Source organism: Oncorhynchus kisutch, linkage group LG22 (assembly GCF_002021735.2).
Source record: "Oncorhynchus kisutch isolate 150728-3 linkage group LG22, Okis_V2, whole genome shotgun sequence".
In the NCBI taxonomy this organism is placed as follows: domain Eukaryota; kingdom Metazoa; phylum Chordata; class Actinopteri; order Salmoniformes; family Salmonidae; genus Oncorhynchus; species Oncorhynchus kisutch.
The window spans coordinates 11512321-11577450 of record NC_034195.2 but is presented as its reverse complement, the minus strand read 5'-3'; the positions used below and the strand labels follow the sequence as shown (position 1 = coordinate 11577450).

At 41.5% G+C, this 65130-nt stretch overlaps 2 protein-coding genes across 3 annotated transcripts; both read left to right on the top strand.

Annotated features, from left to right (window-relative positions):
* The first annotated feature begins 4534 nt into the window (after positions 1 to 4534).
* Positions 4535 to 28915, top strand: LOC109866892 (eukaryotic initiation factor 4A-II). Of its 2 annotated transcripts, none has more exons than XM_020455778.2 (11): positions 4535 to 4657; positions 5986 to 6043; positions 6305 to 6437; positions 6914 to 7053; positions 10192 to 10360; positions 10528 to 10637; positions 20292 to 20435; positions 21339 to 21476; positions 26965 to 27054; positions 27466 to 27545; positions 27856 to 28915. In XM_020455778.2, the coding sequence occupies exons 1-11, from the start codon at positions 4635 to 4637 to the stop codon at positions 27998 to 28000; spliced, it is 1230 nt and encodes a 409-aa protein (XP_020311367.1). In that variant the 5' UTR covers positions 4535 to 4634; the 3' UTR covers positions 28001 to 28915. The 2 variants fall into 2 exon arrangements, with proteins under 2 accessions (XP_020311367.1, XP_031657350.1); XM_031801490.1 differs by lacking the exon at positions 4535 to 4657 and adding an exon at positions 5086 to 5469.
* A 7405-nt stretch (positions 28916 to 36320) lies between these two features.
* LOC109867594 (transcription factor Sox-19a-like) lies at positions 36321 to 38578 on the top strand. Its single transcript, XM_020456835.2, has 2 exons — positions 36321 to 37306; positions 37594 to 38578. Exons 1-2 carry the CDS (start codon positions 36651 to 36653, stop codon positions 37871 to 37873), a joined length of 936 nt encoding a protein of 311 aa, XP_020312424.1. The 5' UTR covers positions 36321 to 36650; the 3' UTR covers positions 37874 to 38578.
* Positions 38579 to 65130: the final 26552 nt, after the last annotated feature.

Here is a 65130-nt window from a genome sequence, read left to right as displayed (position 1 = left end):
CTCATGCATTCTGTTGTACTAAGCCCTGATTTATAGAGTTTCTGATGCATTGTCTTGCTGGATCATGTGACATATGCAATTATCCTTGAAATAGAAGCCAGGTGTTTGTGCCAACGATTTACACTGATGATGGCCTGAGGCCCGAAACGTTTGTTTTGTTTTCACCTGATTTGTTTTGGCACGGTGCTATTTTAATAAGCGTCTTTTTTTTGCATTCAAGCCTCAGTTTCGGATTTATTCCTTTTTTCTTTTTTTCGACAGTGCGGATCTCAATCTTTTCCAGTATTCCTATTTGGACTCCTATGCACCTGTAACAGACACTATTTAGTAGTAAGGACCTTAAAAGAGCACAGATGGCTTCTTATCATTCATAATAGGAAATCAAAATATAGCAGACAGTCTTATCCAGAGTGACTTACAATTAGTGCATTCATCTTAAGATAGCTAGGTGAGACAATCACGTATCACAGGTGTAATAAGTCAGTCATTTTCCCTCAATAATGTAGTTTGTCTTTTTATATATCTTCTATCATTGCATTGCCAAACAGTGTTAAGCAGCAATGACATTGCAAGCCTTTCAAAAACCCAACCCCTCGTCCAAGATATTGGAGCCGGAAACAGGTTACGTATGGGAATTGCCAGACAGGGCAAAGCATGGTGGGCGGCTTTGCCACCTGGTATACTACGGTTACCATGAAGGCCTGTCTATATCCACCTGGAAACAGGTGGATACAGTGTCTGGTGTTCCTTTGTAGGAGGAGCACCAGACATACCAACTGAAGTGTACTGGATTTTCAACAATGGGATTTATCTCACAATCGGTTTGTTTCACTGGCATACTTCCATGTGACCTGTGTTTTGGTGTAAAAACCAGCAGATGGGCTGATGCTTGATAAGTAAAAAGGTTTGATTGAACTAAGTAGAAGCCATTTGTGACCTGTTTCAGGAAATTAAGAGTATGTCACACATCACTACTTATTAGGAGAGGCATTTGAACATCAACATAACATTTTTTATCTAAATTAGTTTTTTGGGGGGCAGAAATGCCTTCTGGAACATGTGAAATTTCATGTGTCTTAATAACAAACTTGTATGCCATCTGTAAAAACAAATAAAATAGTTAAATTACTAACCTTAATGGTTTAGCCATGGAAAAAGACAGGAACCCACTAGCCATGATTGGCTGAGATAATGGGTGGGCTGGACATGCTGAGAAATTAGTTCGAATTGGTCTGCCATGTAGCTGCTTCTGTCTACAATATGAGCTGATCAGTATGTGTAGGTAATCATTTCTAATGCTGCTTCTTTAAAAGATATTACGTAGTAGAACTGCAAAGGTGCTGCTACTGCTCTCCACTTTCTGGAGGACGATCATGCCATGCTGAAAATGAGTCCGACGATGAGGAAATCCCTGATTTAGGTAAAAACATTTTCATTGACCCAGACATTGAAGAGACTTCTGTTCACAGTGATGGGGAAGAAACGGTGATCAACAGTGGTGTCGCGGAAGAAGTTGACAGAGTTCTGAAATCAGTGTAATGCTCGGTGGAAGCAGAGTATGATAGCTAAGGAGATGGAGAAAATTCTGCCGTTTGATTACAAATATGTGGAGGGAGTCGAATAGAGAACACAGAAAGGCTGTTGTATAAAACACCTCTCTGGATTACATCGTCAAACTAAAGGCAACCATGGCATCCATAACAGAGGGAGAAGCTTTCAGCCATGGATACCGGTAAGAGCCTGGCTAGCTACATTTTCGATATTATACGTTTCTAATTTAGTCAAAGTCGTTTTCATTGGACATTAAAGCTTACTGTTAGCTAGCTTAGTGTTACATGTATGATATGTGTAGTAAGATTATTTGTATCTCAGAAAGCCATTTGCAACATTGAACCTAGCTAACATTGAACCTAGTTGGTCAGCTTTAGCTACCTGCAGATTTGTGCATGGTGGCTAGCTATGACAATCAGTATGGGTTGGGATTATTACCGTGTTCAAAACAACATGGAACTGGGAACTGAAATCTCTGACCTCGTATTTTTCCAAGTTCCCAGCTGTCTTGAAAGCACCATTAGGTATAATAATAATTATAAAAGATGTATGCAATATTTATCTGGACGCTTACTATTTTTGATATTGCCATTTCACTGTAATGTTTACACTTTCTGTACCCTGTGCATGTGACAAATAAACATAGATTGTATTTGATATAGTGTGTTTACCAGAGACGGTAATGTGAAGAACACCTGCACCAAAGTCAGACTAGGATATAGGCCAAGTTCTAGATAAAGTGTACTCTTACTACAACTTTCATCACTTTGTCTTGAAATCTTTGGTTATTTACTAAACTACTCGCTCTGTTTAGCACATGGCCTCACATGTGAGATGGGTGGGGCTCAGGCTTAAGAGGGTATGAACGATGCTGAATGGGTGTAGACAAAGAAGAGCTCTCCAGTAGGTGTACCAAAACATTAAAGGGACATTTTCTCAAAAGTGGGGTAACAAGTTTATCAACATTCAAAGCAGAATTACTTTCTCGTTGTTGGTCAACTGCAGTGCATGGTATACCATTTTATAGCTCTGAGTCTCTACTTTTATCCATTGAAAAAAACACAATTTCAAATTACTGCCGGTCAGTCACATTTATCCTTGGTTATGGGACCATCCTTTCCTTAAACATATATATTTTTTTTAATTGAACAGATTAGTGAATATGGAGGACCTTTTTCATTCATGGGTAGCGCTTTACCTTAAGTGTACATTAATGTGTAACTAAATAGTAATATATGTATTTATAACATAGCAGTTAAATGTAATTACGCTGTAAACGTTTTAGCGATATAGGTTAGTACATAAGTGGAACAAGGATATGTAATTACAACTCAGCTTGTCATTCCATGAGTTATTCCATGTGTAATTACTCATGATTTATGTATATGTAATTACAAGATTGTCTTGTTCCAAATATTACAATATGTTCTGTAATTACACTTCTGCAGTCTCCTGTGTAGCACCATGCTAACAATGCATCCTATTATGTAACCTTGTAACATGTGACTACATAAGTCACTACCACCTAAATAAACGAGGCTAGGACTCTGTCAGCTGCTGTAACAATGCATACTATTATATAACCTTGTAACATGTGACTACATAAGTCACTACCAACAAAATAAGCTAGGCTAGGACTCTGTCAGCTGCTGTAACAATGAATCCATGAATCCACATTAGCACGCAATGCTTGCAGTACGGTTTTGGAAGCATAAGGATCATATCTTTATCAGCGGGAAAAAATGGTCAAAAAACTCAAACTTAACATAAATCCCTCTGTCATATCACATCAAAATAATTTCACAAATGCAAAATACACACTTACTCTAAAGTGTTTTAATCAGTTGCAGCCAACAGTATTTTTCAGTGACAACACGTTTCTGGCATCTGTCTTCCATGGTGAACACACATTTTTATTTATAAGGTTAGGCTCCCACAAGGCCATATTTCCATGTTACAGCGCTTGTTTACATAAAACAGACGGAAGACCTGTGCTAGCTATAAGCGTCTCCTAACACCAGTGTATAAACGGAAGACAGACGCCACAAACGTGTTGTCACTGAAAAATATTGTTGGCTGATCTGGTAAAAGATAATAAAGAACTGTTCTTTTGTATTTTTTTTGTACCATCATCTTTGAAATGCAAGTGAAATAATTTAATTTATTATTATAGCCCTGGTGCAATTTAGATTTTGGCCACTAGATGGCATCAGTGTATGTGCAAAGTTTCAGACTGATCCAATGAACCATTGCATCTCTGTTCAAAATTTTGTGTCAAGACTGCCCAAATGTGCCTAATTTGTTTATTAATAACTTTTAATGTTAAAAATTGTGCTATCTCCTCAAACAATAGCATGGTATTATTTCACTGTAACAGCTACTGTAAATTGGACTGTGCAGTTAGATTAACAAGAATGTAAGCTTTCTGCCAATATCAGATATGTCTATGTCCTGGGAAATGTTCTTGTTTACTTACAACCTCATGCTAATCGCATTAGCCTACGTTAGCTCAACCTTCCGGTGAAAGGGACACCGATCCCGAAGAAGCTTTAGAACATGTAAGGTCCTTGGACTAAGGAGTAACATCAGGCTCCTTTAGTGCATTATAGGGCTAGATACATTTGCAGTCTTGCAGAAATGAATTTATTTTCGTTCCCGGATTTATTTGCATACATTTTATGAAACATGGTTTCTAATTGTCTATCTTGTTATAAGGTAATGGCTAGTGGAGTTCAAATAGTGTGTTGTATTATGTCTCATAATCTACAAATCCAATGAAGGCATTTGTTCGTTATGCTTGTTCTAATCCTAGAATTATTCATTTATTTGGGTCTCTGCTTCCAATGGTGTTGTTGCTGGGGAGGAACCAAATGTCGAGTCCTCCTTCTCGCTCCTATTATGGTCAAATAAAGGCGGCGACCATACGTTCAGTGACTTCTTAGATAGCCAATAACATGTCACAATGGGTTTAACAATATGATTCTGGCGTGAATGATAGTCCCCTTCAGCAATCACAACCTGAGCTTCCCAGACCACGTTGTGGTATATAACACTTTTTCGCGGCGTATTCGCCCTTTGTGATAATGTCGGCAGATTATGAAGAGAGGTAAAGAAACCTGCAAATTGTTCCATTGTTTTATTATAACCAGTTACACATATGGCTATATGAAATAACGCGGTCAGCCACGCAATTCCTTTATAAAATGAAACATGAATGTTTTCCTTGTGCTGTCGCTTTAGTGCTAACTAACGTTAGCAACTGTAAACTAGCTAGTGGTGGCCGTATTGGAGCCACTAGCTAGCTGGCCAGGTCTAACTGCAAGCCCGTAGTACATGTTCCACGTTATTGTGCCTTGTGTTATTGTAAACACTGATTTGCTGGCCAGTCCACGAACGTTACTTGAGTAATGCTGGGTGAAGGCGAGCTGCTAACATCGGCTAAGATGGCTAACTAGTTATTTGGCAGGCGAACACCAGACAGGGGTTGCGGGAAAATGGTGGCCTGTCTCACCAGCGAGCCCCGCCATGGTGCCCAGGTCACGTTGAGCGAACAGACGTTAACTACGAACTCCCGGTAGCTGGTGTCTCGTTAGCTACAGTTCTTATCCGGAATATTATGCGTAGGCGCTTGTTGTTTTGGTGTAGCATCGCTAGCAACAGTTCTTATGCGGAATATTATGCGTAGGCGCTTGTTGTTTTGGTGGAGCAACCCTTTCCGCTAACCTTGTGCGCTATGACCACATGCTTTTCGGGTAAAGGGTCGCTCGGCCTGGTGGCGGTGCGTTATTTGTATTTTTTTTCTTTATTGCAACAGTGAAGGATTTTCTATCAGATGGGCCATCCGGTTGAGTGACTGCTCCTTCCAGTTAGTATGGTTAGCTGTCCCTGTTGAATGTGTCGTTTTGCTTGTTAGCCAAGGTTAGTAGTGTAATCATTTACAGTTCCACTCGGGACTAACCAGCCAGAGAACCCCCACCAATGTGTTGTCCACCATTATTCAAAATCTCTGAGTGCAAGTTACTGCATGGGCGTGTTCCGAGTCGTCTGCACTGGGAAGACTTAATGAAATATATATATATTTTTAAATTGAGTGGCGTCACAAACTTGGTTGTGTGTGTGTGCCCCAACTTCTGCATCGATGGTCGCCAGCACCACCATCTTATGCGAGTTTATTATACATATGGGGGGGGGGGGGGGGGGCTCGATGCAGTCATTGGCACTTCATGTCATGCCCATTACAATCACTCTCTCTGGCATCAAACCCCTTCTAGATGAATTCAGGCATGTCATCCCATTACAATCACAAACTCTGGCATTAGACCCCTGATACATTTTTGGTTAGAAATGTTTTTGTTCGTGATATCATTAGAATTTGCTAATGTGTTATGAAACACATGCATCATCTAGTATTGACATGTGGACGTTTTCCTCCAGAGACCTCTCCAACAGAGACAATGGCCCTGAGGGCATGGAGCCAGATGGCATCATTGAGGTAAAGTTAAATGTTTTGTTTGTGTCAGGCAAGTTTGTCAAAAGTTGGATGAAGGACCAGTTAAATTGTTGAATAGTTGAAAGGCATGTAGTCCAATGGGGTGGAGGTGAAGATGCGTACATCTTACGCCCACAATCAGGGTCTTGCTTGGTTTTCCATCTCTCCTCTGGTAGTTAAACAATACTGGGAGTCTGTGTAAGGACTACAGTATCTGGTTACTATATACACTAACCGTGGTCTGGTATTTTTCTCTCTCCACAGAGTAACTGGAATGAGATTGTGGACAGCTTTGATGAGATGGCCCTGCGTGAGACTCTCCTGAGAGGAATCTATGCCTATGGTTTTGAGAAACCATCTGCCATTCAGCAGCGGGCCATACTCCCTTGTATCAAGGGTAAGTTCAAGTTTCCTAAAATCAACTCCCACACACAGGATATTGTGTGTGGGAGACCTCTGCATGTTTGTTCATTTCCATCAACTTATGAAGATGGGTATAACTTCAATATCAATAGTGTTGATTTTTGTGGTCTTTTTCTGTCAATATCTAGCCTAAGTTGTCGCTGACGGAAGTTGCTTCTGTACTTAATTAATCCTCTTCATTCCTATGTGGGACATTAGGTTTCCTTGATCATAGTACACTGGCTTTTATTTATTCCATCATATCCTACATGTCAGGTTTGGAGACTTTCTCAATCATGAGTCTAAACAGTGAACCAAATGCCTATTAAACTTATCCATGGTCATATTCACTAGGAACCAACTGGGATGAAACTGGGAAGGACCAGTCTGAATTTGTCCAATAAGAAACACTTGCTATTAGTGTTTTGTTATGGTGTCCACTAATGAATACCACCCTTCATTCCCCACCAGGTTATGATGTCATTGCACAGGCCCAGTCCGGCACAGGGAAGACCGCCACGTTTGCCATCTCCATCCTCCAGCAGATTGATATCGAGCTGAAGGGCACACAGGCCCTGGTCCTCGCCCCCACCCGAGAGCTGGCTCAGCAGGCAGGTTACACACACACTTAAATTGCCCTAAAAACTGTCCACATTAAATGCAACTTCTGTACCCTTTACACACTGTCGTGCCAACTCAAACGTACCATGCTGGATCTGATATTTTTGATATCACGTGGGCCTTTCCAGCAGTCTTCTAGCAATCTATGGTGGATGAATAGCCAGCACAGTACAGCTTGGCTTCACTCTGCTCTATAGTGTGAATCAAACCCTGTAGCTTGATGCTGTAATGTGCCACCCCTGTCACTGGGCAAGGCGGTGTGTTTGAGTGGGACTGAGTCTTGTGTCTGTCAGGATGAGAGAGATTCTTCCCAACTGCCTGCCTGTGCAGTGAGCAACATGTTAAGGGCTCAAACTCATGAGTTACAAAAGTACTGTTGCTTGTCCGATGATGACTAGCAAACTAATGAACATGTATGCTAAAATTATCTTGAACGTGGAAGTACTTAAAATCTGACTACGGGAAGTAGGGAAGTCAAATGTTCAGCCTACTGCACTAACACTATGGAGACTCTAGAGCGCCTGGTTAAATTGTTTGAGAGCATTTTCAAAGGGATACTTTGGGATTTTGGCAGTGAGGCGCTTTATCTACTTCCCAGAGTCGGATGAACTCATGGATACCATTTGTACGTCTGCATCCAGTATGAAGAAAGAATACTCTGAAAAATCTTGAAGTGTCCTTTTAAACTCTCTGAATGGTTAAATTTGTGATCAATAGAGTGGGCAACGTAACATCTGAAATTGACATTTTAATTACTTTCTATTGTGCTAATTTCCTTAATGTGGACAGATTTTACTGCCTTACACAAGCTTGTATTTTCACCCCATAAAATGTAGTGGAAATCCACATCCTTTTTTTGCTCAGATTGGTGGTGATGGTATGAAACTTTAGTCATCACAATGACATAAGATCAATTGGTGACATAAGATCAATTGCTTAAAACAGATCATTAACTTCGCATAATCAACTGTACAAAACCAATGGGGTGTGCAGGACTTGGAACTGAGTTCATTTTCAAACTCTCATAAGACACAAACAATTAAGGACATTCTCTCTATAAAAGTCACTGGCCACACACCAATACACAGATGTGACAGAAAAATTATCGCTTAAGCCGGGCGTACATTACACGATTTTGGCCACGATTTAGCTGTCCCAGAAGTTCTTTATATTGGAGAAACAAAATCCCCATGTCGTTGCCTACTTGGGGGGTGCAGCTGTCACCGACGCTCGTTTAATGTGAACAGGTCAGACACAATCTGAGGGCTACCGATCGAGTCTTTGAGCAGTCCCAGACATCCCGATATTTCCAAACATGTTTGATTTTTATTGGCACAATTTGCAATGCTCTTTTAGTGTGAGATGTGCAAGGACACGTTTTGAGAATGGTCATCAGCAATAGCCAATGAGAGCTCGTCAGGGACGGGACCATCTGGATGGTCTAGAGGAGGAATGGGAGAAGGTCATGTGGTCTGATGAGACAAAAATATATATTTTTGGTCTAAACTCCACTCGCCGTGTTTGGATGTAGAAGGAGGATGAGTACAACCCCAAGAACACCATCCCAACCGTGAAGCATGGAGGTGGAAACATCATTCTTTGGGGATGCTTTGCCGCAAAGGGGACAGGACGACTGCACCGTATTGAGGGGAGGATGGATGGGGCCATGTATCGCGAGATCTTGGCCAACAACCTCCTTCCCTCAGTAAGAGCATTGAAGATGGGACGTGGCTGAGTCTTCCAGCATGACAACGACCCGAAACACACAGCCAGGGCAACTAAGGGGTGACTCCGTAAGAAGCATCTCAAGCATCTCGAGTGGCCTAGCCAGTCTCCAGACCTGAACCCAATAGAGTATCTTTGGAGGGAGCTGAAAGTCCGTGTTGCCCAGCGAAAGCCCCGAAACCTGAAGGATCTAGAGAAGGTCTGTATGGAGGAGTTGGCCAAAATCCTTGCTGCAGTGTGTGCAAACCTGTTCAAGAACTACAGGAAACATATGATCTCTGTAATTGCAAAAAAAGGTTTCTGTACCAAATATTAAGTTCTGCTTTTCTGACGTATCAAATACTTATGTCATGCAATAAAATGCAAATTAATTACTTAAAAATCATACAATGTGATTTTCTGGATTTTTGTTTTTGATTCCGTCTCTCACAGTTGAAGTGTACCTATGATAAAAATGACAGACCTCTACATGCTTTGTAAGTAGGAAACACTGCCGATTTTGCAGGTTATCAAATACTTGTTCTCCCCACTGTATGTGTAGATAGTACATTTAGTTTTTCACACCTTATTGAACAGTGGGGACTGTGAAGATTCATACGCATGACAACATATGCTCTATACACATGTTCATATGGATTTTGTGTGGTAGTAGAGTTGTGGCCTGAGGGGGCACACTTAATGTGTTGTGAAATATAAATATATATATTTATATTTCACATCTGCCTTAATATGCGGAAACAGTTTGATATATTTGTATTTATTATGGATCCCCGTAATTTTGCGGTTGTCACAAAGTACTTTTACAGTAACACAGCCATAGACTAGGGAGCAAGCGGAAGCACAGTCGCCAAGGAAAGCTTCCATTGGTACATATTTGTTTACATGTCCATGGTCTCTTAGTAGGTAGGGCAAACCCAATTTGTGGATTTCTGATGTCATCAAAATCATCCACCGCATGTTTTTGGACTCATTCAGGGGATCCATAATAAACACAAATATCACAAACTGTTTCTGCGTATTGGTTATTGATTTGGACACGTTCAAGCTGTGATTTGACATTGGGCTATTTTATCGAAATGTTTTATCAGGAAGCAGCGACAGCATCATTTTCAACGTTAGTTTTATAAATATAAATTGAACTTTCAACATTTTGTATTGTTCTTAATCAGGTAATAACTGCTGAATGAGTCCAAAAACATGCTTGATTTGAATGATATACCAAAAATCACCAAAATGGGTTTGCCCTGCTAAGAGACCATGGACATGTAAACAAATATGTGCCAAAGGAAGCTTTCCTTGGCCACTGTGCTTCTGCTTGCTCCCTAGTCTAGGCTGTGTTACTGTAAAAGTACTTTGTGACAACTGCTGGCTTTGCGTTTGATTGACTTCCCCCTCTTCAACAGATCCAGAAGGTGATCCTGGCCCTCGGCGACTACATGGGAGCTTCGTGCCATGCCTGTATTGGCGGAACCAACGTCCGCAACGAGGTGACAAAGCTCCAGGCTGAGGCTCCCAACATAGTGGTTGGAACACCAGGCCGCGTGTTCGACATGTTGAACCGCAAGTTCCTCTGTGAGTGATGTCCGTCTTTTTGTTACCAGATTTGTTCAGATAACAACCGTTTGTCAAACTTTTCTCAACATTGTTTACAGCTGTATGTTTTTGTTTACTGAAGAGTATTGACATTTCATTTTGTGTTCAAGTTTTGTCTAAACCAAGTGCTCATCTTCCCCCCTCAGCTGCTAAGTACATCAAGATGTTTGTCCTTGACGAAGCTGATGAAATGTTGAGCCGGGGTTTCAAAGACCAGATCTACGAGATTTTCCAGAAGCTTGGCACTAGCACACAGGTATGAAGACAGATTGTGTCTAACAGTACGTTAGGAAGTTATGCTCTACCTGAAGCCTTTGCAATTTTATTTACTTTTATTTATTCAATGTAGCCCAATTGAGACCATTGTCATGTCTCATTTGCAACAAAAATATAAACTACAAGACAGCTATAAATACATTACATCAGGTTATTATTACAAGTTAGAATCGTCAATTGAAATAATTGCACACTTCATTAAACAGTTTTAAACTACCCCATCGGCACCAGGGAATCCAGGTGTAATTTGTTTTGTAAGGTATTCCATAACTGTGGCGCGTTAAAACTAAATACGCATTTACCTAATTTTGTGGAGACAAGTGGGAACTAGAGTTAACTAACCCTGTGAATGAGTGTGGTAGCTCATATTTTTGTATTTCAACAGTGAAGTGAGTTATGTTGGAAGCTTGTGGGAGTAATGAAGTGGTCTACAGAACTTTAGTGAGGTCCAGCTGACCTTCGGATGCAGTGATGAATATTACAACTGTCACCTGTAATTAACCATAGGGCGCTATGGTAGACTGCATCCAATGGTTTGAGAGTAGTGGCTGCTGCATTCTGGTAAATGGTGTCACCATAGTCAGGAAAGTTGACTGCACAATCTGCTTCCTGCTGTTAATGGAGAGGCAAGATCTATTCTTTTTTAAAGCCCTCTTTAAATCTTAGCTTTTTAACTAGGTCATCAGTATATTTTGTTCGTTAGATCTTTATCAATCCAAACGGACAGATATTTATAGGCAGGAACCCGCTCAATGAGAGCTATCCAATGAAAGACTTGCCCATCTGAGACATTTTTCAGTGAGTTAGAGAACATGTATTTAGTTTTGCCTGCATTAACTACAAGTTTTAAATCCAGGGCTTTCTGTAATGCAACAAAATCAGATTGCAGCTCTAACATAGCTTGGTTAAGTCAGAGCAATAGCATACAAACACATATTGCATACAGATGAATATTACAGGATTTAATAGATAGACCAATATTATTTATATAAACAGTAAAGAGAACATGTCCCAATACCAACTTCTGCAGTACACCTTTCGTAATATCCAGGAAACTAGACAGCATCAGAAGGCATACATTGTGTCCTGTCAGTCAGATGGCTCTTCAGCCATTTGCAAGACTCCTTGTCCATGCCCGTTTCAGACCGTTTTTAAATGAGTGGCACGTCTAAAACAAGAATAGTAGCTGAAACCGTATGATGTCCATATCAAGAATCAAACTGGTGCATATTTATATTAGTGAGAAGTTGAAAACCATAGCTGGGAGTTTGTCAAGGATTCTAATACCTTGGCTAGGCAACATGCTTTAACTTGGAGATTGGGTGGTAATTATCGAAGTCAGAAAGATCCCTCCCTTTATGTAGGGGGAGGACGTGCAACTTCCCAATTCTTAGGGATAACACCGGTAGCAATTGTCAAGTTAAAAATACAGGTTCAACTTCTTAGGGATAGGCATCCCGTCAGCGGGACACCAGTCGACAACATCTGGTGAAATTGGAGGGCGCGCAATTCAAATAAATAATCATATTAAACATACAAGTATCATTTAAAGCTTAAATTCTTAATCTAACAGAGTTGACAGATTTACAATAGGCTTTACAGCGAAAGCATACCATGCGATTGTTTGAGGACTGCGCCCCACATATTTTTCAACCAGCACAGGCTATATAAAAATCACAAATAGCGATTTAAATTAATCACTTACTTTTGAAAATCTTCCTCTGTTTGCAATCCCAAGGGTCCCAGCTACAACATGAATGGTCGTTTTGTTAGATAAAATCCTTCTTTATATCCCAAGAAGTCAGTTTAGTTGGCTCCATCGATTTCAGTAATCGACTCGTTCAACATGCAGACAAAGAAGTCCAAAAAGCTACCGCTATAAACTTTGTTCAAACAAGTCAAACTACGTTTCTATATAATCCTCAGGTATCCTAAAATTTAAATCAACTATTATATTTCATACGAAAATAAGTATGTTCAATTGAAAAGTAAAATTAGTAAGTCCGTGTCTTCTTTCACCGCGCGCCAACAGACATATTTTGAACTGGGAGTCTGTACAAAATCTCAAAATTCTTGCTTGTTTTTGCAGAGACAAGCCTGAAACAATGAACAGACTGACATCTAGTGGAAGCCATATGAATTGCAATCTGGGAGCTGGAATTACATAGAACCCAAAGCTTTCCATTAAGAGCCTGGGAGCTAAAAAAACAAAATCAGGTTGGTTTTTTGGGGGACATTTGCCTGCCATATGAATTGTGTTATAGTCTCAGTCATTATCTTAACATTTCTAGAAACTTCAAAAATGTGTTTTCTATCCAATGCTACCAGTTAAATGCATATCCTGGCTTCTGGGCCTGAGCAACAAACAGGCAGTTTACTTTGGGCACGTCAGTCATGAAAATAGACCCTAGCTCTAAGAAGTTTTAAAGGTTCAACAGTGGGGCAGATAGCTGTAGTAAGAAGAGGTCAAGTGAATCAGCCCCAGATCTTTAGCAAGGCACTTGCTACATTGGAGACATCAAATGGTTGAAATTCAAATAAGGTATTTGAGTCTGTTATAGCATCATTCTCTACAATCTGTTCTGAGGTGCCTAAAGGACTCCTTCCAGTGGAATGAGATTAATTTTCAGAGACTTCTTTCAAGCATGTGGCCAGCTGAAGCAAAATGGTTATTAAAAGCACAACAAATTTCTGTTTCAAAGATTAAACCCCTTTCCAGAGTTAGCTAGGCTTACCACTAGGTTTGGGCGGTATACTGTATGTACCGGGGTATTTGGAAATGGCCACGGGATGGTTTTTCAATAACGTTAATATATCTGTTTTTCAATACATTTTAATATTTGTAGCTATTTAACTTCTTGCGACTCCAAAACCCGTATCAGGAGTGTAATCATAGCCTCAAGCTCATTACCATAACGCAACGTTTCCTATTCATGAAAAACGCAAATGAAATAAATATATTGAAACACAAGCTTAGCCTTTTGTTAACAACACTGTCATCTCAGATTTTCAAAATATGCTTTTCAACCAAAGCTACACAAGCATTTGTGTAAGAGTATTGATAGCCTAGCATAGAATTAAGCCTAGCATTCAGCAGGCAACATTTTCACAAAAACAAGAAAAGCATTCAAATAAAAATTATTTACCTTTGAAGAACATCAGATGTTTTCAATGACGAGACTCTTAGTTAGATAGCAAATGTTCATTTTTTCCAAAAAGATTATTTGTGTAGACGAAATAGCTCCGTTTTGTTCATCACGTTTGGCTAAGAAAAAGACAGTCGGAAAATGCAGTCACTTACAATGCCAAACCTTTTTCCAAATTAGCTCCATAATATCGACAGAAACATGGCAAACGTTGTTTAGAATCAATCCTCAAGGTGTTTTTCACATATCTATTCGATGATAAATAATTCGTGGCAGTGGGTTTCTCATCAGAGGCAAACGGGAAAATACTGCAGCTGGAGATTACGCAGACACCTTGGGGAATACGTAAGTTGACTCCTAGCTCCTCCACAGCCATATAAGGAGTCATTGCCATGAGCCGGTTTCAAAAAATGCGGCACTTCCTGATTGGATTTTTTTCTGTAACATCAGTTCTGTGGCACTCACAGACTATCTTTGCAGTTTTGGAAATGTCAGGGTTTTCTTTCCAAAGCTGTCAATTATATGCATAGTCGAGCATCTTTTCGTGACAAAATATCTTGTTTAAAACAGGAACGTTTTTCATCCAAAAATTAAAATAGCGCCCCCTAGTTATAAAAACACAAAATCCATGTGTAAGTATGTGTCTCTTCAGTCCCTGCTGTTCCATAAGGTGTATTCTTATCAGTCGTTTTTAAATCTGATTCTACTGCTTGCATCAGTTACCTTATGTGGAATAGAGTTCCATGTATCCATGGCTCTACGTAGTACTGTGTGCCTTCCATATTCTGTTCTTGATTTGGGGATTGTGAAGAGACCTCTTATGTCTTGTGGGTTTTGTATGGGTGTCAGCTGTGTCCTAGTAGTTTAAACGGACAACTCGGTGCGTTCAGCATGTAAACACTTCTTACAAAATAAGTAGGTTGTAAGTCGGTCTCTTCAGCTTTGAGCCATGAGATTTACATGCATATTATTGTTATCTCTCCATGTACATTTTAGGGCCAGTTGTGCTGCCCTGTTTTGAGCCAATTGTCATTTTCAGAGGTCCCTTTTTGTGGCACCTGACCACACGACTGAAAAGTAGGCTAGGTGCGACAACTAGGGCCTGTAGAACCTGCCTCGTTGATGGTGTTAATTAGGCAGAGGAGCTTTTTATTATCGACAGACTTCTCCCCATCTTAGCTACTGTTGTATCAACATGTTTTGACAATGAGTTTACAATCCAGGTCTACTCTAGCAGTTTAGTCACTGCAACTTGCTCAGTTTCCACATTATTTATGACAAGATTTAGTTGGGGTTTAGTGAATGATTTCTCCCTAATACCAAGCTTTTAGTTTTTGGAATATTTAGGACAAACATATTCCTTGCCTCCCATTCTGAAACTAACTGCAGCTCTTTGAGTGTTGCAGTGATTTTGCTCACTGTAGTAGCTGATGCGTATAGTGTTGAGTTATCATATATATACATACACGCGGGCTTTACGCAAAGCCAGTGGCATGTCGTTAGTAAAGATTGAAAAAAGGGGCCTAGACAGCTGCCCTGGGGAATTCCTAATTCTACCTGCATTATGTTGGAGAGGCTTCCATTAAATAACACCCTCTGTTCTGTTAGACAGGTAATGCTTTATCCACCATATCGCAGGGGGTGTAAAGCCTTACCACAAGTCTTTCCAGCAGCAGACTGATCGATAAGGTCAAAAACCACTCGGAAGTCTAAAAAAACAGCTCCCTCAATCTCGTAATCATCCATTTCTCTCAGTCAATCAGGCATTTGTGTAAGTGCCGTCCTTGTTGAATGTCCTTCCCTATAAGTGTGCTGAAAGTCAATTTGTTTACAATAAAATAGCTTTGTATCTGGTCAAACACTATTTTTCCCCCCAAAGTTTACACTGTATTGGTAACAGGCTGATTGGTCTGCTCTTTGAGCCAGTAAAGCGGGCTCACCCTTATTCTTGGGTGTCGGCATTACTTTAGCTTCCCTCCAGGCCTGAGTGCCCATACTTTCTAGTAGGCTGAAATTGAAGATGTGGCAATAATGTCTGCTATTATCCACAGTATATTTTTCATCCAGATTATCAGACCCCGGTGGTTTGTCATTGTTGATAGACAACAATTTAGTCACCTCTTCCACACTCGCGTTACAGAATTCAAAATTACAATGCTTGTCTTAATTAATTTGGTCAGATATACTTGAATGTGTAGTCAGTGTTTTTTGCTGGCACGTCATGCCTTTTTTTCATTGGCAAGATTAGCAAACTATCATTAAAGTAATTCGCAATATCAGTGGGTTATGTAATGAATGAGACATCTGATTCAATGAATGATCGAGTTTCCCTTCTTGCCCCAATTATACTGGAGCACCATAAATTACATTTTCTTTTCATAGTGTAGTTTCTTATTTTATTCAGTTTAGTCACATTATTTCTCAATTTACAGTATGTTTGCCAATCAGTTTTGCAGCCAAACTTATTTGCCATTCCTTTTTCCTCATCCCATTTGAACCATACAATTTTTCAATTCCTCATCAATCGGGGGGGGGGGGGGGGGGGGTAAATCAAAAAGCATGATCATTACACAGGTGCACCTTCTACTGGGGACAAAAGGCCACTTTAAAATGTGCAGTTTTGTCATAATGCCACAGATGTCTCAAGTTGAGGGAGTGTGCAATTGGGATACTCTCTCAACCCTTACTCTCTTTGCGTAACGCTTATATGCGTCTCATGCACATGACCGATGGGGGTCTGACTTGTAGCATATCATCACATCAATAACTTGGTTATAACAAACACTGCATACGTGACAGCTAAGTGGATGCAGAGGACATGACGGATGAACTCAATGGGAATGTTTACTGGTTGCTCAGGAGGTAAAGGAGAATTCAGATGTGTGGAATAAATTTGACTCATTGTGGAAAATACTGGAGACCAAGAAAAAGGTAAGGAGCAAAATGTAATGTTCATTTCTCGACCATAAGCTACATCCAATGTTGTTTTAGAGAATTTGGCAGTCCTTCCGACCGCAGACCTCATGTGGCCACGCCAGCCCAGGAATTCCACATCCAGCTTCTTCACCTACGGGTCATTGAGTATTTCTGTCTAATAAAGCCATTTTGTGGGGACAAACTTATTCTGATTGGCTGGGCCTGGCTGCCAAGGGGCCTATGCCCACCCATGGCTGCTCCCCCTGCCCAGTCATGTGAAATCCATAGATTAGGGCTTAAGGAATTTTATTTCAGGTGACTGATTTCCCTATATGAACTGCTATTCAGTGGTCTTTGAAGTTGTTTTATATTTTTGTTCGGTATAGAATGGAAAATAAATGTTGCGAAACTGTTGCGGTTAGTTTACAATACCATTTTTCTGACCGTTTGGAACAATGTAAACCACTAAATAAATTAAGCGTACCGGAGTCTAACATTTTTTGGTAAAGCCTTTGTTACCTCAGACTAAACATTTGCGTTCATTGCTGAATGCAATTTTCGAAATGGGACGGGTTTTAGTGTAAGATAATTATTCAAGGTTTGCTTTATTTGATTATCAAACTAAAATGCTTGATTTGGGTTTCCAATCATGAATGACTTGTATGCTGTGTGATGACATGAACAAATTATTGAATGAAACCGTAGCCTATATAATCCTGAGTAAGTCACGGTTAATGAAGGCTATTATACTAAGCCTACTAATGATGGCATTACATATTATAATGATGATCATAATAGTAATTAACAAGGAGATCAACAGCTAATATGTTTTTGACAATTTGGAACAGTGTAAACGACACTTAAATACATTCTGATACCATATTGGCTGTTCTATTTTACGTGCTACCCCAGCCAAACCCTCATTGTGCGCCGCTCTGAGACTAGATTCTCACGGAATCAGGCTGTTAAACAAACAGGGAACAGAAGCAGGATCTGTCCTATTTCTGTAGATATATATATGGATGATTTATAAAGCCAGGCACATTTTAGAAATTAGTCTATTGATTATTGACCTAATTAAGTTGGTTTCCTCCTCACTTTTCTTGGACAATTAAGGCGAGCTATTTTCTCGTCTCCTAATCGTTCCGTATCGTTCTCAACACCAATATGCTGAATAACTTTTGCTGTTATGCACATAGAAACATGGTCTAGGAAAAGGCGCCAATTCAACAGTTCACTGATGTTTCAGAACCACGGGCAGCGACCGCTATCCAACGAGGGAGAAAGCGCCCCATTGTTCTTTATGTAATATAACCATATACACTTTCAATAGCATGTGTCTTAATGATGGACTGTGCCATCCACACGGCCTCCACAATGGATCAGTCCACTCAGACAGGCGACTAAAGACATCTCGGTCGACCAACAGCCTATTGACTCGTCAAAATGGGGTCAGATCTACAGCAAATGTTAGTGCATCAATTCATTCCTCTAATCCAGGGATGGGCAACTTTGATGGGGTGGGGGCCACAATCTTAACTCTTCAATGGCATGCAGGTCTGTAGACCTATAGTGTGCAGAGAAAATGTTATGCTTTTTTTTTTTAGATGGTATCTGAGTGAGAGTGATTATAGAACTCGACAGGGGCCCACCGGTTGGTAATTCAACAATGTTTACAATTTTAGATAACTGCCCATTAGACTAATTTGCAAATGAAATAAAAACTACATTTCACATTGTGTATTCTACTATTCTAACGCTCAACAGTAAGTTCAGACCCTGACTGAGTAAAAAAAAAAAGAGATTGATCCGGGGCTGCCAGATCCCTGCTCTAATGAAACAGAGTAGTTTTAAAGTGAAAACATATTGGATCCCATGTATCCACACTGAACACAAATATAAAGGCTACATTAAATGTTTTTGCTGAATTACAGTTCATATGAGGAAATCAATTCATTAAGCCCTAATCTCTGGATTTCACATGACTAGGCAGGGGAGCTGCATGCCCACCCAATGGGGACTGAGGCCCAGCCAATCAGAACAAGTTTTATTACAGAGACACATACTCCTCAGCACTCCCCTCAGACGATCCCACCGGTGTAGAAGCAGGATGTGTAAGTCCTGGGCTGGCGTCGTTACACGTGGTCTGCGGTTGTGAAGCTGGTTGGATGTACTGCCAGCCAAATTCTCTAAAACGGTGAAGGCGGCTTATTGTAAAAAAATATATAATTTTACATTTACATTTTCTGGCAACCGCTTTGGTGGACCTTCCTGCAGTCTGCATGCCAATTGCACATTCCCTCAACTTGAGACATCTGTGTCATTGTCTTGTGACAAAACTACACATTTTAGAGTGCTGTTTTATTGTCCCCAGCACAAGTTGTGTAATGATCATACTGTTTTAATTTTGTTCACAAAATTTGAGATAATTGATTTTTGTGCGTATGAAGCATTTCTGGGATATTTTATTTCAGCTTAAAACATGGGACTAACACTTTACATGTTGCGTTTTATATTTTTGTTCAGTATAGATGCGTATCGAATCGTCTTGAAAGGGAAAGATGCACATCCCTACAGACTACCCCATGCTAATCAGGAAACTCTTGGGTATGTTGTGAACTGTCATTGCAATTGCTTTGCAGTGTAGCTAGCCACTGAAATACTCTGAATTCACTAGTGCTCTCATCGTATCCGGATGTGTACAGCAGATGGGAGTTGTTTTCATAACTTAGTTAGCTAACACATTTCGAGAACTTGTATTACGTGCCTAGCTAGCATAAGCAACGTTTGGTGTTTAATGAGACTGTCTAGACAGCTGAGCTAGCAAATATTGTAACAAGTTTTTAATTTTGGATTAGAGAAAGGGAAAGGGGAATACCTAATCAGTTGAACAACTGAATGCATTCAACTGAAATGTCTTCCGCATTTAACCCAACCCCTCTGAATCAGAGAGGTGCAGGGGGGCTGCCTTAATCGACATCCATGTCATCGGTGCCCGGGGAACAATGGGTTAACTGACTTGCTCGGGGGCAAGACGACAGATTTTTACCAGCTCTGGGATTTGATCCAACCTTTCGGGTTACTGGCCCAGCGCTCCTACCTGCCCAACATGCTCTGCATTTCAGGAATCACAGTAGCAAGTACTTCTACTACACTGTTCAATTATTTAGCCATTTAAACAATACATTTTCTAAACTATTTTTGCCGCTGGCTTTCACGAGACTTAAACGTGATCTTGTCCCAGGTGTCAGACTCGACGGCAGTTGCTATCCATTGGAGCGTTGCGATTGGTTCCCCACATTCTTGGGCGGGGCATAGCAAAGGGTCAATTAAGCATAATCTCTGGGAATATAGAATCTTTTTTTTTTTTTTCAAGTAGCATGTACTGTGCTTTTCTCAATGTTAGCTAGTACTTGTCCCAACCCTCCTCCCTGGTAGTGCTCCTAGAGAAAGAGCTAGCAAGAGGGAGATGAACAGCTGAGCACACCATAGTAATCTTCAATGATCCATGTATTCCTTTGTCAAGTGATTGCTCTATAGAGCTAAAACCTTTACTCAACCCTGTTTTCCAGGTGGTTCTCCTGTCTGCCACTATGCCTCAGGATGTGCTGGAGGTCACCAAGAAGTTCATGCGTGAGCCCATCCGTATCTTGGTGAAGAAGGAAGAGCTCACCCTGGAGGGTATCCGCCAGTTCTACATCAACGTGGAGAAAGAGGTATTGCTGTAATGGATGCATGTTATACTGCGTTTGTGTGCGCACCCGTATAATGAATGTATTGGTCTTTTTATATGCTCGTTATTACAATCTTGTGAGGCCCTTTGCTCTACTAACCGGAATAAGTCAAGTAATGAAGTAGCCTCATTTGGTCAATACAATAAAGTAACTGTCCTGTTAACATGGAATGATTATCAATGAGACATTTAGAAATGGCCTTTCCTTTCTTAAAATTATTATCATTATGAAGATGGTTGATTTTGTATGAAAGAGCTTGCTACAGTGATTCTAATGATGAGTTTAGCTATATCCTCTTGAGCACATTGGAAATATTGTTGGGTCCCAAGTTCCCTCTGCGTCTCCAGATCTGTATATAACTAAGAGATGCTCATGTCTCCACCCTAACAATGGGAGTTGTCCCGAAGGCGGGCGACAGGCTTAGGTCCAAAATAAGCCCATAGAAACACATTGGGCTTATTTTGGACAGATGTGAATCCTCTCACTTGGCCTCTTTATGGCGTCTCCCAAGCTGTTGGAGGAACAATGTTCTTTGGCAGAGGAAGTCGACTGCTCTCCACTATGGCTGGCGTCTTTGTCCCTCTCCACAGCTTTAACTTAAAAGAAACCTCTTCATAATTTAGACATTTGCTAATACTCTAATATCAACCTTTTGTGTAGATATCCCTTTCACACTACTGAGCTGAGACAATATTTACTGCACTAGCCAGGTTACTAGCCTGGAACTGTGCTGGATAAGGAAAATATCAAAACAAAATATCATAGCATGGATAGTGTAATTTGGGTTGGCACGATAGCTTGAAATAGGTGTTCTTGACCAGGTCTTAGGCTTGGTCAAGTTTTCCCATGTCTTCAGACTCAATTCAACCCGCTTTCCTTTGTTAGGAGTGGAAGCTGGACACCTTGTGTGATCTGTATGAGACCCTGACCATCACCCAAGCTGTGATCTTCATCAACACCCGCCGAAAGGTGGACTGGTTGACTGAGAAGATGCATGCCAGGGACTTCACAGTCTCTGCCCTGGTAAGAGCTCCTGCACTTCCAGCTCGCTGTCCATGTCCTACAGTGTTGTCATACCGATAGATGCTAATTGGTTATCCGCCGAAAATACAGTTGACCAGTCATGCTTATCGGTCTGTTAATTTGCCTAATTTTGTGGAATTCAATTGTCCCGTGTATTTTTGTTAGTCAGCATGCATTTTATTTATCACACACGCACAGCCTTTCAGAGCCTAGTTTGAGAAGCGGAATAGCCTACCTACCATCTGTCAAGACTAGGTCCTCAAAAAGCCTGTAGGCTACTGGAGTGAAACCTGCTTTTGTAAGCCCAGTCATTGCGGAACAAATAACAATTCTAAACACAATCGCGTGTTCACTTTAGTGGCCACAATTTAGAAAGGAGCCCCTTTTTTATTTCACAACTTGTAAAGCGCACCTTCCATTCGGCTGCGTAGACTATAGCTTGCCTACTGTTGACCTTCAGTGTCCCACCACTTTGGGAGCTTGAGGCACTATAATTGTTTAAAACCTGAATGGTTTACTTCAAATAATGATATCTTATTTTGCTTTAAAGTAGCCTTGCAAAAATCCAACCATAGAAAAGTAAATGGCAAAGATTTTATAAATACTTCCTCGTGCAATTAACTTTGAATTATCAATTAGTTTTGAATACAAAATAAGTAACCTACGTGATTCAATATAGATCTGACCAAGAGGTCACAGCTGGTTATATGTGAATGAGTGTGTTTGGAGCAATACTGGCTGTATCCAAGGCTCAGCCAATCGTTCACATAACAGAATGATAGGCTATGAAAAGCCAACTGACATTTACTCCTGAGGTGCTGACCTGTTGCACGCTCTACAACCACTGTGATTATTGTTATTTGACCCTGCTGGTCACCTATGAACATTTGAACATCTTGGCCATGTTCTGTTATAATCTCTACCCGGCACAGCCAGAAGAGGACTGGCCACCCCTCAGAGCCTGGTTCCTCTCTAGGTTTCTTCCTAGGTTTTGGCCTTTCTAGGGAGTTTTTCCTAGCCACCGTGCTTCTACACCTGCATTGCTTGCTGTTTGGGGTTTTTGGCTGGGTTTCTGTACAGCACTTTGAGATATCAGCTGATGTGAGAAGGGCTTTATAAATACATTTGATTTGATTTTGAGAATGCAGCACGCAATGGCTAGACAACGGAAGAGTGGAAAGGCAGTTTGCCAGTTACAGCAGCCCGTCCCCTGAACGATAACGAAGAGGTGGGTGAGACGCCTGACGATGGAGACGGGTGGGAACGTGATGAAGCCTACTTAATAAACTGTAACCGATAAACAACTGGCATTTGTAGAGTTTGAGATGAGGGTGCAAGTGTGGCGCAACAAGAATTGCTAGCGTTAAGTATCTTGCTATCTGCATCGACTTCTCCGTTAGCTAGCCAGAGAAATGTTAAGCAACATTAGCCAATTTATCTAGCTTGCTCATAAAGTCAGACAGCTAACGCTAGCTTACAACATCAGATGAGCTAACATTAGTAACCCAACCAATTCGCTATAGTATTAACTGGTATATGACTCCTTGCCGTTCAAGTTATAACGTTAGTTGTTTAGTGGATGGACCCTTGCAATCTGTGAGAAATTTTAAGTAGCTAAAGAACTAACAATGTAATAATGTGCAGTGTAGGCCAAAGATATTGTTTTTGTTGTGTTGAACTTGACAGTAACACGTGAGTAAGGGGGGGATTATTTAATGTTTTACTCAGTGAATGTTATTTAGCCTTGTGCATTTGATCAATGTCTACTATAGTGGCCACTAACTATAAGTTTGTTTAATTCTGTTTCTCCTTTCAGAGTATTTTTTCCCATGTGCAATATTTAGATGTGTGTGTGGTCACAGGCATTCTATTATAAAGGCTGTCATGGCTAACTGCAATATTAGTGTCATTTTTTTAAGACTTTCTCAAGAGTGTCATTTGCAGTAAAGTCTAGGCAACAAATAACATTGGAAACGTTTACATAATTTTTCTTTCTTTACATTTTTTAGCTGTAAATTAGGTTCACATTAACCACTTATTTTACCCAGACTGATCATGTAGATCGTATTATTTGTTGTTTAAGGTAAAAACCTGCATTTCAAGAAGGGATCCAGCCTAAATCACTAGAAATTAGGATTTTAAAGCTGATATTTTATTTTTATCCCCCCTAGCAGGGATATTTTTTGTTTCAGTGCAAAAAAAAAAGTGTCACCTTTTGGGGCCCTCACCAGTTTGCAACCCTGGTTCTATTGGTTTTCATATCAATATTATTTAATTGTCCAGAAGCCAAAAGCACAATCCTAGTCATATTAGAAACCCATTATAGTAGTTGCTACTAGATTCCCTTTAAGTTTCTAACAGATTTGAATCTCGGTCACGTATGAATGGAAATGCTCACATTAGGTAGGCTGTTTAGAACTTTTTTCAGCTAATTGCATTTGGGCAAATGTCTGAAAATGGCATTTTAGTAGCTGCTTCATTACAGGAGTTGCGTGTTCAATGTTGGTTAGTTTCAGGCAAAATTGACCAAAATGTGCCTCCTTTATATACTTAACAAAAATATAAACGCAACATGCAACAATTTAAGATTTTACCGAGTTATAATTCATATGAGGAAATCAGTCAATTGAAATATATTCATTAGGCCCTGATATATGGATTAGGTTACAGATACCTTTAAAAAAAATAATGTGCCTCAGGATCTCATGGTATTTTTGTGCGTTCAAATTGCCAATTGATAAAATGCAATTTGCTTATGCCTGCCCATACAATAACCCCCCCACCGTGGGGCACTCTCACAATATTGACATCAGCAAACCTCTCTCCCACACAACGCCATACACAAGGTCTGGTTGTGAGGCCTGTTGGATGTATGGCCAAATTCTCTGAAACTACATTGGAGCGGCTTATGGTAAAGAAATTAACATTACATTCTCTGCCAACAGCTCTGGTGGACACCCGGCAGTCAACGTGCCAGTTGCATGTTGTGTTTTGTGACAAAACTGCACATTTTTCTAGTTAATGAAGGTTTTTGGGAAAGCCTTTCTCCGTCAACCAGAAGTCTTATCATAGCTAACGGTTATAGTCGTAGACATGCGTGCGCTGCACACATACAGATGACACTGTATTCCATCCCTAACTATAACATTTTCCGACAAGATGGAACTGCCAAAAAGGTGTGGCGTTGACATCTACTGCAGAGATGGCCTGCAGAGTTCTGTCATACTGTCCAGGTCTGTGCCCAAACAATTCGAGCGTCTACTTTAAAAAATCCACCTTTCCGGAAACAAGTCTCTCACCGTTGTCACTTGTTATTATAGACCCCCCTCAGCCCCCAGGTGTTCCCTGGACACCATATGTGAATTGATCGCCCCCCCATCTATCTTCAGAGTTCGTACTGTTAGGTGACCTAAACTGAGACATTCTTAACACTCCTACAATCTAAGCTAGATGCCCTCAATCTCACACAAATTATCAAGGAACCTACCAGGTACAACCCTAAATCCGTAACCATGGGCACCCTCTTGGATATCATCCTGACCATCTTGCCCTCTAAATACACTGCTGTCTTCAACCAGGATCTCAGCGATCATTGCCTGCGTGCGTTATGGGTCCGTGGTAAAATGACCACCCCTCATCACTGTCAAACGCTCCCTAAAACACTTCAGTGAGCAGGCCTTTCTAAACGACCTGGCCCGGGTATCCTGGAAGGATATTGACCTCATCCCGTCAGTAGAGGATGCCTAGTTGCTCTTTAAAAGTGCTTTCCTCGCCATCTTAACCTCTCTGGGGTAGGCGGGACACTTGCGTCCCACATGGCCAATAGCCAGGGAAACTGCAGAGCGTCAAATTCAAATACATTTCTATAAATAACAAACTTTCATTAAATTACACATGCAAGATAGCAAATTAAAGCTACACTCGTTGTGAATCCAGCCTACATGTCAGATTTCAAAGTATTTTTGGCGAAAGCATAAGATGTTATTATCTGATGATAGCACAACAGTAAACAATGAGAGTAGTATATGTCAACTCTGCAGGCGTGACACAAAACGCAGAAATAAAATATAAATCATTCCTTACCTTTTCATGAGCTTCTTTTGATGGCACCCCTATATGTCCCATTAACATCACAAATGGTTATTTTGTTTGATTAATTCCATCTATATATATATATCCAAAATGTCCATTTATTTGGCGCGTTTGATCCAGAAAAACACCGCTTACAACTTACAGAACGTCGCTCCAAAATATCTCAAAAGTTACCTGTAAACTTTGCCAAAACATTTCAAACTACTTTTGTAATACAACTTTAGGTATTTCTAAATGTATATAATCGATCAAATTGAAGACTGGATGATCTGTGTTCAAGACAGGAGCAAAACAAACTGACGCTACTTTTCTGGTTTACGCGCCTCTATCAAAAGGTACACATGAAGTGACGTTCGTTCTGAGCTATGGTACTTCTTCATTACACAAAGGAAAAACCTCAACCAATTTCTACAAACTGGTGACATCCAGTGGAAGCGGTAGGAACTGCAGGAAAGTCGATTAGAATTCTGGATTCCCCATGAATACATATTGAAAAGACGGACTGCTAAATAAGTTCTGTTATACTCAGACATGATCCAAACAGTTTTAGAAACGTCAGAGTGTTTTCTATCCAATACTAATAATAATATGCATATATTAGGATCTGGGACAGAGTAGGAGGCAGTTCAGTTTGGCATGCTATTTATCCAAAAGTGAAAATGCTACCCCCTACCCCAAACAGGTTAAATAAGCATGCCCCGTTCAAAAAATGTAGAACTAAGAGCAGATCTAGCCCTTGGTTCTCTCCAGACCTGACTGCCCTTGACCAGCACAAAAACATCCTGTGGCGTTCTGCATTCGCATCAAATACCCACTGCGATATGCAACTTTTCAGGAAAGTCTGTAACCAATATACTCAGTCAGGAAAGCTAAGGCTAGCTTTTTTAAATGTTTCCTAATTAGTTTATTGATACATTTAAGTTCATAACTATGCTCTCAAACAATAGCATGGTATTCTTTCACTGTAATAGCTACCATAAATTGGACAGTGTAGTTAGGTTAACAAGAATTTAAGCTTTCTGCCCATATCAGATGTCTCTATGTCCTGGGAAATGTTCTTGTTACTTACAACCTCATGCAAATCACATTAGCGCACGTTAGCGCAACTGTCCCGTGGGGGTTGTCACCGATCCTGTAGTGGTTATTAATTGTATTGAGGTGGCAGCATTAATTTACATTATCTGCAGAATCTTAAGTTTCTCTTAGTACCTCTATTTGTGCGGGAAAACATACTGTTGATCTGGTTAGATCAGCATTTCTTGGTTTTTGATTTCCGTAATGTGAAATGAAGTGCTTGTGGTGTTCACAGATCCAGGCTGACTGTCTTGTTTGACTATAAGTGGGTCAGCATAAGAGTCTACTAAATGTAAAATGTGACACCTTCCTTCCTCCCCAGCACGGTGACATGGACCAGAAGGAGAGGGACCTAATCATGAGGGAGTTCCGCTCTGGCTCCAGCCGTGTCCTCATCACCACAGATCTGCTGGTGAGTTGAGTTCAGGAGACGAAGCAGCACCCTACTACCTGGGCAGAGCACACTGTGGCCTGAATCTTTTCATTCGTTGAATGTAATAAGTATCATTTTTCTTATTATGTTAATCAACTTTGCAAACCCTTTTATTCAAAGTGACTTCCTTTTACAGTGATATTAAATGTGTAAGTGAGCTCTATGATCTATTGAATTAGCCTATTCTCAGTAATGCCAAAGTTTTAGTCAAGTGGCACATTTTTTGTATGTTATCTCTGGAATCGAACCCATAACCTTTGGCGTTGCTAGTGCTACACGTTTACCAGCGGATTCACATGGAACCAAGCTAGCCTGCACCAGGGTTCAGGGTAATAAATGAATGGCAGCTAGAGGTCAGTGCAGGGGTGCTGATCATGTTGTTGCTTTCAGGCCCGAGGAATTGATGTCCAGCAGGTGTCTCTGGTTATCAACTATGACCTGCCAACCAATCGTGAGAACTACATTCACAGGTAGGAGGGACCCTGAGTTATATTAAAAACAAAGCTCCATACGAATAACTTATGTCACTGTTTTTATTATGGCAATCAACATGGTTCATATTGGGGTGTGAATTTTCTGCTTTTCTGACATCCTCCATCTTTGAAATGTAACTAGCTTACCACAAACCAATATCCTACTTTTTCTGACTTGTTCTATAATGTCCTGGTCTCGTTCCTCCTGGTTTGTTCATTCAAATCGTATTTATTTCGCTACCGTTTTGATTCTAAATTCCGATCGGCAGTGTTCGTATTAATCTGGTCTTTAATTGTTGTGTGCCAGGATCGGGCGAGGAGGCCGTTTCGGCAGGAAGGGTGTTGCCATCAACATGGTGACTGAAGAGGACAAGCGCACACTCCGGGACATTGAGACGTTCTACAACACCACAGTAGAAGAGATGCCCATGAATGTGGCTGACCTGATCTAGACTACCCCTGGCACCCTGCCTGCTGGTGATACCTTAACACTCTACAGACCATCATCATCACCCCCCCCCCCCCCCCCCCCCCCCCATTCTCTAACATCTCCCATTACCTACCTATCACCCACCTAAACAAGCCTCCCACGTATCCCAATTTTGCGCTCTTAAATGGGTTAGGGGAACTCCTGTTTTCCTCCTCTTCCATGCCCTCTGTGGTCCCTCTGCTCAGCCCCACTCATTTGTTTTTCTATGGATCGCCTTGCTTAATAAAAATCAAGAATTGTATTTTACTTGGCCACAGATGAGATTTGCTATGTTTGTATTAGCAGCAGACTTGATTTCCTTGTGGTCTACAAGGACCCTTGCGACTCCATTTCAATAGGAAATGGTGACTTCTTGGGGGATGGGGATTGCATCATTCAGTTCCATTCTTTATTTGCATCGAAGTTATATTGTATCACTATCCATTGCTGATATGCAGTAGTTTTTCTGCAGGAGTGTTTTTAAACAGAAACAAGGGATGACATTGTTAATCTGTTTGATCATTTTTTTTTTGTTCCATGTGCCCCCTTGGAAGTACCCCCTTGGAAGTACAGCAATTATTTGAATACACTTAGTGGTGTTCCAAACATGTTGGTAGATATTTCTAGTGTGTATAATTGACATTTCACACGGGTTGACATTGAACCCTTGTTCTAAACGTTCATTGACATCTTTGGGGGAGAGCATGACGGTGTACAGAGGGGGGTATTGGGAGGTTTTTTTGGTTGCAAAGATATTTGGACTCGACAAACCGTATAGGCAAATCAACATCCAGTACAAACTATTTATTTTCCACCCCTTTTTTATTCATTAGTTTGGTTTCATTTTACAAATTGGGGGAGGGGAATTACTTCAATAAAGTTACCAAATAAAATCCTGCATTTGTTTTGCCAGTTATTTATCTCCTATTGTACTCAGTGTTTCTCATCAGTGCTGAGTTGGTATGTGGTCTGTCTGTTTCAGAATGCAACATCATTGAGTTGGCCAGATGACCCAGAAATGATTTTCATATTTTTTAGCAATACAGATGTGTAAAATGCGCATGGTATGGGTTACTTGACAACCAAAACCCATATTCAAGTTCAGCTTTCTAAATGAACCAGATCGACATAATGATCCTGTTTTCTGGAACACCCCAGTGGTCCTGCAGGAGGTTTCAATGCATTCATATTAGGACCATGAAAGGATTGCGTGCTTGTCTTGTATTTGCCCATTAATGTAGTTCTCATATGAATTCTTGGATTGTCTCTAGGACTAGACAAATGTATACAGTGCGTTGGGAAAGTATTCAGACCCCTTTTCCACATTGTTACGTTACAGGCTTATTCTAAAATTGATTAAATGTTTTTTCCCCTCAATCTACACACTATCCCATGACAGTAAAAACAGGTTCAGAAATTTCTGCAAATGTATTACAAAAAAACCCACTTGCATAAATATTCAGACCCTTTACTCAGTACTTTGTTGAAGCACCTTTGGCAGTGATTACAGCCTTAAGTCTTCTTGGGTATGATGCTACAAGCCTGGCCCACCTGTATTTGGGGAGTTTCTCGTTCTTCTCTGCATATCCTCTCAAGCTCTGTCAGGTTGGATGGGGAGTGTCACTGTACAGCTATTTTCAGGTCTCCAGAAATGTTTGATTGGGTTCAAATCCGGGCTCTGGCTGGGCCGCTCAAGGACATTGAGCCTTGTCCCGAAGCCGCTCATGCATTGTCTTGGCTGTGTGCTTAGGGTCGTTATCCTGTTGTAAGGTCATCCTTCGCCCCCGTCTGAGGTCCTGAACTGGATCTTTGTACTTTGCTCCGTTCAGCTTTCCCTCGATCCTGACTAGTCTCCCAGTCCCTGCTGCTGAAAAACATCCCCACAACATGATGGTGGCACCACCGTGCTTCACCGTGGGGATGGTGCCAGGTTTCCTCCAGACGTGATGCTTAGCATTCAGGCCAAAAAGTAGAATCTTGGTTTCATCAGACCAGAGAATCATTGTCTGAGTCCTTTAGATGCCTTTTGGCCATCTCCAAGCGGGCCTTTATGCCTTTCACTGAAGAGTGGCTTCTGTCTGGCCACTCTACCATAAAGGTCTGATTGGTGGAGTACTGCAGAGATGGTTGTCCTTCTGGAAAGTTCTAACATTTCCAAGGAGGAAGTCTGGAGCTCTGTCAGCATGACCATCGGGTTCTTGGTCACCTCCCTGACCAAGGCCCTTCTCCCCCGTTTGACCGGGTGGCCAGCTCTAGGAAGAGTCTTGGTGGTAACAAAACTACTTCCATTTAAGAATGATGGAGGCCACTATGTTTTGGGGAACCTTCAATGCTGCAGAAATGTTTTGGTACCCTTCCCCAAATCTGTACCTTGACACAATCCTCTCTCGGAACTCTGTACAATTCCTTCGATCTCATGGCTTGGTTTTTGCTCTGACATGCACTCTCAGGTGTGTGCCTTTCCAAATCATGTCCAATCAATTGAATTTACCACAGCTGGACACCAAGTTGTAGAAACATCTCAAGGATGATCATTGGAAACCGGATGCACCTGAGCTCAGTTGTGAGTCTCATAGCAAAGAGTCTGAATACTTATGTAGATAAGGTGTTTCATTTTTTATATATATTTTTTTATATATATATATTTGCCATTTCTAAAATCCTGTTTTTGCTTTGTCATGATTGGGTATTGTTTGTAGATAAATTAAATGTTATTTTAGAATGAGGCTGTAACGTAACAAAATGTCGTAAAGTCAAAGGGTCTGAATACTTTACCAATGTACTGTATGTATACTGTGAGCAACTTTATCATGCAAACAGTTGTCTGCTGCTCAAGCATAATTAAACATTGACATTGTAGACTAGCTGAAATTTGTATCCGTATGTTTTAACATAAACAATGTAAGCTTTTATACGTTGGATGCTGCTCTGTAAGTCTGGATGTCTTTGATTTAACGTCTGACTGCTTCTTGGAGAAACAACTTTGGATATCTGCAGTTGATTGGAGTTAGAGTTGAGCATAGTACAGAGTACTAATCACATTTTGTGTAAATTGAACATTTATTGTTGAGATTTGGCAAATGCATTATGCTTGACCAGTCCCATTTTAGGAGTAGAATATTACAGTTTGACATGTCCTGTCAGAGGAAAAAGGAATATATTACATAAGGGCTGGGTTGTTATACCATTATCTACCACCAGATGGATTCCAAATACTTTCCGGTCTTGGGTGCCTTCCATGCAGTGGTGCTGCTTGACTCAGCAATCCTATACTAGTGACATTTAGATTTGAAGAAATACAGATCACTTTTTGTTTAAATGCTAGGACGCCGAGATGTTTTATTTCCTAATAACTGAATCATTTAAGACATTTAAGACTTGCTCAATTGACACACAGAGGGGGCTATAACCTAAAGAGTAGTTGTTTCAGGACACAGGAAAAGTAGCTGCTGCATGTGCAACAGCTAATGGGGATCCTAATAAACTAAACATAAAGACACACACAAAGATGATATAAATGACTGAAATGTACTCCAATAGCCTATCTGAAAAAACATGATTACATGGGATTATTTTTCACTTGATCCACTTCATGACTCCACAGTAACGAGTAAAACAATGTATACATTGTACAAAAATCGGTTGGTTTATCAATATGACACTTAAGTTCAAGACTTTGAGTTATCTTCGGGGGTGTATGCTTCATGGTTAATGTGACGTGGTGTGGCCACAACAACATACAGGAACTCAAGTCCTTCTGTTCACCTGATTTAGAATTCCTCACAATCAAATGTCGACCGCATTATCTACCAAGGGAATTCTCTTAGATTATAATCACAGCCGTATATATTCCCCCCCAAGCAGACACATCGATGACTCTGAACGAACTTTGTTTGACTCTTTGCAAACTGGAATGCATATATCCGGAGGCTGCATTCACTGTAGCTGGGGATTTTAACAAGGCTAATCTGAAAACAAGACTCCCTAAATTGTATCAGCATATCGATTGCGCAACCAGGGCTGGAAAAACCTTGGATCATTGCTATTCTAACTTCCGCGATGCATATAAGGCCCTGCCCCGCTCTCCTTTCGGAAAAGCTGACCACGACTCAATTTTGTTGATCCCTGCCTACAGACAGAAACTAAAACAAGAAGCTCCCGCGCTGAGGTCTGTTCAACGCTGGTCCGACCAATCTGATTCCACACTCCAAGACTGCTTCCATCACGTGGACTGGGATATGTTTCGTATTGCATCAGACAACAACATTGACAAATACGCTGATTCGGTGAGCGAGTTCATTAGAACGTGCGTTGAAGATGTCATTTCCATAGCAACGATTAAAACATTCCCAAACCAGAAACTGTGGATTGATGGCAGCATTCGCGTGAAACTGAAAGCTCGAACCACTGCTTTTAATCAGGGCAAGGTGACCGGAAACATGACCGAATACAAACAGTGTAACTATTCTCTCCGCAAGGCAATCAAACAAGCTAAGCGTCAGTATAGAGACAAAGTAGAAACTCAATTCAACGGCTCAGACACAAGAGGTATGCTGTTCATCGACTACAGCTCGGCATTTAACACCATAGTGCCCTCCAAGCTCGTCATCAAGCTTGAGACCCTGGGTCTCGACCCCGCCCTGTGCAACTGGGTACTGGACTTCCTGACGGGCCGCCCCCAGGTTGTGAGGGTAGGCAACAACATCTCCACCCCGCTGATCCTCAACACTGGGGCCCCACAAGGGTGCGTTCTGAGCCCTCTCCTGTACTCCCTGTTCACCCACGACTGCGTGGCCACGCACGCCTCCAACTCGATCATCAAGTTTGCGGACGACACAACAGTGGTAGGCTTGATTACCAACAACGACGAGACGGCCTACATGGAGGAGGTGAGGGCCCTCGGAGTGTGGTGTCAGGAAAATAACCTCACACTCAACGTCAACAAAACGAAGGAGATGATTGTGGAGAGGGAACGCCCCCCTTTCCACATCGATGGAACAGTAGTGGAGAGGGTAGTAAGTTTTAAGTTCCTCGGCGTACACATCACAGACAAACTGAATTGGTCCACCCACACAGACAGCATCGTGAAGAAGGCGCAGCAGCGCCTCTTCAACCTCAGGAGGCTGAAGAAATTCGGCTTGTCACCAAAAGCACTCACAAACTTCTACAGATGCACAATCGAGAGCATCCTGTCGGGCTGTATCACCGCCTGGTACGGCAACTGCTCCGCCCACAACCGTAAGGCTCTCCAGAGGGTAGTGAGGTCTGCACAACGCATCACCGGGGCAAACTACCTGCCCTCCAGGACACCTACACCACCCGATGTCACAGGAAGGCCATAAAGATCATCAATGACAACAACCACCCGAGCCATTGCCTGTTCACCCCGCTATCATCCAGAAGGCAAGGTCAGTACAGGTGCATCAAAGCTGGGACCGAGAGACTGAAAAACAGCTTTTATCTCAAGGTCATCAGACTGTTAAACAGCCACCACTAACATTGAGTGGCTGCTGCCAACACACTGACTCAACTCCAGCCACTTTAATAATGGGAATTGATGGGAAATGATGTATAATATATCACTAGCCACTTTAAACAATGCTACCTAATATAATGTTTACATACCCTACATTATTCATCTCATATGTATACGTATATACTGTACTCTATATCATCTACTGCATCTTTATGTAATACATGTATCACTAGCCACTAACTATGCCACTTTGTTTACATACTCATCTCATATGTATATACTGCACTCAATACCATCTACTGTATCTTGCCTATGCCGCTCTGTACCATCACTCATTCATATATCTTTATGTACATATTCTTTATCCCCTTACACTGTGCCTATAAGGTAGTAGTTTTGGAATTGTTAGCTAGATTACTTGTTGGTTATTACTGCATTGACGGAACTAGAAGCACAAGCATTTCGCTACACTCGCATTAACATCTGCTAACCATGTGTATGTGACAAATACAATTTGATTTGATTTGATTTGAACTCTTGTGGGTGCATTTAAACAAAAAGTGATCTGTATTTCTTTAAAAATAAATGTCTAGTATAGGATTGCTGAGTCAAGCAGCACCACTGCCTGGAAGGCACCCAAGACTGGTAGCCCCCTCTAAAGATCTCTGCATGTGAGCATGTCGGCGTCCTATTTCTTTCTCAATAAGAAACAAATCTTCACCCAAAACGTTTTTTACACTTGAGAATGACATCAAGCAGCCTCTTGTATTTCTCACAATGTTTCTCTTGTAATTTCATTGCTTTTCCTTATGTTATTTAACACAATCAACCTAAACCAATTTATGCTTCTCTGGCTCAATGTCGGTGGCCATTCCTCTAATTTCTCTCCCCTCCGGTATCCATCCTCCAGTATTTCTCTCACTAGGATTGGCCTCCCAACCGTGACCGTCCACCCCCCACTGGCACCCCAATTGTTGGCAGGGCAATTGTGTGTGCGGGAGGCTCGTAAAGGGCACTGCCTGGGTTCCCCTGCCCTGTGACGGATAGCTGGGAGACTGCAGGGCCATTTACATGAGAAGAGCCGGAGGAGAGAGCGATGAATAGAGCGGCTTTCAATCTGCTTGTCTCTGAGGACTTTCTCTCCTTACCACCAACCCCCCATCACCAACCCTTTCTTTGTGCAACTCTGTTTTTTTGCCTCCCTCTCTTTCTTCCCTCTTTCTTCTCCTCAACCTCTTCACTTCATTTTCCTTTGCCTCATTGCCTCAAATCTGTCATTGCCAATCATTTTTTCCCTTATGTATATAATGCTGGAGTCTTTCAAACCTCCCTGTCTGTCTTTTATTTGTCCACTTTAATGCTGAATTGATTGTCACCATCACAACACCGGGGGACATAAATGTGTTTCCTCTACTTCCCCTATATTATGCTCACAATACGAATGACCCTGGCACAATAGGAGACGAACACTCACTACATAAGTACAAATAAAGTCAAATGAATTAGATAATGGCTGTATTGTCATGGTCATTGGAATCAGTCCAAATAAATTGCATAATGGCTGTATTACTGTGGCGATTGGAACTATTCCTATTCCAAATCAATCAAATTGATTTATAACGCCCTTTTTACATCAGCTGAAAGTGCTATACAGAAACCCAGCCTAAAACCCCAAACAGCAAGCAATGCAGATGTCGAAGCACGGTGGCTAGGAAAATAATGTGTCTATTACTGTGGACTTTTAGACAAGTCCAAATCAACAGATTGACCTCTCAACCAACCAAATCTCCCCGTAGCTGAGGGGGACTGGGATTATTGTGCACATTGTGGTCTATTTTTAGCTATTGTAATCAACCTATTTGCTTGTATCACTCTACTCAGTTTGAAGTGAACTAGGTGCCAGTTAGCACTCAGTTATGATGAGTGCTAACTAGGTGCCAGTTAGCACTCAGTTATGATGAGTGCTAACTAGGTGCAAGTTAGCACTCAGTTATGAATGAGTGCCAACTAGGTGCCAGTTAGCACTCGGTTATGATGCCGGCCCAGTAGTCTTGTTATTTACTGATGGATGGCTATGGGTGAACACCTAACCAACAATGGAGGTGTAAAGTGATGACCATGTAATCTAGAAAAGGGTGTCAATGGGTAGCTAAGAGTAATATCACACCTAGCCTGATTTTAGAACAGCAGGGAGCTGCTACTGGGTAGAGGGGGCATGGATCATGGGCTATATTGGGAAATGGATCCTGTTTTGTTGACATCCTTTCTCTCTGAAAACATAGGTCTACCAGGCGCTCCACAATGGAATGTATATTGTCATATATTAGGTCATTCAAAAACACGAAAGATTTCATTCTTATATGACATTTATTTGAAAAGCCTAAACTTGGATTATTGTCAACAAGTGTCATTAGTTTGGTGGTCAATATTAGGCCAACAAAAATCAGAAACCAAATTATTCTATATCTTCAGTAAATACAAATAATGAATCTGAACATTTAAAATAGTTTAAAAGTTTTTATTGGAGAGAGACTGGGTGAGGTGAACCCCATCCACATCCTTCCTTCCTACCTCCCTTGCCTTAAACATGTCTCTGTGGTGGCCAATGTTATGGAAATCAACATGAACTATATAATACATGTAGCAAACTAAAGTTTGTCTTTGCTATTGGAAAGAGAGAGGTGGGTGAGGGATCCCCCCTGCCCCCCTCCTTCCCTCCCTCAGCGATTCCTCCTCTTTTCATATTCACTCAAGTGCATTCCAAATTCACCGCACCCCTTCTATAGTGATGTAAATTAGTAGGGTGGAGGAAGGGAGGGAAGTTAAGAGCGGATTTACTGGAGAATACGTTTTATAATCACCAAGCTACCAGTGGGAGAGGGAGTTTTGATTTCAAGAAGGAACTCTACAGCAGTATCTCTTGGTCTCAATTCTCAGAGTAGCCTAAAGGTCTGCATCTGAATCGTGAGTTGGTAGCAGGATGTTTTTGCTACGACTGTATTTACATCGCTGACATTTTAATTGTATTGTTTTCAACTAATGCTTGGGATGCTTGGTTGACATTTTCACCGACTTTTTACCAAGGAAGTTTGGTCAACCACTGCGAGGACAGCAGGCGTACTTTTAAAACTTTGTTCTCAAATTGTATATTTCGTTTATGGTAAATATGTATAACATTATGGAGCACCAACTCAAATCCTCTGGTCCCTCGCATCATCTTGGAACAGGGATGCCACCTGCCAATGGAGGAGGGGGGCACGGGGGCGGCCACACAGGATCCAAACCACCGGCAATCCAACCCGACCCGATGGACAAAGTCAAGCGGCCCATGAATGCCTTCATGGTATGGTCTCGCGGTGAGCGACGGAAAATGGCCCAGGAGAATCCCAAAATGCACAATTCTGAGATATCCAAACGACTGGGTGTCGCGTGGAAATCTCTGACAGACGCTGAGAAAAGGCCCTTCATTGACGAGGCCAAGCGCCTCCGCGCGGTGCACATGAAGGATTATCCAGACTATAAATACAAACCCCGTCGTAAAACCAAACTAATGCCGAAGAACAATACTCTAGCCGCGCAGTATCAGATGTCGGCTGGTAACCACCTGCTGAGTGCGTCCACGGCTCAGGGACAAGGTGGAAACCCCAGAATCGACAGTTATGGCTGGGGCCACACCGGGGGCTACACAGCGGCGATGCAGAGCGAGGCGCTCGGCTACAGCCAGCAACTTCACCGCTATGACCTGTCAGCACTTCAGTATCAGTCCAGCGTGGCCCAGGCGCAGGCCTACATGAATGGTGCCAACGCATACAGGTGAATTTAGATGGTTTTGTCAGTGAATGGAATTGCTGTGTATTCTATATTTCCTTTCCAATGGGAGCTATAGGCCTAAACTGTTGCTAATCAACAGTCATTGAGATGTTGGAACAACCAAACCAATGGCCAGGTTGTTTTAAGGATGCTGGTAGCCTATTCCCACCTTGTTAATGTAGGTTGTAGGTTTGTTTTCTGTTATTTTGTGACTTTTTCAAGTCCAATAGTTCCTCTCATTTATTTGCCTCAATTGATTAGTAACTCACTCTCCAATCTCTGTCATCCAGCCCCATGTCCTACAGCAGCAGCCCCCAGCAGGTCAGCCCAGTGATGTCTATGGTGAAGCAGCAGTCTGATGGCCACAGCATGTCCCCCTCCCCTACGGGGACCCACAACCACCACCAGGCCCAGCGTGGTCCCCAGGTCCAGGGGGACCATCTCAGAGACATGATCAGCATGTACATGCCTGGGGGAGATGCTTCAGATGCCCAGAGGGGGTACTCTGCCTCAGCAGCTAACATCCAGCAGCATTACCTGGGAGGGTCAGCTCCACTCACCCACCTTTGAATTCACTCTTACCCACAACCTGATCTCACTTGGTCTGCTGGGATTGACTGGTGGTAGACTGATGTGGTTAGTAAATGTGTAGGGACTGAAGAAAGAAAAACGTAATTTTAATACAAAGATGCGGTCAGTCACTGACACAAACACTATTTTGTGGCAAGATGATGTCATTTATTGGTTTCAGTGTACATTTTAGTTGGAACGCCTCAATGGTTATGAGTTATTGCAAACCCCAGATATTGTCCCATTCTGGCCTTTCTCTAAACCCCCTCATATGAAAATAGTTTTTAGGACTGAAATGGGATCTCAAAAAGTTGAAGTGGACTTTATCTTGATGAATTCTGAACAAAATGGCTTCGACGCTGACAATCCCAAGTTTTTCTCTCAGACTGCCTATTCTGTCTGTTCAGAAAACGAATGTACATCTAAATGGGTCTATACACTTTGATTTATATTCAAGTTAATTAACAGCAGTTGTTTTTTTATTTCACAACTTTTTGAAACAAAACTGAACAAATGTTTGAGGATTTTGTTATTGTTTAGTTTAAATCAATGCTGCTTTCTAAGGTTCAGGCCTTATTTAGAGTTGTGAAATGTATTGAATAATGTTTTTATTGATGCTCTTATAGTAAGGGTATTGTTATTTCAAGTCACTTGACGACAATAATGTAAAAACAAAAGAAATAAAGATTTGTTTTATAATTTTTATATTTTCTACCGTCACAATTCTTCTATGACAAATTCCTAAACAAACACCATTTACATAAAATGTAGCTAAGCTTAAGGATTAACATTCAGACAGATTTTCATATACATTTCTTTTATTTATTTGTAGCTTGAGAAAATCTGGCATAAGTAAAAGTCCTATATAGGTCTACATCCACCGATAATATCTCACTTTCTCCAGACCTCTGCCCGCTTCTTTGCCAACAGAAAAGGAGAGTGGACTTCAGAGCATAATTGCCCGTTTCGGTAAATCTCATTGTTCCCTCACTGCTTTAGAGCATGCAGGTGCACACAGTATACCGTGGTTCTCAGCGTGTCTTATGCTGGGCTTTGTCCTCTTTTCTTGGTGTGTCCCACGGGGTAGAAAATTAGCGTTGCATTGAATGCCTATTCTTCCTTATCCCACAGTCCAGGCTTAACCCTTTCCCTGCCCCTCGCCATTCTCATGGAAATAAGGTCTGCTATCACTGACTGACTAGTCAAGCTAAGCTAGGGAATGTCATAGGGCAGGCCATGGATGGACATTTACGGAACTCAACAAACGTTTCTACCGAAACTATTTCACAAAGTTCATATTGTTTTTGAGGTGGGGTCTTTTCTGATTAGGACAAGTCGGAACATGTAAACTAACGGATAGAGTGAGAGTACCTGCATTTGCAAGCTATAATCTCCTTAGGAGGAAGGAAGGGGGGTCCACTTTTCTGGTTGAAGAAATCTCTTAGCAAAAGGCTGTCTTCCACATGTTGTTGTTGCCAAGGGATACCCCTGTCAAACTAACTACCCCCTCCAGTTAAATGACTGAGACACTGTCTTGTATCTCAACAAAACACCTTCATCCCACCCAACAGTCTTTTCTAGATGTCAAATAGAGGCCTACACAGCACAATTCAATAATTTTATTACAGGCAATTGATAGCTTAGCATTGATCTGTGAGCCTCTCAAACTGATGCTAAAGCACAACCTAATGTGTGTGTGGGATGTACGGTTAAGAACTAGACAGCCCTTACAAACATGTACCATGGTAGTACACAAAAAGCCATGTATTTTGTTGATTGTACTACCACAGGTGGAGTGACTGCATGTGTTTTAGTACTAGCAGCATGTAAACAGGAAAGCATGGTAGTTGTTTACAATGTATTATTACCATGATACTATGGTCTTTGTCATCCCCTTTTTTGGTTGAAGTGACCAAAAAATGAATGCTTTATGGTACTGACATAATGCAACATTGAATTAGATCAATAAAAAGCTCAAGCTTCAACAATCTCAAGAATCACACAAACTTAAGCAAGCCTGTGCGCACACAAAACATACCTCAAAAACTTAATCAAAAGCTGCCGTGCATATGGAAAAAAATATATATATATGGAAAAGGTATATTCTAAAAGGTGTAGAATTGCTGAAGAAATGGGTATTAAAAGAGAAAAAGAGAGAATAGAGAAAGTTAGAAATAGGATAAAGAGAATGGAGGTAGAGGGGAATGAGAGACGAGAAAGAAGGGGAAAGAGAGATGAAGAAATTGAGAGAAGGATAGAGAGAAAGAGAAAGCGAGAGAGGAGAAACAATACAAAAAGAGGATGAAAAAGAAAGAGAAAAATATAGAAAGAGAGAAAATGGATGGACAGAAAGTAGGACAGAGGGGAAAGTGAGAGGATAAAGACAGAAAAATATAGAAAGAGAGAAAATGGATGGACAGAAAGTAGGACAGAGGGGAAAGTGAGAGGATAAAGACAGAAAAATATAGAAAGAGAGAAAATGGATGGACAGAAAGTAGGACAGAGGGGAAAGTGAGAGGATAAAGACAGAAAAATATAGAAAGAGAGAAAATGGATGGACAGAAAGTAGGACAGAGGGGAAAGTGAGAGGATAAAGACAGAAAAATATAGAAAGAGAGAAAATGGATGGACAGAAAGTAGGACAGAAGGGAAAGTGAGAGGATAAAGACAGAAGAGAGCAAGGGGAAAAGAGAGAAATGTTGAGAAAAAGGGAACATAAGGATAAAAAGAAAATGATAGGCTAGAGATAGAGATAGAGATAAAAGACAGAAGAAAGGAGCCGTGAAAGGAAGAGAGAAGAAAAAAATAACATTTATGACCATTAATAGCTGATTAATAGCTGATGGCTGATGAGTAGGGATCTGCTCAAACAAAGTTATTACCAGACTTTCCAATAGATAATGATCTTCCAGCACAATGAGAACGCATATAGAAGCTGTACATGAAACTGGTAACATGAGGTAAAATGAGGTAAAATGTTACCGGGGACGGCCTCCACAATGTAATCGTCCAGCTTCTCCTTACACACATTTCCTTATGCTGAATGGTTGGTTGGTGCTCGCCAGCACAGTTCTCGGCAGAAGGGCCACCAACAAGTCAGCCACCAGTTTTGGATCCTACTTGTGGCAGCACATCTCCAACTTGGGCTTGTTGATGCTCACCTTGCCAATCAGCTGAATTAGTGGCCTGAAATAATTAGGTGTGCTTGCTTAAAGCAAAGCACAACATTACGAACTGTTCATACTTAATAATAATATTATTCTGCTGCCAAAACCGCAAAAGTTACCAACACCAAAACAACTGTCAAATGTCCAGACCACCACTGGCCAGTGTGCTTAAACTGTTTTTTGATACTACTAATAATACTTTTCACACTATTACGATATCTGCATGAATCCCAATGCATTTCAGGAGCCAAAGACTAGAATGGGAAAATTCTGGTCACTACAAGTCTTCAACCATTTTAGCTAGAAGAGCAATTCAAACTGTAAAACAGGCAGACCGGTTTGGAATGGTGTGCTTCTTTACTGACAATAACCACGCAACTACTGGACAACGCAACTGCTGAACCACACAAATACTGTTGACAAAACTATTTAAATACAGAACTACTGCCCACAACCACACAACTACTGCCCACAACCACACAACTACTGCCCACAACCACATCTACTAACCACAACTACTGACGACAACTACTGACCATAATGTAGGGCCCAGAAAAGTAGCATTAGAACCACCCAAATACTGACCAAAAGCACACAACTACTGAACCACACAACTACTGACCACAACCACACAACTACTGAACCACAACCACACAACTACTGAACCACACAACTACTGACCACAACCACACAACTACTGAACCACAACCACACAACTACTGAACCACACAACTACTGACCAAAACCACACAACTACTGACCACAACCCCTGACCATGTCCATACTGTAGGGCCCAGAAAAGTAGCATCAGAACCAACCAAATACGGACCACAACTACTGACCATGTCCATACTGTAGGGCCCAGAAAAGTAGCAACAGAACCACACAACTACTGAACCGCAAACCTACTGAACCACACAAAACTACTGAACCACACAACTACTGACCACACAACTACTGACCACACAACTACTTCAATCACATTTCAATCAAATGTATTTATAAAGCCCTTCTGACATCAGCTGATATCTCAAAGTGTTGTACAGAAACCCAGCCTAAAACCCAAACAGCAAGCAATGCAGGTGTAGAAGCACTGTGGATAGGAAAAACTCAGTAGAAAGCCCAGAACCTAGGAAGAAACCTAGAGAGGAACCAGGCTATAAGGGGTGGCCAGTTCTCTTCTGGCTGTGCCGGGTGGAGATTATAGCAGAACATGGCCAAGATGTTCAAATGTTCATAGATGACCAGCAGGGTCAAATAATAATAATCACAGTGATTGTAGAGGGTGCAACAGGCCAGCACCTCAGGAGTAAATGTCAGTTGGCTTTTCATAGCCGATCAGACAGAGTATCTCTACCATTCCAGCTGTCTCTATAGAGTTGAAATCAGCAGGTCTGGGACAGGTGGCACGTCCGGTGAACAGGTCAGGGTTCCATAGCCGCAGGCAGAACTGTTGAAACTGGAGCAGCAGCATGACCAGGTGGACTGGGGACAGCAAGGAGTCATCAGGCCAGGTAGTCCTGAGGCATGGTCCTAGGGCTCAGGTCCTCCGAGAGAGGGAAAGAGAAAGAAAGAAAGAAGAGAAAGAAAGAAAGAAAGAGAGAGAGAGAGAGAGAGAGAGAGAGAGTAAGAAAAAAGAGAGAAAAAGATCATTAGAGAGAACATACTTAAATTCACACAGGACACCGGATAAGACAGGATAAATACTCCAGATACTGTATAACAGACGGACCCTAGCCACCCGACACATAAACTATCGCAGCATAAATACTGGAGGCTGAGACAGGAGGGGTAGGGAGACACTGTGGCCCTGTCACCGCTAGAGGGATATCTTCAACCACCAACTTACCATCCTGAGACAAGGTCGATTATAGCCCACAAAGATCTCCGCCACGGCACAACCCAAGGGGGGGCGCCAACCCAGACAGGAAGATCACATCAGTGACTCAACCCACTCAAGTGACGCACCCCTCCTAGGGACGGTATGAAAGAGCACCAGTAAGCCAGTGACTCAGCCCCTGTAATAGGGTTAGAGGCAGAGAATCCCAGTGGAGAGAGGGAAACCGGGCAGGCAGAGACAGCAAGGGCGGTTCGTTGCTCCATTGCCTTTCCTTTCACCTTCACACTCCTGGGCCAGACTACACTCAATCATAGAACCTACTGAAGAGATGAGTCTTCGATAAAGACTTAAAGATTGAGACCGAGTCTACTTCTCTCACATGGATAGGCAGACCTTTCCATAAAAATGGAGCTCTATAGGAGAAAGCCCTGCCTCCAGCTGTTTGCTTAGAAATTCTAAAGACAATAAGGAGGCCTGCGTCTTGTGACCATAGCGTACGTGTAGGTATTGACGGCAGGACCAAATCGGAGAGATAGGTAGGAGCTACTGCTAATCTCTGTTCATCATATATTCATAGTCACTTTAACCATATCTACATGTACATACTACCTCAATCAGCCTGATTAACCGGTGTCTGTATGTAGCCTCGCTACTTTTATAGCCTGTCTTTTTACTGTTGTTTTATTTCTTTACTTACCTATTGTTCACCTAACACCTTTTTTTGCACTATTGGTTAGAGCCTGTAAGTAAGCATTTCACTGTAAGGTCTACACCTGTTGTATTCGGCGCACGTGACAAATAAACTTTGATTTGAGCAAGCCTATGTAGTGCTTTGTAGGTTAGCAGTAAAATCTTGAAATCAGCCCTAGCCTTAACCTTAACAGGAAGCCAGTGTAGAGAGGCTAGCACTGGAGTAATGAGATCAAATTTTGGGGTTCTAGTCAAGATTCTAGCAGCCGTCTTTAGCACTAACTGAAGTTTATTTATTGCTTTATCCGGGTAGCCGGAAAGTAGAGCATTGCAGTAGTCTAACCTAGAAGTGACAAAAGCATGGATACATTTTTCTGCATCATTTTTGGCCAGAATGTTTCAGATTTTTGCAATGTTACTTAGATGGAAAAAAGCTGTCCTTGAAACAGTCTTGATATGTTCTTCAAAAGAGAGATCAGGGTCCAGAGTAACGCCGAGGTCCTTCACAGCTTTATTTTTGAGACCACTGTACAACCATCAAGATTAATTGTCAGATTCAACAGAAGATCTCTTTGTTTCTTGGGACCTAGAACTAGCATCTCTTTTTTTCCCGAGTTTAAAAGTAGAACATTTGCCACCATCCACTTCCTTATGTATGAAACACAGGCTTCCAGGGTAGGCAATTTTGGGGCTTCACCATGTTTCATCGAAATGTACAGCTGTGTACTTAACCACACACCTACATAACCACACAGACACTGAGCACTACTGTCCAACACTACTGATCACAACCACTGACCACACAACTACACAACTACTGAACCACACATCTACTGACCTGGATTACTGACCACAACGAAAGACCACGTCCATAATGTAGGGTCCAAAGGACACAACGACTGACCAAAACAACAGACCAAATAACGACAGACCAGAACCACTGTCCACAACCACACAAATACTGACCACACAACTACTGACCACACAACGACTGACGACAACCACACAACTACTGACCACACAACTACTGACCACAACTACTGACCATGTCCATACTGTAGGGCCAAAGAACTAACAAAATAACTAATGACCACAACTACTGATCATAACTACTGACCACAACTACTGACCAAAACCACATGACTACTGACCCACACAACTACTAAATAACAACCACAACCACTGACCACACAGCTACTGACCACACAACTACTGACATCACAACTACTGACCAGATCCACTGATCATAACTACTGACCATAACTACTGAACACCACTACTAACCAAAACCACATGACTACTGACCACACAGCTACTGACCACACAACTACTGACCAGATCCACTGATCATAACTAATGACCACAACCAATCAACTACCGACCATACCTACTGACCACTACTGCTGACCACACAGCTACTGACTACAACCACACAATTACTGACCAAAACCACATGACTACTGGCCACACGACTCCATACTGTAGGGCCCAAAGAACCAGCAAAATGACTACTTACCACAACTACTAACTAAAACCACACTACTAAATAACAACAGAACTACTGAACATAGCTACTGACCACACAACTTCTGAATCACACAACTGCTGACCACAACCACACAACAACTGACCAGTGACACACAACTACTGACAAACTACAGACCACAACAACTGACGACAACCACACAACTACTGACCACAACCACACACCCACTGACTACAACCACTGACCACAACACAACTACTGACCACAACACAACTGCTGATCACGTCCATACTATAGGGCCCAAAGAACCAGCAACAGAACTACTGACCACAGCCACTGACCACAACTACTGACCACACAACTACTGACCACACAACTACTGACCACACAGCTAGTGACCTGCACAACTACTGAAAATGTATTTGTTGGAAACTATCAATGGCAGATGCTGTTATTTTATCTAAAACATGAGGTGTACGCCGACCCCAGCTAAGTAACTCATGCAAAGATTTAAAACACAATTATGTGTTTTATCTCCAGTACTTTGCCATTATTGTCAGTTATGTAGCTGCACTACTGATAACCTTAGTGCGTCCTTGCTGGGATGACACAATCAATTTACTGTTGGGGAATCAACCAACATCCCAGACAAACACATTGGTTCACCGTTCCACGGGAGAGGACAGTACACGGCATACCATAATGTTCTGAATATTGTCTATGGTCCCATGATTTCTCTCGAGTCACCCAGCTCCAAGAATAAATTTGACTCTCCAAACATATCCAAGTCGCTATACAGGATCTCAGACTCTGCTTCTGACACGCAAGCTTTTTTGAATTTGTTCCCCGCATCCAGAGCAAGAGGGAAGGGACAGTTAATTGCACAACCAAACTGCCCCTAATCAAAACTAAACAAAACATCATAAACTAAACCATAAGAAAAATTTTATTTTGTTAATGTGTCAGTCACTATCGAGTCATCTAAGCCCAGGGAACTACTAGGGGGGCACTTGAACATTCGCAGTGTCATTCCAAAAAGTTATCAAATTCAACATCTACTCACAGACTCCAACCTTGACTTCCTCTGCCTCTCAGAAACATGGCTCCAAAAAAACTCTCCATCTGCTGCTTTGATTGTGCCTGGCTAAAATGTTCTCAGGAGAGACAGGACTGAAGGAAGAGGGCTCTGATGATTTACATTAAAAACCCAAATGTTGTGGGTCCATCAGACCCGTGAACATTGGGTGAATAACAAAAACATGAACACCACACAAGGGTTAAAGTATGTATGGTTTGGAAATATATTATGGTAGTGGTAATGTCTGCTGTAGTCATGGTGGTGACTGGTTACAAAAACTAAGTTAGATGTAAAGTTAGGATAGCCTGAACATTTGAAATTAGATTTGATGTATCTAGGTTGAACTGTTCAAGAGTTAATGCTGGTGTGTTCTTTTATGCAAATGGTTGCAAATGTACACTACCGTTGAAAAGTTTGGGGTCACTTAGAAATGTCCTTGTTTTTGAAATAAAAGTTTTGTCCATTAAAATAACATCAAATTGATCAGAAATACAGTGTAGACATTGTTAATGCTGTAAATGACTATTGTAGCTGGAAACGGCAGATTTTTAATGGAATAACTACATAGGAGTACAGAGGCCCATTTTCAGCAACCATCACTCCTGTGTTCCAATGGCACGTTGTGTTAGCTAATCAAAGTTTATCATTTTAAAAGGCTAATTGATCATTAGAAAACCCTTTTGCAATGATGCTAGCACAGCTGAAAACTGTTGTCTTGATTAAAGAAGCAATACAACTGGCCTTCTTTAGACTAGTTGAGTATCTGGAGCATCAGCATTTGTGGGTTCGATTACAGGCTCAAAATGGCTAGAAACAAAACTTTCTTCTGAAACTAATCAGTCTATTCTTGCTCTGAGAAATTAAGGCTGTTCCATGCGAGAAATTGCCAAGAAACTGAAGATTTCGTACAATGCTGTGCACTACTCCCTTCACAGAACAGCGCAAACCGTCTCTAACCAGAATAGAAAGAGGAGTGGGAGGCCCCGGTGCACAACTGAGCAAGAGGACAAGTACATTAGAGTGTCTAGATTCAAAAACAGACGCCTCACAAGTCCTCAACGGGCAGCTTCATTATTAAATAGTACCCGCAACAGTGAACAGTGAAGAGGCGACCCCCGGGATGCTTGCCTTCCTGGCAGAGTTCCTCTGTCTAGTGTTTTTATTATTTTGCCCATCTTAATCTTTTCTTTTAATTGGACAGTCTGAGATATGGCTTTTTCTTTGCAACTCTGCTATTTAATGAAGCTGCCTGATGTCAGAATGCACTCAGTGTTCCAAAATGTGATTTTTAAGCAACAGGATAGTTAACCCACACTGCCCTCAAACCAAGACACGCTGTATGCTAATTATCTGTAGGCAATGTTTCAATTTGTCAATTTCTAATTATTTAAAGTTGTATTTTTCAACAGCAGTTTGAATTGAGGTGTGTTCCGCCTCCTCATTAATACACATAGAAGTAAACAATTTCACTGTTGCGGACGATTTACGTTTGAGGCATTACTGAGCCGGAGAAACTTCTCTCTTCGTTGAGAGCTCAAGCACTTCCCCAGTGTTTCCCAGATCATGTACACAGACATCTATGCATCTCCAGTCAGAACAGAACTTAAAGTTCTGCGTAAAGCATTTCCCCCTGGCACATTTTCCGTCTGGCGCCCGCATTGCCTTAGTAGTTGTTTTCCTTACTAATAATAACTTTGGTCAGTAGCTGTGTGGTTGTGTTCAGTAGTTATGTGGTTGTGGTAAGTAGTTGTGTGGTCAGTAGTTTGCATGGTTGTGGTCAGTAGTTGTGTGGTTGTGGTCAGTAGTCATGGTCAATAGTGTTGGTCAGTAGTTGATTGGTTGTGGTCATTAGTTATGGTCAGTGGATCTGATGTCAGTAGTTTTGTGGCTGTGGTCAGTAGTTGTGTGGGTAAATAGCTGTGTGGTCAGTAGTTTTGTGGTTGTGGTCAGTAGTTGTGTGGGTAAATAGCTGTGTGGTCAGTAGTTGTGGTCAGTATTTTTGTGGTTGTGCTCAATAGTTGTGCGGTTCAGTAGTGTTGTGGTCAATAGTTATGGTCAGTATTTGCTTTGAAAAGCAGAGAAGTAGAGGGAGATTTCATACACTAAGGTTTTGTCCGACTTATTGGGGAAGTGTTAAAAATGCCAGTTGTTTGCAAAAGATGGGAAAACATTTATTAAAGCATTTACTAAAACAGCTTTATCGTTAGAACCGTAGAATATATTGATTCCTTTGCCATATTTGAATAGCAGAGAAGTAGACAAAGATGTCCTAGCCTCAAACAATGTTTTGTCATACACGCTAAGATTTTGTCTGACTTGTTGGGGGAGTGGTCAAAACCGCAGTTGTTTGGAAAGAAATTGGGATTTTTAAAATGATAAATTACTAAAACAGCTGTATCTTTAGAACCATAAAATATATTTGGATTCCTTTGCCAGATTTAAACAGCATAGAAGTAGATGAAGATGTTAATCTTTTTGTCTAACTTGTTGGGGAAGTGGTAAAAATGTCAGTTGCTTACAAAAAAGTTTGGTTACAGAAAATGTTGTTGATGAAGTTACTAAAACAGCTGTAAACGTTTATCAGAATAAGATGTTGTTCCGCTGTCATATTTGAAATGCAGAGAAGTAGAGGAAGACTTTTGTCTAAGTTATTACCAAATATCTCAAAGTAGCCCATTTTTGTCAAACGTTGTATTATTGTATTTACAGTAAATAGACTGTTGGCTGTGATGATGCCACAATGGGGAGCATTAGAATATTGACTAAATGCCACGAAAGTAGATGGAGGACAAAAAGAAGAACTCAAAATGTACGTATAACTGAAAAGTATTAAAGATATCAAAAAGTTATATGTAGGCACTCTGGTGCTGATCCATTTACATATTTCAAAGTTTGAGCAGTGTTTCTAGCTTAAACGGCGTAAGAGGAGCACCGTGCTAAATAATAATACATATTACTAAATGCTAACTTTACAAGAAGAGTTGTGAGGCTTGGTTTAACTTTATAAAGTATTTTTGTGGTAATGGAAAAAGTTATGATTGTGGATAGAAGTTGGATAGTGGTTGTGGTCAACAGTTGTGGTTCAGTAGTTGTGTTCAGTAATTGAGAGTTGTGGTCAGTAATTGTGGTCAGTAGTGGTGTGGTTATGGTCAGTAGTTGTGGTAAATAGTTGTGTGGTTGTGATCAGTAGTTGTGGTCAGGATTTGTGATCAGGAGTTGTGGTCAGGATTTGTGATCAGGAGTTGTGGTCAGGATTTGTGTTGTTGTGGTCAGTAGTTGTGTGGTTCTTTAATTGTGTGGTCAATATTTGAGGAGCATCCAAATGCTGCACTTCACACATTTATGAAGTTGCTTATCCCAGTTACTAATAAGCATGCACCCATTAAGTAAATTACTGTAGAAACTGTTAAATCCCTGTGGATTGATGAGGAATTAAAACGTGGTATGGTAGAGAGGGATGAGGCAAAATAAATGGCAAATAGGTCTGGCTTTAATATCGATTGGCAAGCTGCAATTTGAGAAATAATGTGACTAAACTGAATAAAAAGAAGAAGAAATGACACCATGAAACAAAGATAAATGACAAAGTATGATAGCAAAAATCTTTGGGGAACCTTAAATAAAATTTGAGGCAAAAAGGCAAACTCCGCTCCACCATTCATTGAACCAGATGGCTCCTTCGTCACAAAATCCACTGATATTGCCAAATACTTTAATGATTATTTCCTTGCGAAGATTAGCAAACTTAGACATGACATGCCAGCAACAAACGCTGACACTACACATCCAAGTATACCTGACCAAATTATGAAAGACACGAACTGTACTTATGAATTCCGTAAAGTCAGTGTGGAAGAGGTGATAAAAGTATCGTTGTCTAACAACAATGACAAGTCACCGGGGTCTGACAATCTGGACGGAAAATTACTGATGATAATAGCAGACGATATTGCTACTCCTATTTGCTACATCTTCAATTTAAGCCTACTAGAAAGTGTGTGCCATCAGGCCTGGAGGGAAGCAAAAGTTATTCCCCTACCTAAGAATAGTAAAGCCCCCTTTACTGGCTCAAATAGCTGACCAATCAGCCTGTTACCAACCCTTAGTAAACTTTTGGAAAAAATTGTGTTTGACCAGATACAAGGCTATTTTACAGTAAACAAATTGACAACAGACTTTCAGCACGCTTATAGGTAAGGACATTCAAGAAGCACAGTGATCTGTAGTTGTTGTTGTGGGATAGTCAGGGATAGTCACATTAGAAGGGGTGGGAGATGAAGAAATGTCGAACGGGCAAGGAGGCATGGCTGAGTCAAATAGGAATGCTGGCTTAATGAAGTGGTGATTGAAGAGCTCACCCATGTGCTTCTTGTCAGTAACAACCACATCATCAACTTTAAGGGACATGGGCAGCTGTGAGGACGAGGATTTATTCTCCAGGTCTTTAACTGTTTTCCAGAACTTCTTGGGGTTAGACCGACAGGAAAGGAATGGACACTGCTCCTTAAGGTAACTAACTTTGGCCTTCCGGATAGCCTGAGTGCATGTATTTCTCATTAGTCAGAACGATAGCCAATCACCTTGAGTATGCATGTGCCGAGCCTTTCGCCAAATGCAATTCTTGAGGTGGAGTAACTCTGCAAGATCACGGTCGAACCAGGGCTGAACCTGTTTTTAATTCTAATTTTCTTTATGGGAGCGTATTTATTAGCGATACCACTGAAAATATAAAAAAAGAAGGTCCAAGTGTCTTTGACAGAGGGTATCAAGCTGATTCTATACCATTTTACAGAGGCCAGTTCATGAAGGAAGGCTTGCTCATTAGTTTTTTAGCAAGTGTCTATGACAAATCGGGAAAGATCGTTTCACTGACTATATACAGTTGAAGTCGGAAGTCGGAAGTTTACATACACCTTAGCCAAATACATTTAAACTCAGTTTTTCACAATTCTTGACAATTAATCCTAGTAAAAATTCCCTGTCTTAGGTCAGTTAGGATCATCACTTTATTTTTAGAATGTGAAATGTCAGAATAATAGTAGAGAGAATGATTTATTTATTTTATGATTTGAAATGCATTGGGGTATTGCAGCTTTTAGGTTATATTTATTGATATGTATTAGAAAGCTGCTTAACAAACTATAGTTTTTGCAAGTCGACTTGCAAGAAAAACAATTGCTCACAGACAGATGATTTCACTTATAATTCACTATATCACATTCCCAGTGGGTCAGAAGTTTACATACACTCAATTAGTTATTATGCTTGGGGTCATTGTCCATTTCGAATAATCATTTGCGACTTCCTGACTGATGTCTTGAGATTTTACTTCAATATATCCACATATTTTTTCTACCTCATGATGCCATCTATTTTGTGAAGTGCAGCAGTCCCTCCTGCAGCAAAGCAACCCTCAACATGATGCTGCCACCCCGTGTTTCACGGTTGGGATGGTGTTCTCCAGCTTGCAAGCCTGCCCCTTTTTCCTCCAAACACAACAATGGTCATTATGGCCATCATTATTTCTGAATAATTACCTTGTCTCTGTACCACACACATACAATTATCTGTAAGATCCCTCAGTCGAGCAGTGAATTTCAAACACAGATTCAACCACAAAGACCAGGGAGATTTTCCAATGCTTCTCGAAGAAGGGCACCTATTGGTAGATGGTAAAAATAAATAAAAAAGCATAAATAGAATATCCGTTTGAGCATGGTGAAGTTATTAATTCCACTTTCGATGGTGTATCAATACACCCAGTCAATAAAAAACTCAGTTGCCGGAGAGAAAGGAAACCGCTCCAGGATTTCACCAAGAGGCCAATGGTGACTTTAAAACAGTTACAGAGTTTAATGGCTGTGATAGGAGAAAACTGAGGATGGAGCAACAAACTTCTACTTATTCCACAAACAACAGACTGAAAAGAAGGAACCCTGTACAGAATAAAATATTCAAAACATGCATCGTGTTAGCAATAAGGCACTAAAGTTAAACTGCAAAAGAATGTGGCAAAGAAATGTTATGTCCTGAATACAGTGTTATGTTTGGGGCAAATCCAATACAACACATCACTGAGTACCACTCTTAATATTTTCAAGCATGGTGGTGGCTGCATCATGTTATGGGTATGCTTGTCATTGGCAAGGACTGGGGAGTTTTTTAAAGATAAAAATTAATTAAATAGACTTAAGCACAGGCAAAATCCTAGAGGAAAACATGGTTTCCAACAGACACTGGGAGACAAATTCACCTTTCAGCAGGACAATAATCTAAAACAAAAGGTCAAATACACATTGGAGTTGCTTACCAAGATGACATTGAATGCTCCTGAGTGCCAAACTTATAGTTTTGACTTAAAGCGGCTTTAATGCATGCCCTCACCGGAATGCGCAACAAACATTACAGCCAAAATGGGAGCCACTTAGAAAAACTACAAATTCGAGCTAATTTTTCAAAAAACAAGCCTGTAACTCTTTCTAAAGACTGTTAACATCTAGTGGAAGCCCTAGGAACTGCAATCTGGAAGGTCTTCCTTTTATATTCCCATTCCCAGCCATTGTAATAAGTGGTGAGCTGGGAAAAGAAAATCTGGATGGATTGTCCTCGGATTTTCACCTGACAAATCAGTTCTGCTATACTCACATACATTATTTTAACAGTTTTGGAAACATTAGAGTGTTTTCAATCCAATACCAATTCTATGCATATCCTAGCTATCCTCAGTCCAAATGGCATAACTACGTACTCATAGTGCCCGCTAGCTGTGTTAAAGGCTGTTTTGCACCCGTCTCCTTCCAGTATCCGAACCAGATGGTAGGCGTTCCGAAGGTCCAACTTAGAGAAGATGATCGCCCCCAGAAGAGGTTTGAAATCCAGTTTTTCACCGTGATTTCATTAAGGCCCCGGTAGTCGATACACGGGCAAAGGGTTTTGTCCTTATTCTTCACAAAGACGAACCCTGCGCCGGCGGGAGAGGCAGATGGACGAATACTCCCTGCAGTGAGAGAGTCCTCAATGTACTCCTCCATAGCCTTGGCCTCCACGTAGCGTGGGCCTTGTTGAAGACCTCACAGAGGTCCAAGTACTACGCGGGAATGGCGGAGAGATCCGAGACTTCTCCAAAGCCTGCAGGCAGACGTCCCGGGTGTGGCTGTGACGACTTAAGACACTGTCCATGGCAGAATGGGCTCCAACTCATGATAGAATCTGTAGTCCTGAGTAATTGGAGGGGTACGAGTAATTGGAGACTGGAAAATTCCCGTACGGCTCACCAGAGTACTCATACCTACTGATGAGCCTGGTATTCTTAATGGACAGGTGGACATATAATGTCCTGTAGTCCTGCAATACAGACAGCTCCTGTTGCTCAACCTGCATAAACTTTCATCTGGAGACAGTCTGGCCCTTCGCAGTAGCTTGGGCTCTTGGAGGAGACGAGTCGACAGCCCTTGGTGTTTTCCGAGAGAACTCTGGTAACATCGGCTTCACTCGGAAATGGAGCCTTCTGGGTGACAGAGAACAGCGTGGGCGACAGGGAACAGTCTCCCTCTCCCTCCTACGTTCCTTCAGCTGCCCATCAATCCGGATGGTCAAGGCTGTGAGAGAGTTGAGGTCCTTGCGCAGCTCCCGGGCTGCGAGCTCTGTATTCACTCAGCCAGCAAAGTGCGAAAATCCACTGTATCGTTTGCCACGCTACGGGAGTCTAGACATAGTTGGAGCAGCTTATGAGCAGCCTTTCTCCCGAACAACTGAGAATCTTACACTTCACGTACATCCGCCACAAACCCCTCCAGACTGAGGATAACGGTGGACTGTAGCTCCCACACCGCCGTAGCCCAGGGAGTGTTCTCCGTGGATCAGAGTTATCAAATAAGTTATCTTTAAGTGGTCCGAGGGGAACGAAGAAAGCTACAGCTAGAAGATGAGGGCGCACTGGGAGAGATACGCCCGACAGGTTCCAGAATCTACAGCGTAGAGCTCCGGAGGAGGTAAGCAAGGTTCATGAGGCACCGGGATAAGCTGGGAAGAAGTGCCACTGGTGGCGGGGTTGCTTAGAGTCTGGGAGATTACTTTTGTGGCTTGCTGCCTAGTTGGAAATTTGGGGAATTGTTTCAGCAATGTATTAAATACTTGGTCATGGCGTTCTCCCAGCACAGGAAACACGGGAACGTGCTGGTAGGACTTAACGGAACAAGACAAACTGGCAACAGACAAACAGAAAATGCAGGTATAAATACACAGGGGATAATGGGGGGAGATGGGAGACACCTGGAGGGGGTGGAGACAAGCACAAAGACAGGAGAAACAGATCAGGGTGTGACAGTATCAGCCTGAGAGAGAAACGGCTGCACCTTAGCAATGTTCCTCAGATAATAAAAAGCTATTTTGGTCACATTCCTAATATGTGACTCAAAATTGGGTTAGAGTCTAAAATTTTACCTTGTTTTTTTACCCGGTGTTTATCTTTATTACCTATGAATTAAAATGTGCGGCCAGATTCTCTCTCTATGGTTTGACTCCAAAAATAAGTACCTCAGTATTGTCTTGATTTAGCATGAGGAAGCCATCTAAGTATTTAAATCACTATTAGAATCTAATAATTTATCCGTGGAGATAAATCCTCTGGTGACACAAATGTAAAGTTGTGAAAATCAATTCTGTGCTTTCTGATCACTTTGCCAAGGGCTAACATATATAAACTTAACAGTATTGGACCCAAAATTGAAACTTGTGGAACAGATGTATTTTCTCTGAGTTATGTTCACCAAGGATGACAAACTCTTGACAGGTTAAATAAGTCTTAAACCAATTTAGAACTGGACCTGAGAGTCCAACCCACCTTTCCAGTCTGTCCAGAAGGACATCATGGCCAACAATGTCGAATGCAGCACTTAACCTTTTCATACATACCACCAAACCGGTGTGATCATTCTACAGTGGTCCCTGCAGCGTAAGTTCAAACTGGTTTGATTAGAATGCCTATTTCAAATGTCCATTTTCGTTGAGACAAGAGTCAGCATTTCAGCTAGCCACACAGTTTTTTCACATAACAGTCCATACAAAGTTATGTCCTGAATGTGACCAGTTCATTTTTGGATGCAATGTTCAGACATTCAGAGAAGTAGCAACAGCATACACAATCATCCATACCGGAAAATGTAGATACTGTACATTAGTCCTAGCGCTAAATGAGGAAAGATTGACGTAACACAAGCGGTCATATTTAGATAACTCTAGGCTGACAGAAACCGCAATATGAATTAGCTAATATCAATGACTATTTAGAATTAATCACATCACGGGTGAGCTCAACATTGATCGAAATAATTGAGTAAAACACTTTCTAGAAATCGAAAGTAATCGGACGATGGGTAGGAATTTGCGCCGTCATGTTTATTTTTCCCGTCACCCAGAGATAATAAGAGGAGACAAGATGAGTTTGGTCTGTTGGAGGGGGTGTGCCGGCTACGATCATTCACTTCCCTTTATTCACAAACATAAATTGTCAGCAGCGCTGAATTGGGCTACTTCTATCTGAATTAATGAGGAGGTGCAACACACCTCAAATCAAAGTGTTGTTAGAAAATACAACCTGTTAGAAAATCATTTGAAATTGACAAGTTGAAACATAGCCTATAGCTAATTAGCAGGCATCACGTGTTAACTGTCCTGTGCGTAATAATCACATTTTGGAACAGTGACTGCATTCTGACATCACGTGCATAAAACAACTCACACTGGGGCAACCATTAGAGATATTTGGAAATCATGTATGAAAAGGTTTAATCCAAAAGAACAAGGACAGAGAGCTGTTTGGCATCTGTGTTGGCTCTAAGATAATTTACCACTTTAACTAAGGCTGTCCCTGCTGTGGTGGGCCCGAAAAACAGAGTGGAATTTTTCGGAAATACAGTTGGCACTTAACAATTAATTTAGCTTTTTGAACACCAATTTCTCCAGAATTTTGCTTAAGCATCAAAGGTTGGAGAATGGCTGAAAATTAGCAGTTTTTAGTGCAGTAGGGAAAGTGCCTGTGAACATTGAGTGATTAACAATAGCGTGCACTTCTTCAGGTGTGCCATTAAAAACTGTTTTGAAGAAGGTGGTGGGGATAGGATCAAGAAGGCAGGTAGAAGGCTTAAGTTGTGATATCACTTTCCTGAGTATGTCTGTGTCAACCAGGGAGAATAAATCCACAGTGGCTTTGCATGACAGGCTAGGGCACATATCATCAAACTTATCATCAGGTCTTGCTTGACTGATACACAGCCTAATGTTGATTATCTTATCTCTGAAATATGCCGCAAACTCATCACATTTAGATGTGGAGGAAAGTTCACATAGGTTTGCAGAGGCAGGATTCAGTAGGTCATTAATGATCGAGAAGAGCACCCTCAAATTATTCTGATTATTGGTGATCAAGTTAGAAAAATGAGCCCGTCTGGCATTTTTAATTGCCTTCTTTTATAAGCCAAGTTGCTCTCTCAGTTATCATAATAGACCTGCAACTTTTACTTTCTCCACTTCTGCTCTACTTTTCTTCAATTTCTCTTTAATTTATTTGTTTCCTCACTCATCTGTTTGGATGTGGCCTTTTTGCAGTGTGAAGCACTGAAGGTGGTTCCTCTCCCTGATCGGCCGGCGGTCGGCGTCACCTACTAGCCATCAGCGATCCTTTTTTCCTTTTCTGTTTGTTTTGTCTTTGGTTCTTTCACACCTGGTTTCATTTGCCTTCATTTCTGTGTGTGTAATTAACCCTGTTGCCTGCCTAGGTTTGTGTGGGATTATTTATTGTGATGTTGCTCGTTTTGGTTGTGCCCATGTTGCTTTACATATTTTATACTGAGTGTGTATAATATTAGGAGCTGTGTTTGTTCCTCCTTTCATGAGTAAAGGGTTTCTCTGCAGTCGAGGGCGGTTGATTTTGTGATTGTACCTTACCTGTCACGCCCTGACCTGAGTATTCTTTGTTTTCTTTATTGTTTTGGTTAGGTCAGGGTGTGACATGGGTGATGTATGTGTTTTTGTACTGTCTAGGGGTTTTGTAGGTTTATGGGGTTGTTTTTCATCTAGGTGTTTATATATGTCTATGGTTGCCTAGATTGGTTCTCAATTAGAGGCAGGTGTTTATCGTTGTCTCTGATTGGGAACCATATTTAGGCAGCCATCTTCTTTGGGTATTTCGTGGGTTATTATCTATGTCTGCACTAGTTTTATATAGCGTCTCGTTTGATTTGTTGTTTTTGTATAGTTTGTTAAGTGTTCTTCGTCTTCATTAAAAAGTATGTATTCTAATCACGCTGCGCTTTGGTCTCCTCCTTACGACAAACGTGACATTACCTGTATGTTGGTGGACTTGCCCATTAAAATTATGCATCTCGGACATCTCTGCTCTCCTGCGCCTGACTCCTTCACCTACCTCTAAACATACCCTTCTCACTTACTGTAGGTCAATTTGTTTGTAATGTGATACACACACTTCTTACTTTTTTAAATATGACATGCCCTTCTAGATTTACATTTAAGTCATTTAACCGACTCTCTTATTCAGAGTGAGTTACAGTCAGTGCATTCAACGGAAGCAGGTAAGACAACCACATATCAAAGCAATTGCAAGTAAAACTTTCCTTAAAAAAGTAGTTTGATATGTTTGCAGTTTGACATACGGTTCTCACTTACCATACTCTCCACTCTGGTATGGACCAACAGAGAAAAATCAGGATCAGAAGGATAAATATTTGTTGCAAATCAAATTAGCATTTGTGTGTAAAGCTGGATGCAAATGTAGAATGTGTTTTTTTACTCGTAAAGTAACAGAAAATAACGTGGATTGGTGTGATTTCAGAATTCCCCAGTAAACCCTTCAGTGACATGCAATAGTTATCCAGTTGTGCAGATTATAATACACACACACATACATATGTGTTCAAAAGCTTGTGATCACTTAGAAATGTCCTTGTTTTTGAAAGAAAAGCACTTTTTTTGTCCATTAAAATAACATAAAATTGATCAGAAATACAGTGTAGACATTGTTAATGTTGTAAATGACTTATAGCTGGAAACGGCAGATTTTTTGTGGAGTATCTAGATAGGCATACAGAAGCCCATTATCAGCAACCATCACTCCTGTGTTCCAATGGCACGTTGTGTTAGCTAATCCAATAATAATTTTAAAGGCTAATTGATCATTAGAAAACCTTTTGCAATTATGTTAGCATAATCATTTGAAGCATCAGAGGGTGCTGGCTTTTCGGTTGGTGGTGACGTCGGCTCCGGGGGCCACTGTCGATGGAACCGGGGGTGCCTTAGCTGGCTCCTCGGGCTTCAACGCCCTAGCTGGCTCGAGAGGTTTCCTTGTTCGTCGGGCTACTACGCCCCCGCCAGCTGGTTCATCGCCAATGCCTCGGCCGGCCAGTCATGCTCATCCAACGCCGGGGGGTACTATCATTACGCACACCTGCTTCCCTCGTCACACACATCAGCGATTTATTGCACTCACCTGGACTTAATCACCTGTGTCATTACTTCCCCTATATCTGTCTGTTCCCCCCTTCAGCATTAATTGTTGTTTTGTTACCCGGTTCTGACGCTGTTCCTGTCCTGTTCCATGTCTGTGCAAAATGAAATGTTCAGTCTCCGTACCTGCTTCTCTACTCCAGCGTCGGTTCTTACACAGCATATTGGTGTTGAGAACAATGTGGCGGAGGCAGCAGCGGAGTGAGGAGATGAGAAAACAGGAAAAGTGAGGAAAGAGGAAACCAACTTAATTAGGTTTATATTCAATAGCCGTACCTGTACCTGACATTATAAATCAAACTGTTGCCTATTTGAGAGTTTGTTTAATGGCTTACTGATTCCTTGATATCTTAGCCTCATGCAACATGTCAGATAAAGCAATTTCACAATCTTGTCTGTTTTTAATATTTGCTATGCTGTAATAAAGGCCTTACAATGTTTTAGAACAGTCTCTGGTGTTACTTATAATTCATGTAGTGTTGTTTACACTGTTCCAAACAGGCAGAAATAATATTGTAATCTAACAGCACCTGTTTGTCACACACAAATCTAATAGGCTACGCACGTGGCTGCGAAGCTCTCACTCCTATACCCTCCTTTTTCTTGATCTCTTTCTTATTGTTATTATTACACTTATTATTATGATCACCATTCTAATACTTGTAATGTCATTATCATTAGTAGTGTCACGTGCTACCTCCTCGGCCTCTAGGTCACCAGGCTGCTCGTTATGGCGCACACCTGTCACCATTGTTACACAATGCTGCGTGTCATCAGACTCACCTGGACTCCATCACCTCCCTGCTAGCTTCCCTATATATGTCACTCCCTGTGGTTCCTTCCCCAGGCATCATTGTTTCTGTTTCATGTCTGTGTTTCTTGTTTTGTATTATGTTGTGTAAAACACTCACCCCCTGAACTTGCTTTGCGACTCTCAGTGCACATCGTTACAGAATGATGCCTCACCTAAGGGAAGCATCAGGGAGTGTTTTTTGTTGTTGTTGTTGGTTAGGTGGGAATGACGTCGGGTCTGGGAGCCGCTACAGGCTCTTGTGCCTCTGCCGGATCAACAGGCTTCCCTGCCTCAGCCGGCTCGTCGGGCTTTCATACCTTCACCGGATCGCCAGGCTCCCTGCTTCCACTGGCTTGTCAGGCTCTCATGCCTCAACCGGATCGCCAGGCTCCCTGCTTCCACTGGCTTGTCAGGCTCTCATGCCTCAACCGGATCGCCAGGCTCCCTTGCCTCAGCCGGTCTGTCAGGTTCCCGCGTCCCAGCCGGCGACAGGTTCCCGCGCATCAGCGAGGGTGACCGGTCTTTTCCTGATCCCCGGGATTGTCCCTTGGGTTGGCGTTCTGCGGCTGGTGCCGAACGCGCCGGGGCGGGGGTATCGTCAGTTATGCTCTCTAGGTCGCCATGTTCCTGCATCTCAGCCAGATTGACAGGTTTCCTGCGCCTCTGCAGAGGTGACCGGTCCGCTACTGTTCCCCGGGATCGTCATTTTGGCCAGCGTCCTGCGGCCGGGAGCCGCGAGTCGGGAGGGGGTACTGTCACGTGTGCTCCCTCTCTGCACACCTGTCACAAACGTTACGTGCTCCTGCGTTTCGTTAGACTCACCTGGACTCCATCACCTCCCTGATTACCTTCCCTATTTATGTCACTCCCTTTGGTTCCTTCCCCAGGTGTTATTGTTTCTGTTTCTGTTTCATGTCTGTGTGCTGTTAGCGTTTCTTGTTTTGTATCATGTTCCGTTTATTTAATTATAATACTCACTCCCTGAACTTGCTTTGCGACTCAGCGCACATCGTTACAAGTAGGCTTAGTATGTAGTATAACCACCATCGAGCTGTAGTCCTGTTTAGCTGTCTTAATACCATGACTTCCTTAGGCCTATAATTCAATACAGCCTATAGGCTACGGCATCAATCAATCATCACACAGCATATGAGTCATTCATGCTTTGAAATAATCAAGCATTTTAATTTTAAAATTAAATTAACAAAAGGGTCAATAAATAAACTGAAACATATTGGCAACTGCATTCAGGAATGCATGCAACTGTTTTCAGTCTTTGCAGGAATAAAGGCTTTACAATTCACTCTGGTACACTTAGAATTTATTTAGTGTCATTTCCAAAATGTCCGGTTTTTGGGGGTATTGTAAGCTTCCACAACTAAGTCAAATGTCTTCCACACATAGGACTCCCCCCCTTTCCCTCCTGAGCAAACAGTAAACATTCAGTAAACAACTCAGCAAAAAATAAACGTCCTCTCACTGTCAACTGCGTTTATTTTCAGCAAACTTAACATGTGTAAATATTTGTATGAACATAACAAGATTCAACAACTGAGACATAAACTGAACAAGTTCCACAGACATGTGACTAACAGAAATGGAATAATGTGTCCCTGAACAAAGGGGGGGTCAAAATCATAAGTAACAGTCAGTATCTGGTGTGGCCACCAGCTGCGTTAAGTACTGCAGTGCATCTCCTCCGCATGGACTGCACCAGATTTTCCAGTTCTTGTTGTGAGATGTTACCCCACTCTTCCACCAAGGCACCTGCAAGTTCCCAGACATTTCTGGGGGTAATGGCCTTAGCCCTCACCCTCTGATCCAACAGGTCCCAGGCGTGCTCAATGGGATTGTGATCCCGGGCTCTTCGCTGGCCATGGCAGAACACTGACATTCCTGTCTTGCAGGAAATCACACACAGAACAAGCAGTATGGCTGGTGGCATTGTCATGCTGGAGGGTCATGTCAGGATGAGCCTGCAGGAAGGGTACCACATGAGGGAGGATGATGTCTTCCCTGTAACGCACAGTGTTGCGATTGCCTGCAATGACAACTCTCTGTACTTAGCTCTGTTCATCTTTGCCTTGATCCTGACTTGTCTCTCAGTCCCTGCCACTGAAAAACATCCCCACAGCATGATGCTGCCACCAACATGCTTCACAGTAGGGATGGTGCCAGATTTCCTAAAGATGTGACACTTGGCATTCAGGCCAAATGGTTCAATCTTGGTTTCATCAGACCAGATCATCTTGTTTCTCATGGTCCGAGAGTCTTGAGGTGACTTTTGGCAAACTCCAAGCGGGCTGTCATGTGACTTTTACTGAGGAGTGGCTTCCATCTGGCCACTACAATTATAGGCCTGATTGGTGGAGTGCTGTTATCATTCTGGAAGGTTCTCCAATCTCCACAGAGGATCTCTAGAGCTCTGTCAGAGTGACCATCGGGTTCTTGTTAACCTTCCATACCAAGGCCCTTATCCCCCGATTGCTCAGTTTGGCTGGGTGGCCAGCTCTAGGAAGAGTCTCTGTGGTTCCAGATCTATTCCATTTAAGAATGATGGAGGGCATGTGTTATTGGGGACCTTCAATGCTGTATAAATGTTTTCGTGCCCTTTCCAAGATCTGTGCCTCGACACAATCCTGTCTCGGAGCTCTACAGACAATTCCTTCGACCTCATGGCTTTGGTTTTTGCTCTGATATTGATTGTCAACTGTGGGACCTTTTATAGACAGTTGTGTGCCTTTCCAAATCATGTCCAATTAATTGAATTTACCATAGCTGGACTCCAATCAAGTTGTAGAAACATCTCAAGGGTGATCAAGGGAAACAGGATGCACCTGAACTCAATTTCGAGTTTCATAGCAAAGGGTCTGAATGCTTTTGTAAATAAGGTATTTCAGTTTTTTATTTTTGCTAAATTTCCAAACATTTCCAAAAACCGGTGTTCTCTTTGTCATTATGAGGTATTGTGTGAAGCTTGCTTAGGATATTTATTTATTTAATACATTTTAGAAAGAGTCTGTAATGTAGCAAAATGTGACCGACAGTCTTTATTCAGTCTTATGTAGCAAAATATGAAATTCTGTTTTTTACATTGGATGAAAGCAGAGACACAGAGCTACAAAGTGGTATATCATACACTACATTTTTGAGGAAAATGGAAAAGTAATTCTGCATTGAAAGTTGATAAACTTGTAAACTCAATTTTGACAAAATGGCCTTTGAATGTTTTGGTACTACTACTGGAGGGTTCACCTTTGAATGGTACTACTACTGGAGGGTTCTCCTTTGAATGGTACTACTTCTGGAGGGCTCTCCTTTGAATGGTACTACTACTGGAGGGCTCTCCTTTGAATGGTACTACTACTGGAGGGTTCTCCTTTGAATGGTACTACTACTGGAGGGTTCTCTTTTGAATGGTACTAATACTGGAAGGCTCTCCTTTGAATGGTACTACTACTGGAGGGCTCTCCTTTGAATGGTACTACTACTGGAGGGCTCTCCTTTGAATGGTACTACTACTGGAGGGCTCTCCTTTGAATGGTACTACTACCGGAGGGCTCTCCTTTGAATGGTACTACTACCGGAGGGCTCTCCTTTGAATGGTACTACTACCGGAGGGCTCTCCTTTGAATGGTACTACTACTGGAGGGCTCTCCTTTGAATGGTACTACTACTGGAGGGCTCTCCTTTGAATGGTACTACTACTGGAGGGCTCTCCTTTGTCCACACCCACCACCCATCTCTTTAAGGATTCACATGTAAGGTCATGTACGAAACAGTGAGTTGTGTAGTAAAGATTAAGACTAAAAGTGATAAAAGTATCAGCCTACAATAAGGAACAATTCCAGGTAAAGAGAAAGTGTCCAGATTAAAATATTTGATCAATATTAGATTAAGTTTACCCAGACACACTAAATTGATGGGTCATGTGAAAGAAATGCCATAACCCCCAGCCACATCTTGCTAAGTGGATGGGTCTCGACAGAAGGTGTAAACGCTACAGCGAAATAGTTACTTGCATAGTAGCAATATCAGAAATAGATATATATATAATAATATCCAGTATGTACAAGAACGATGTCAATAAGTGATCAGTGATAGATGAGGTAGTTATATGCATACAATCAGGGGTAAAGTGGCTGAGCAGCAGGATAAACAAATAAATAGTAACAGCAATGTATGGCGTGTGTGTTAGCAGAGAGTCATTTGAATAGAGGCACTGCAGATAGTGCTGATGACTGGTTTGTCTGAACCACGCATGAACAAGGGAATCTATATTAGGAGAGCCTGTTTCTGTCCTGCCCTTGACTTTGGTGCAGGGCATGTGATGTTCATAGCCTCTTCGTCGCAAAACCCCTTGATCTTCTCAAAAACATAAGTTTGTCTAGCTGTGTCCAGTCCAGGTGGTGCTTGTCCAGGCAGACCATCTATGGGAGGATGGATGTCAGCGATGCGCAGCAGCTGAAACCTGGTCCCGACTGAGTCCGAACGCTCCTTGGCAACAACAACAACAGGCTCCAGTGCATCGAAATAACAAAAACATTTGAGAAGACATTACAACCTTGCACAACATCAATTCATCGCCCAAGTTTAGATAAGAAGAATAACCTCGTACAATTCAAGAAAAATGATATTCACCTGAAGTGCTGGTAGTGTGGCAGCAGCCTGAAGTACTGAATCAGGTGTTGTTTCCAGCCATATATATATTTTTATTTTTATTTTATTTCGCCTTTATTTAAACAGGTAAGCCAGTTGAGAACAAGTTCTCATTTACATCTGTGAGCTGGTCAAGACAACGCAAAGCAGTGCGACACAAACAACACAGAGTTACACATGGGATAAACAAAGGTACAGTCAATAACACAATAGAAAAATCTATATATAGTTTGTGCAAATGAGCTAAGATTAGAGAGGTAAAGGCAACAAATAGGCCATAGTGACGAAATAATTACAATATAGCAATTAAACACTGGATTGATAGATGTGCAGAAGATGAATGTGCAAGTAGAGATACTGGGGTGCAAAGGAGCAACTGCCTTTGCTGGATGACTTGCCTTCATCAATCAAGTAGTTGACTTGTTGTGGTATTCCTTGACAGCGGACACCAAACAAGCCACACATGTGAGGAGTTAAAAAGTAGATGGGACCTGGCTGCATATGGTCAGAAGGATAGTACATCTGCGAACAACAAAAAGAACATTAAGATAAATTAAAATGTCTCACCCCTGTCAGTCTGTCTTTACACAGCTCAGTGAAAGGCAATTGCCTGCCTTCCATATTATATATATATTTTTCTATCTATCTATCTATCTATCTATCTATCACGCCCAATTTTTCAGTTTTTGATTTGTTAAAAAAGTTTGAAATATCCAATAAATGTCGTTCCACTTCATGATTGTGTCCCACTTGTTGTTGATTCTTCACAAAAAAATACAGTTTTATATCTTTATGTTTGAAGCCTGAAATGTGGCAAAAGGTTGCAAAGTTCAAGGGGGCCGAATACTTTCGCAAGGCACTGTATCTATCTATCTATCTATCTATCTATCTATCTATCTATCTATCTATCTATCTATTCTATCTATCTATCTATCTATCTATCTATCTATCTATCTATCTATCTATCTATCTATCTATCTATCTATCTATCTATCTATCTATCTATCTATCTATCTATCTATCTA

Bases quoted from the DNA above. Each gene is read 5' to 3' on its own strand.
- LOC109866892 (XM_020455778.2), top strand. From the start codon at position 4,635: ATGTCGGCAGATTATGAAGAGAG. The intron at 10,361-10,527 runs GTGAGTGATGTC...TTCCCCCCTCAG, and splicing joins GTTGAACCGCAAGTTCCTCT to CTGCTAAGTACATCAAGATG. The intron at 27,546-27,855 runs GTAGGAGGGACC...GTTGTGTGCCAG, and splicing joins CGTGAGAACTACATTCACAG to GATCGGGCGAGGAGGCCGTT.
- LOC109867594 (XM_020456835.2), top strand. From the start codon at position 36,651: ATGGTAAATATGTATAACATTATGGAGCACCAACTCAAATCCTCTGGT. The intron at 37,307-37,593 runs GTGAATTTAGAT...TCTGTCATCCAG, and splicing joins AATGGTGCCAACGCATACAG to CCCCATGTCCTACAGCAGCA.